This window comes from Arvicanthis niloticus, chromosome 2 (assembly GCF_011762505.2).
Source record: "Arvicanthis niloticus isolate mArvNil1 chromosome 2, mArvNil1.pat.X, whole genome shotgun sequence".
NCBI classification, from domain to species: Eukaryota; Metazoa; Chordata; class Mammalia; order Rodentia; family Muridae; genus Arvicanthis; species Arvicanthis niloticus.
In genome coordinates this window covers 63490451-63562539 of record NC_047659.1, presented here as the reverse complement: position 1 = coordinate 63562539, position 72089 = coordinate 63490451, and the positions used below count along the sequence as shown (strand labels likewise).

Below are 72089 nucleotides of genomic sequence, written 5' to 3'. Positions count from 1 at the left end.
CTGCATATAATATCATTCATTTATTGGCTACTTGTTTGACTATGTTTGGTGAATTGCATACTATATTTTTTTCATTTTTAATAAATAATTTTCTTTATTTTCTACTATGACCTTCAAACTATGTCTCTCCCTTCCCCCTCTCAATCAACTGCAAGTTCTCTGTCTCTATCTCTTTGGTCTGTCTGTTGCTCTCTCTTCTTTCCCTCTTTACTCTCTTAAAACCACCCCCTCAAAAAAGAACCCACCAAAACAAACAAAAAAGTAAAGAAAATGAAATGAAAGGCTTTCCTTCTCTAACAAACCAAACACATGGAGTTTATTTTCTGTTGGTCAACTACTCTTAGGAATGAAGCCATCCCTGGATTTTGGATGATATATCCAGTGATGTTCCATTGGAAAATGCTATTCTTCACTCTTCCAACTGGCACCATCTATAGATAGCTTCTTGGAAGGCATGCAACTTTGTGTTTAGTTTCTCTTTTCAATTTTTGTCTGGACTGTATCTGTATAGGTTTGTGCATGCTGTTGTAGTCTCTGTGAATTGATAAATGCACCGGTGTCTGAAAAACACTATGTCTTGGAAGTCATGTATCACCTCTGGCTTTTACATTCTATCCACTTCCTCTTCTACATATAGACCCTGAGCCTTGAAAGGAGGCATTAGATGAAGATAGTCCATTTAAGACAAATGTGGTGCATTTTATCTTAAGTTTTTCTTAATATAATTTATTTTGTGTACTTCTTTAGGTTGCCTATCAACTAATTCTGTATTTTTATATGTTTTACAAACTCTCTTCCTGTGATAGTATTTTCTACACTATTTTTAAAATTTACTTTGATCAATAGCTATTCTGATTTCATTAAACTTCAGCTTGAAATAATTCTCTTTAAATGTTTTTATTATTCTGTTAAGATACTCATAATCTGTGGTATTGTTATGTTGTTTTGAAATGTGTAAGTATTATACAGTGGTAAAGACATAATTTTTATCTTGTTTTCTCTTATATTATTTATTTCTGTGTATTGAGAAAACCCATGATTTATTTGCTATGCTTTGCAAACTAGGGTATTTTTTCATTATATTAATAATTGTTCTTTTTGGCTGCCCTAAAAAGTATTTCCCTATTTGATGACATAGCATGTTCTTTATAGTTTATGTTCATTTTCTTATGGGAGCTCTTTCTAAACCATTTAATTTGGTGATTAACCTATTTCCTAATTAGTACTTTATTATTAGATGCCAATGAAGCAGGCTTTGAAAAAAAAGCAAAATATTTCTCATTAAATAATTCTTTTATTCAAACAACATTTACAAAATAGGAAGCATTTTGACAAATGACTTGTTGAATGTGTAGGCAGTGCTAATGTCTTGATCTCATTAAATCTTTCTTTGGGAAAGAGGACAGTTATCTTTCTGCAGTGATAGAGTCCGTCCTTACCTTTGGTCTCAGTTTGTTTTCATTATTTTCAAGTTTCATGTTTTTCCTTTGAGATTTTTAAAATTTGTGGCATGTTAATTAAATGTGTGCATTCTATCTTGAATTTGCTAATGATTGTGACAAATAGTAATGAAGTTAAACTGTGAATTCTGATACTTTATAAACAATCTTTATATAACATGATGAAATAGTTTTTAATTCCTTGGATTTTCTAGATAAAAATAAGATACCAACTGAAATAATTAATTTTGTTTCTACCAATATTTATCTTATAATTATAATGTATATCCTCATTCTGCTGATGTATTAGTTAAAATTGAACAGCAATTATCATCATTTGGAAGATACTACCTAAATTAGCCTTAGTTTGTTTCATGGAGGCAATCAAAACCTGTTTGTAAAGCTTCCATTGCTAACAAGTTTTGAGTTTATTTTAAATCGCCTTAACCCTCTCATGGGCCATTAGACTACACTCTGAGAACAGAACCTCAGTAATGGCAGGTGTTCATGAAAACTTCACTGATGAAAAACCACATTAGGTTGCACACAACGGAATCAGTCTCAATATGTAGGGATTTAGCTATTGGTTACATGATCTTTGGAGAGAAAAGTCTTTCTAAATGTAATGCTAAGTTTCTCTTCCTTCAGCACACTTGTGGTAATTATAATTGATATATGAACCAATGTTTGTGTTATCAGTAGTAGGGTATTTTTGATAATAATATAAGCTTTATGTTATGTTTAAAATACTTGAATAATAATGATCTGAAAATTACTTGGAAAGAATTACTGAGTGAAGTTTTTATACTCACACAGATTAAAGTTATATTCTTTTTTATACTGAAAACTCAAACAACCCCTCATTGCATAAAAAAAATAATTCTATACTTAAATTATACTAAGGACCCACAAAAAATCTTAGTTTTTTTTTTATTATTTTTTCCATTTTTATTAGATATTTTATTACACTTTCCCCATTCCCCCCTTAGAAAACCCCTATCCCGTGCCCCCTTTTCCTTTTTGCATTTATACATTTTTTAAAAATGTTAATCAAAGGCTTTATAAGTTTGGTATTGCTCAAACCGAGGTGTAACCCACTACCCAACCTAGATATATCAACTATCTTTGACTGGTGAAGATATATGAACATCTGTCTCCCTGTCTCCCACCTCTTTCTCTCTTTCATCACCTAGCTTCTCCTCTCCTTCTTCTTCTCCTCTTCTTACTCCTTCTCTTCCTCTCAGTACTCCTCCCACTTTAGCTCCTCCTACATATCACCCTTCCTGTTAAAATGACACTTTTCTCTCAAAATACAATTAGAGCATAATTATGCCAATTTGTACCAGTGAGGTACAAGATAGTCCTAATACCCAGTCCATCATTTTGTTGACTAACCAGAACCTCTGGCATCTATCCTAAGTAAAACATTTAGTTCAGAACCTGGCTTTAGGATGAATGTCAGCTGACAACCATCCACTCAAATCTTTTCTCTCAAGGTAAATAGCCAGGATTGGCTATGAGGCTATAAGTTTTCAACCCCGTCAGAAATCCAGAATGACTGAGTTAACTATAGTTGTGGGAAGCACAAAGCATAGCTTCTAAAACAGCCAATTTATAGAGACCTCTGAACACCTGGACACTCCCTCTACTACAAAACGTTGGAGCATCTGTTCTTCCACCTTCTGACTCAGGATCATCTGACAGACCTTAGTGCTGCAGAATTATTAAGGGCTGATTACTCTGTCTAGGCAGATATAATCAGTCGACTATTCTGCAAGTGTGTCTTTTTCTGGACAGTAATTTGTCTGTAGAAGGAAAGAGGCAATTTACCTCTCTGTCTCACCACAACTGGAGTAACTCCAAAGATGCTCAATTTCTTCTTAGAATTCAATATAGGAAGCTGTCAGAGCAGACCGGTCTCTAATCAAAATGAACATTAATACAGAAATGTTTGTCATGTCAATTCTGTGGATTTCTGATGTTTTGAAAAGCAACTATCCATGTTAGGTAATCTGGACTGTTGCCTGTTAACTCCACTCAGCTATATCTAAATAAAACATAGAAATCACCCTAACAATAAATTCCAAGCCATGAATTTGCTATAGTCCCTTAACTCACAGGCTGACCATCTCAAATCAGTTAAAAAAGTTAACTAAGGACTGGGTCTAAGCCTTGTATTCCTAAATGTGTTATACTGGTACAATGCCTATGCGAGTAACAGTATTCATCTCACTCATACAATAAGAAGTTCACACCAATGAAAACCTTAAAATTTGTAATCAAAGTAAATTTGTGCCATTTAAGAATTTATATCTTCATCTTGATAATAATTATACAGATTTCTACTAATAGGTTATGGCTATGCAATAAACCCTAGCTAATCCTCTCTATTCCCACAAAACCACTACTTTTCCCTAGAAAGACAGCCCAACATTTACCACCTTAGTCCCCAAGCCCAGGGAATAGGGGCGCTGACTCTTCATTAGCTTCTTCAAGCTGATTATGGGCGTTGAGATATTAGAAGAGGAGTGGGGGGGGGGGAAGAGCAAATTGATAAGCCTCTGATGCTGTGTCTTCACTGCCTCCAGTTAAAATTCCGGGACCTCAGAGGTTTGAGCAGGTCTGCCCAGCTTGCTTGTTGAGTAGATACACCAAGGCTGATCATTCTGCAATATACAATTCTCAAAACAAATTTTAGTATCAAGATAGTTTTTTTTTTTAAAGAGGACTGACATTTTATTAAGGATGTTGGTACTAACCTCTTTTCTTTAGTTTCCCTCTTTTATTGGATATAATATTTACATTTCAAATTTTATCCCCTTACCGCATTCCCCCCACCACCCAGTAACCCCTTATCCCATCTCCCCTCCTCCTGCTTCTATGAGGGTGTTTACCCACCTATCCCCCAAACCCCCTCCACACCCTCAGATTCCCCTGCCCCCACTCAGTGCTCAGCCTTCAAGATACCAATGACCTTGTCTCCCACCTATGCCCAACAAGGCCATCCTCCCGTACATATACAGCTAGAGTCATATGTCCCACCATATGTGCTCCTAGGCTGGTGGTTTAGACCCTGGGGAGCTCTGGCTGGTTGGTATTGTTGCTCTCCTCATGGGGCCACCAACCCTTTTGGCTCCTTCAGTTTACTCTCTAACTTCTCCATTGGGAACCTTTGATCAGATTAATGGTTAGCTGCGAGTATCTGCCTCTGGGTATGTCAGACTCTGGGGGACCTCTAAGGAGACAGCCTTATCAGGCTGCTGTCAGCTTTCCCTTCCTGACATCCATATCAGGGTCTATATTTGGTGACTGCACATGGAATGAATACCCAGGTGAATGGTCTCCATACAACCTCTCCTTCAGATTCTGTCCCACACTTTGTCTCCATATTTGCTCCCTTGTGTATTTAGTTACTCCTTCTAAGAAAGACCTAGGCATCCTCACTTGTTCTTTCTTTTTCATGAGCTTCATGTCATCTGGTAGTTGAATCTTTGTTGTTTCAAGCTTTTGGGCTAATCTCTGATTATCGGTGAGTAAATACCATGTGTGTTCGTTTGTGATTGGGTTACCTCACTCAGGATGATATTTTCTAGTTCCATTCATTTACCTAAGAATTTCTCGAATTCATTATTTTTAATAGCTGAGTAATTCCATTGTGTAAATGTACCACATTTTTTGTATCCATTCCTCTGTTGAAGGGCATCTGGGTTCTTTCCAGCTTTTGGCTATTATAAATAAGGCTGCTATGAACATAGTGGAGCATATGTCTTTGTTATATGTTTGGGCATTTTCTGGGTATATGCCCAGGAGTGGTATAGCTGGGTCCTTGGGTAGTGCTATGTCCAATTTTCTGAGGAACCACAGACTGACTTCCAGAGTAGTTGTACAAGCTTGCAACCCCACCAAAAATGAAGGAGTGTTCTTCTTTCTTCACATCCTCGCCAGCATCTACTATCACCTGAATTTTTGATCTTAGCCATTCTGACTGGTTTCAGGTGGTATCTCAGTGTTGTTTTGATTTGCATTCCCTGATGACTAATGTTGAGCTTTTCTTAAGGTGCTTCTCGGCCATTCAAGTTTCCTCAGTTGAGAATTCTTTGTTTAGCTCTGTACCCCATTTTTAAATGGGGTTATTTTGTTGTTTGGCATCTAATTTCTTGAGTTCTTTGTATATATTCGATATTAGCCCTCTATCGAATGTAGGATTGGTAATGATCTTTTACCAATCTGTTGGTTGCCATTTTGTCTTGTTGACAGTGTCCTTTGCCTTACAGAAACTTTGCAATTTGACGAGGTCCCATTTGTTGATTCTTGATCTTAGAGAATAAGCCATTGGTGTTCTGTTCAGGAACCTTTCCCGTGTTCCTAGGTATTCGAGGGTCTTCCCCAACTTCTCTCTATTAGTTTCAGTGTATCTGGCTTTATGTGAAGGTCCTTTATCCACTTGGAGTTGAGCTTTGTACAAGGGGATAAGAATGGATTTGTTTGCATTCTTCTACATGTTAACCTCCAGTTGAGCCAGCACCACTTGTTGAAAATGCTGTCCTTTTTCCACTGGATGGTTTTAGCTCCCTTGTCAAAGATCAAGTGGCCATAGGCGTGTGGGTTCATTTCTGGGTCTTCAATTCTATTCCACTGATCTTCCTGTCTGTCTCTGTACCAATACCATGCAGTTTTTTATCACTACTGCTGTGTAGTACAGTTTGAGATCAGGGATGCTGATGCCCCCAGAAGTTCTTTTATTGTTGAGAATAGTTCTCGCTATCCTAGGTTTTTGTTACTCCAAATGAATTTGTAAATTGCTCTTTCTATCTCTATGAAGAGTTGATTTGGAATTTTGATGGGGATTGCATTGAATCTGTAGATTGCTTTTGGCAGGATGACCATTTTTACTAAGTTAATCCTGCCAATCCAGGAGCATGGGAGATCTCTCCATCTTCTGAGATCTTCTTCAATTTCTTTCTTCAGAGATTTGAAGTTCTTGTCATACAGATCTTTCACTTGCTTGGTTAGATTCACTCCAAGATATTTTATTTTATTTGTGGCTATTGTGAAGGGTGTCATTTCCCTAATTTCTTTCTCAGCCTGTTTATCCTTTGAATAGAGGAAGGCTACTGATTTGTTTGAGTTGATTTTATATCCAGCCACATTGCTAAAGTTGTTTATCAGGTTTAGGAGTTCTCTGGTGGAAGATTTAGGGTCACTTAAGAATACTATCATATCATCCGCAAATAGTGAAATTTTTACTTCTTCCTTTCCTATCTGTATCCCTTTGACTTCCTTTCGTTGTCTAATTGCTCTAGCTAGGACTTCCAGTACTATATTGAATAGGAAAGGTGAGAGTGGGCAGCCTTGCCTAGTCCCTGATCTTAGTGGGATTGCTTCAAGTTTCTCTCCATTTAGTTTGATGATGGCTACTGGCTTGCTGTATATTGCTTTTACTATGTTTAGGTATGGGCCTTGTATTCCTGATCTTTCCAAGACTTTTAACATGAAGGGATGTTGAATTTTGTCAAATGCCTTCTCAGCACCTAGTGAGATGACCATCTGGTTTTTTTTCTTTGAGTTTATTTATGTAGTGGATTACAGTGATGGATTTCTGAATATTGAACCACCCTGCATTCCTGGGATAAAGTCTACTTGATCTTGATGGATAATTGTTTTGATGTGTTGTTGGATTCAGTTTGTGAGAATTTTATTGAGTATTTTTGCATCAATATTCATAAGAGAGATTGGTCGGTAGTTCTTTTTCTTTGTTGGGTCTTTCTGTGGTTTAGGTATGAGCGTAATGGTAGCTTCATAGAATGAATTGGGTAGTGTGCCTTCTGTTTCTATTCGATGGAATAGCTTGAAGAAGATTGGTATTAGGTCTTCCTTGAGGGTCTGAAAGAATTCTGCACTGAAACCATCTGGTCCCGGACATCTTTTGGTGGGAAGATTTTTTAATGACTATCTATTTCTTTAAGAGTTATGGAACTGTTTAGATGGTTTATCTGCTCCTAGTTTAACTTTGGTACCTGGTATCTGTCTAGAAAATTGTCCATTTCGTCCAGATTTTCCAGTTTTGTTGAGTATAGGCCTTTGTAGTAGGATCTGATGATTTTTTTAATTTCCTCTGTTTCTGTTGTTATGTCTCCCTTTTCAGTTCTGATTTTATTAATTTGAATACTGTCTGTGCCCTTTGGTTAGTCTGGCTAAGGGTTTGTCTATCTTGTTGATTTTCTCAAAGAACCAGCTCCTGGTTTTGTTGATATTTTGTATAGTTCTTTTTGTTTCAACTTGGTTGATTTCAGCTGTGAGTTTGATTATTTCCTGCCATCTACTCCTCTTGGGTATATTAGCTTCTTTTTGTTCTAACACTTTCAGGTTTGCTGTCAAGTTGTTAATGTACGCTCTTTCCAATTTCTTTTTGTGAGCACTTAGAGCTATGATTTTTCCTCTTACTACTGTTTTCAGTGAGTCCCACAAGTTTTGGTATGATGTGTCCTCATTTTCATTTAATTCTAAAAAGTCTTTAATTTCTTTCTTTATTTCTTCCTTGACCAAGTTATCATTGTGTAGAGCATTGTTCAGTTTCCAAGTGTATGTGGGCTTTCTGTTGTTTTTGTCCATGTCAAAAAGGAGTCTTAGTCTATGGTGGTCTGATAAGGTACTAGGGATTATTTCAATCTTTTTGTATCCGTTGAGGCCTTTTTTGTGACCAATTATATGGTCTATTTTGGAGAAGGTACCATTAGGTGATGAGAAGAAGGTATATTCTTTTGTTTTAGGATGAAATGTTCTATAGATGTCAGTTAAGTCCAATTGGTTCATAACTTCTGTTAGTTTCATTGTGTCTCAGTTTAGTTTCTGTTTCCATGATCTGTCCATAGCTGAGAGTGGGGTGTTGAAATCTCCCATTATTATTGTGTAGGGTGCAATGTATGCTTTAAGCTTTAGTAAAGTTTCTTTTATGCATGTGGGTACCCTTGCATTTGGGGCATAGATGTTAAGAATTGGGAGTTCCTCTTGGTAGATTTTTCCTTTGATGAATATCAAGTGCCCTTCTTTATCTTTTTCGATTACTTCTGGTTGAAAACTGATTTTATTTGATATTAGAATCGCTACTCCCACTTGTTTCTTGGGACCATTTGCTTGGAAGATTGTTTTCCAACCTTTTACTCTGAGGTAGTCTCTGTCTTTTTCAGAAAGGTATGTTTCCTGAATGCAGCAAAATGTTGGGTCCTGTTTACGTATCCAGTCTGATAGTCTATGTCTTTTTATTGGAGAATTGAGTCCATTGATATTAAGAGATATTAAGGAAAAATGATTGTTGTTTCCTGTTATTTTTGTTATTGGCAGTGGAGATATGTTTGTGTAGCTACCTTCTTTTACAGTTTTTGGAAGATTACTTTCTTGCTTTTTGTAGGTTATAGTTTCCCTCCTTGTGTTGGAGTTTTCCTTCAATTATCCTTTGAAGTGCTGGATTTGTGTTGAGATACTGTGGAAATTTGGATTTGTCATGGAATATTTTGGTTTCTCCATCAATAATGATTGACAGTTTTCCTGGGTATAGTAGTCTGGGCTGGCATTTGTGTTCTCTTAGGGTCTGTTTGATATCGGTCCAGGATCTTCTGGCTTTTATGGTCTCTTGTGAGAAGTCTGTTGTAATTCTTATAGGTCTCCCTTTATATGTTACTTTGCCTTTTTCCCTTACTGCTTTTAGTATTTTTTCTTTGTTTTGTACATTTGATGTTTTGATTATTATGTGGTGGGAAGTATTTCTTTTCTGGTCTAAACTATTTGGAGTTCTGTAGGCTTCTTGTATATTTATGGACATCTCTTTCTGTAGGTTAGGGAAGTTTTCCTCTATAATTTTGTTGAGGATATTTACTGGTCCTTTAAGTTGGGAGTCTTCCCCCTCATCTATACCTATTATCCTTAGGTTTGGCCTTCTCATTGTGTCTTGGATTTCTTGTATATTTTGGGTTAGTAGCTTTTTGTATTTTGCATTTTCTTTGACAACTGTGTCAATGTTTTCCATGGTATCTTCTGCACATGAGATTCTCTCTTCCATCTCTTGTATTCTGTTGGTGTTAATTGTGTCTATGACTCCTGATCTTTTTTTTTATTTAGGTTTTCTATCTCCAGGGTAGTTTCCCTTTGTGATTTCTTTATTTTTTTCTACTTCCATTTTTAGATCCTGCATCATTTTGTTTAATTCCTTCTCCCGTTTGGTTGCATTTTATTTCAGTTCCTTAAGGGATTTTTGTGCTTCCTCTTTAAGGGTTTACCATTGTTCTCCTTAAGTTCTTTGAGAATGTTATTTATGTCTTTCTTAAAGTCCTCTATCATCGTCATGAGAAGTGATTTTAATTCTGAATCCTGCTTTTCTGGTATGATGGGGTGTTCAGGGCTTGCTATGATGGGGGAACTGGGTTCTGATGATGCCATGTAACTTTGGTTTCTGTTGCTTACGTTCTTGCACTTGCCTTTCACCATCTGGTTAACTCTAGTGCTGCCTGTACTTGCTGTCTCTGACTGAAGCCTGCCTTTCCAGTTATCTCACTTGTGTCTGATCTCCTAGGGGTCCAGATTTCTCTGTGATCTTTTCCAGCTGCACTGATTACAGTGGTACCTCTAAGGATGCCTCAGGATATGGTGCCTCCAAGGTAGCAGTCCAGCTAGGTGTCTGCTGTTCTGGGTGCAGTGTGTCCTCTAGGATATCTCAGGATATGTTGTCTGATGCTCTGAGTTCAGTTGTTCCTCTGTGGTTCTGGGTTGAGTGGACCTTCCAGTATGTCTCAGGCAGAATCCGGGGTCCACACAACCGCAGACAGGGCAGAGGTCTGGTCCAGGCCTCAGATCCGGGAGAGGGGTGGAAGGGGAGTGCTAATCCGCAGGGGCGGGGATGGGGGGTATCTGCTGGATTCTGAGAGCTCACAGCACCCAGCTATGGGCTTAGGGCAGTATGTGTGTCTTCCTGCCTAATGCTGGCTGTGGGATCCGTGGAGCCTCCAGAATGTCTCAGGCGGAATCCGGGGTCCACACAACAGCAGACTGGGCAGAGGTCTGGTCCAGGCCTCAGATCCAGGAGAGGGGTGGAAGGCAGTTATTTTTCAATAAAAACAGAGATTTACAAAAGTCCAAGAAGCATATAAAGGCATACCTATCAGAATTAGACCAGACATCTCAACAGAGATTCGAAAAGCCAGAAAAGCCTAGACAGAAGTCTTGGAGACCCTAAGAGAACACAAATGCCAGCCAAGTCTACTATAACCAGAAAAACTCTCAATCAACATAGATGAAGAAATCAAAATAATCCATGAAGAAACCAAATTTAAACAATATATCTACTAATTCAGCCCTACATAGGATTTTAGAAGAAAAATAGCAACACAAGGAGACTATCTACACCAAACATATAACAGAAAATTAATCATCTTAAAACTAACCCAAAAGGAGAGAATCATACACATAATTCTACCTTCAACAACAAACATAAAAGGAACTAACAATCATCTCTCTTTAATATCTCTCAACATCAATGGACTCAATTTCCCAGTATAAAGACATAAGCTAACAGACTGGATAAGCAAGTAGGATCCATTATTTTGCTGCATTCACGAAATACACCTCAATGACAAAGACAGACACTACCTCAGGGTAAAAGGCTGGAAAAACTTCCAAGCAAATGGCTCCAAGAAATAAGCAGGGGTTGACACTCTAATATCCAATAAAATATACTTTCAACCAAAAGTTATCAAAGAGTTGCAGAAGGACACTTCATATTCATCAAAGGAAACATCCACCAAGATGAAGTCTCAATTTTGAACATCTATGCTTCAAATGCAAGGGCACCCATATTCATAAAACAAACTTTACTAAAGCTCAAAACACACATTTAACCTCACAAAATAATCGTGTGAGACTTCAACACCCCACTCCCATCAATGAACAGGTCATTGAAACAGAAACTTAACAGAGACACAGTGAAACTAATAGAAGTTATGAACAAAATGGATTTAACTGATATATACAGGATATTTCACCCTAAAACAAAAGAATATACATTCTTTTTGGCACTTGATGCTAACTTTCCAAAATTGACCATAACAAAACAAGTCTCAACTGATACAAGAAGATTAAAATAATCACATGTATCCTATCAAATCACCATGGACTAAGGCTAGACTTCAATAACAACAAAAACAGCAGAAAGTCCACATACCCATGGAATTTGGGCAACTCTCTACTCAGAGATAACTTGGTCAAGAAAGAAATATAAGACTATCTAGAATTCAATGACAATGAAGACACAGCATACCCAAATTATGAGACACAATGAAAGCCGTGCTAGGAGGAAAATTCATAGCACTTAGTGTCCTCATAAAGAAACTAGAGAGATCCTACACTAGCAACTCAACAGCACACCTGAAAGGCTTTGAACAAAATGGAGCAAATACACTCAAGAGAAGTAGATGACAGGAAATAATCAAACTCAGAGCTGAAATCAGCCATTTAGAATCAAAGAGAATATATATATATATATATATATATATATATATATATATATATTCTCCCAACAAATCCAAAAGCTAGTTCATTGAGAAAATAAACAAGATAGATAAACCCTTAGCCTAATGAACTAAAGGGCATAGAGACAACATCCAAATTAACAAAATCAGAAATGGAAAGTGAAACATAGCAACAGAAACTGAGGAAATCCAAAAAATTGTCAGCTCCTACTACAAAAGTGTTTGTTTACCCAACAAAAATGGAAAATGTAGATGAAATGGATGATATTCTAGACAGATACCACATACCAAAGTTAAATCAAGAGCAGGTAAACTATCTAAACAGGCTCATATTGCCTAAGGAAATAGAAGAAGTAATTAAGAATCTCCCAATCAAAAAAATAAATAAAATAAAGTAAAATAAAATAAAATAAAATAAAATAAAATAAAATAAAATAAAAAAGCCCAGGGCCAGATGATTTTATTGCAGAATTCTACCAGACTTTTAAAGAAGAGCTAATACCAGCACCCCTCAATCGATTCCATAAAATAGAAACAGAAGGATACAGTACTTATTTCATTCTATGAAGCCATAGTTATTCTGATACCTAAACCACAAACTTTCAATAAAGAAAGAACTTCAGTCGAATTTTGCTAATGAATATCAGTGCAAAAATACTCAATAAAATTCTGGCAAACCTAATCCAAGAAGGTATCAAAACCATCATTTATAACGATCAAGTAGACTTTATCCCAGGGATGCTGGGATGGTTCAGTATACAAAAATCCATTAATGAAATCCACCATATAAACAAACTCAAAGAAAAAAATCACATGGTTATCTCATTAGATGCTGAAAAAGCATTTGGCAAAATACAATACCACTTCATGTTAAAAGTATTGGGGAGATCAGGAACCCAAGGCCCCTCCCTAAACATAATAAAAGTAATATTCAGCATACCATTAGCCAATATCAAATTAAATGAAGAGATACTTGAAGCAATCTCGCTAAAAGCAGGGACAAGAGAAGGCTGTCCACACTCTATCTATTCAATATAGTACTCAATTTTCTAGCTCGAGCAATAAGACAACAAAAGAAGATCAAGGCAATACAAATTGGGAAAAAAAAGAAGTCAAGGTATCATAATTTGCAGATGATATGATAGTATACATAACAGACCCTAAAGAATCTACCAGAGAACTTCAGCATAGTGGCTACATATAAAATTAACTCAAACAAATCAGTAGCCTTCTTCAGTAGCTGAGAAAGAAATTAGAGAAACAACACTATTCACAATAGCCACAAATAGTATATAAAGTATTTTGATGTAACTCTTACCAAGCAAGTGAAAGATCTGTATAACAAGAACTTTAAATCCCTGAAAAAAGAAATTGAAAACGACCTCAGAAGATGGAAAGATCTCCTGTGCTCATGGATTGGTAGGAGTAATATAGTAAAAATTGGCCATCCTGGCATAATCAATCTACAGGTTCAATGCAATCCCCATCAAGATTCCAACACAGTTCTTCACAGACATGGAAAAAACAATTCTGAATTTTATATCGAAAAATGTAAAACCCAGGAGGGTGAACATAATTCTAGAAAATGAAAAAACTTCTGGGGGAATCACCACCCATGTCCTCAAACTGTACTATAGAATAATAGTGATAAAAACTGCATGGTATTGGTACAGAGACAGACAGTTCTAACAATGGACTGGAATTGAAGAGCCAGAAATAAGACCATGTACCTCTGAGTACTTGATCTTTGACAAAGAAGCCAAAAACATACAATGGTAAAAGAAAGCTACATCAATAAATGGTGCTGGTTCAACTGGCAGTCTGTATGTAGAAAAATGAAAATAGATGCATATTTATTACCTTGAATAAAGCTCAAGTCCAAGACCAAGGGCCTCTTCATAAAACCAGACCCACTTAATCAAATAGAAGACAAAGTGGCAAAGAACCATGAACAGGAAAAAGTTCTTACACAGAATTCAGAATAACTCAGGCTTTAAGATCAGCAATTGATAAATTGGACCTCATGAAACTGAAAAGCTTCTGTAACTCAAAAGACACAGTCAATAGGACAAATCAGTAAATAGAACAGATTGGGAAAAAAATCTTCACCAACCTCTCATCTGTTAGAGGGCTAATTTCAAAAATATATAAAGAACTCAAGAAACTAAACTCCAAAAACCAAAATAACCCAATTAAAAATGGGGTACAAAGCTAAATAGTGAATTCACAATAGAGGAATCTGGAATGGATGAGAAACACCTAAAGAAATGTTCAAAGTCCTTAGTCATCAGGAAATGCAAACCAAAATGACCCTAAGATTCCACCTTACACCAAGCAAAATGGCTAAGATAAAAAACTCAAGTGACAACACCTGATGGTGAGGATGTGGAGAAAGAGAAACATTCCTCCATTGCTGGTGGGATTGCAAACTGCTACAACCACTCCAGAAATCAATCTCTTAGCTCCTCAGGAAATTGAAAATAATTCTATCTGGAGACCCAGATCTGACACTAATGAACATATACCCAAAAGAAGCTCCAACATATAACAAGGTCATGTGATCTACTATTTTTATAGCAGCCTTAGTTATAATAGCCAGAAGCTGAAAACAGCACAGATATCCTTCAGCAGAAGAATGGATACAGAAAATGTGGTACATTTACACAGCAAAATACTACTCAGTTACTATAAATGACTTCACAAAATTTGCAGGCAAATGAATGGAACTAGAAAATGTCATCCTGAGTGAGGTAACTCAGACCCAAAAAGACATACATAATATATACTCACTGATAAATAGATATTAGCCAAAATACTCAAAATACCCTTAACAAGAAGGAAGGCTAAAATGTGGATTCTACAACTACACTTAGAAAGGGAAACAAAATAATCACTAGAGGCAGAGGAAGGGAGTATCATGGGTGGGAGAGGGGAGTGAAATGCAAAACATTGGGGGCATGTTTAGGTATGGAAAGAGGTAGAAAAGAAGTCCAGAGGGCCAAGAGAATGAATAGAAATATGTAGCAGTGGGTGGTGGGGAATGGGGAGAACCACTAAAAGTCCAGATGCCAGGGATGTGAGAAGCTCCCAGGACCCAATAGGGATGACATTAGCAGAAATACTGAATATAGGGTCATGGATACAACCTGAATAGACAACCCCCAGTAGATAAGCATGGCCCCCAACTGAGGGAAGGGGCCACTCATCCATCTCAAAAATTTTAACTCAGAAGTGTTCCTGTCTAAAGAAAAGCAGAGACTAAATAAAATAAAATAAAATAAAATGAAATAAAATAAAATAAAGCAGATACTGCTAAAATGGCCACCCAGAGACGTTCCACCTTTGAATCCATCCAATTTGGCAAAAACAAACCACAACACTATTGCCAGGGTGTGTTTGCAGACAGGAGCTGTGCCAGCACCTGAATAATTCAGATGCAGACACTGATAGCCTGTTGACCCCCACAGAAGAGATAGGGAAGGACTGCTTGAGCTGAAGGGGATTGCAACGTTATAGGAAGGACAACAGTATTAACTAACTGGACACTCAGAGCTTCCAGACACTAAACCACCAACCAAAGAGTATATACATGGGTAGATCCACAGCTCCTGGTACATATATAGTAGAAAACTGCCTTATCTGGTATCAATGGGAGGGAATGTGCTTGGTCCTTTGGAGGCTTGTTGCTCTAGCAAATGGGGTTGCTAGAGGGGTGAAGCAGGATGGAGTGGGTGGGGGAATACCCTCTTAGAGGCAAAGGGGAAGGGATACTGGCAAGGGGAATTTTTGAAATGTAAATATATAAAATAATTAATAAAAAGAGATTTATACAACCATTATTCAAAACAAATGGAATGGAGAATGAGAGATAGAGTGGTGGATAGAGTAATGAGATGGATAACAACTTCCACATATATTTAGGTGGCTAATAAATTGCAAGGTGGTGAGTTAACAAGTCTATATCATTACTTTCAAGGCCCAGGGGCCATCATTGAAGGCATAAGAGAGCTGGAGAGATTACAAAGACAGAGGTAACAGGACTGAAAGGAAACTGTCTTCTGGTCATGAAAGAAAGCAATCCAGGGAACTGCAAAGTGCCTGAGATTTAGAACTAATAGCTATCACATATGCAGAAGACCTACTAAATAGTAGCTTCAAAACTCACTAATTAATTTAACTCTTCTTTTCATACCTTCCATTTACAGTTTTGCTATTTTAATTACATTACAGCAGTGTTACATCATACACTTGTAGAAATCATGTAACTATTAGGACAAGTAGCAAATATACTCCTGTGAAGTTCTCTCAAATAGGTGAGAAGGTGCTATAATTACTTTGTGTGGATTTCACTGATTCCTGCCATAAGTAAGAGAAAAAAAAATTAGGATTTTGATTCCTTCGAGGCAGAAAGAGTCTAAAAATCCAAGATTCGAGATGGTTGTAAAACACTATCTCAACATGACCTGGTCACTGCATTCATGGGTTCAGGGCAGCTGTGTTTGCCTGCACAAGAGGAAGTCAGCATGCCACCACTTGTTGGGAAGGACCTCACTGGACTCTATCCCTAGCTGTGAATCTAATGAGAGCTGTTAGTTTCTGGGTGAGAGAAAGTTTTCTTTAGTGTTTGGTCCCTGGTAGATTAGTAATGCTTGTGAGTGGCCCTACATCAATGCTTATGTAGAAACTGGAATTGAACACAATGGATTGTAAAAATGAATGAGTACATGTGTCTCACCTGGAGACACTCAGGACTCAGAGGGATGGCCCTTAGATGAAATGCCCAAAACTAGGGAGAGGGAACTTGTTGGGTCCACTTCCAGTAGAAAGACAGGGCATCAAGTGGAGGGATGGGATCCGCATCCTACAGTCAAAAACTCTGGCCCAGAATTGTCCCTGTGTAAAAGAACTGCAGGGACAAAAATGGAGAAGAGACTGAAGGAAAGGAGGTCCAGTGACAGGCTCAAATTGGTATCTAGCTCAAGGGGAGGCTCCAAGGCCTGACACTATTACTGATGCTATAATGTGCTTACTGACAGAAGCCTAGCATGGCTGCCCTCTGAGAGGCCCAACAAGCAAGTGAAAGAGTCAGATGTAGATACTTAACTCAACCAATGAACAGAAGCCAGGAGCCCCTGTGGTTGAATTAGGGAAAAGCTGAAAGAAGCTGAGGAGAAAAATCTGCATTCTCAACTAACCTGGACCCCCAAGATCTCTCAGACAGTAAGCCACCAACCAAGCAACACACATGACCTGATATGAGGGCCCCTGGCACATATACAGCAGAGGACTGCCTGGTCTAGCCTCAGTGAGAGAAGACATACTTGACTCTCAAGGGTTTTGAGGTCTCTGGGAGTAGGGAGGTTTTTTGGGTGGAAGTAGGGGTGGGGGTGGGGATATCCTCTTGGAGACTGGGAGGAGGAATGGAATGAGGAACAGTCAGAGGGCAGACTAGGAAAGGGACAACAACTGTATTGTATAAAAATTATATAATAATAATAATAATAATAATAATAATAATAATAATAATAATAAAAGCAAAAGAAGTAAAGAAAGAATCAATAATTAAATAAGTAAATAAATGAAACATGAACTTTAGAGAGACATGTGGTGTGGTAATAGAGTTTTAGGACTAGTTGGAGCAAAGGAATAGTGTGAGCATGATCAAAACATATTTTGTTCACATATGAAACTGTACATAAAGTACTAACAATTATTTGTAAAAAGTACAAAGACTAGAGATTCTCTTTATCTTACAAATAATATAATTGATATTATGCAAATAATCTATTTGTTGCATAAAATTTATAATACTAATAAGCCCATCAACTAACAGTTGTGACCCATATCTAGAACTTTGTGACACAGAAGAACCAACATGTAGCTAAATGTCTGGAGGATATGTGCTCACTGGACTGATGTCAAGCTTGAATAAGAAAATACTGGAAGAAGCCCTTTAACACTGTGCATTTTAGGACAACAGAAGTTTCTTTGTAATAGAAATCATTATTTAATATTAGACAGAAATTAAAGCATTGGATGAAGAGAATGAAGATCACTTGGTTTCATGTCAACAGAGACAAACCTTAATCAAAACTTTTGTTTCTCAAAAATGTATAACACTGATCATCAGCTGCAACAGATCCTGATGCCCCAGCTCTCAGCCCCTGCATCTCAAGGCTTTTTGGAGTGATTGACACTGCACTTTGCTGTGGTGTTCTTAGATACAGGAATCAAAGCTGCTGCCTGCTTCAGGATGGTTCAAACCTTACCTGCCTCATGTAAATGCATTAATGATGTGCAACTCACAGTTCCTACACATTACACTTTGCAAATGTTCTTTTCCCATTATAGGTTTAATCTTGGGATTCAGCTACACATTGTTGGCAAGGTCTGAGTCTTATCTCTAGGGACTACAAAGGTGAAGAAGCCATTCAAGAGACATTGCTTCATTTGAATTTGTTCCAAATATTCTAATTAGCTTATCTACTAAAATAGATGTGCCCATGCAGCTGATTTAAATGGAAGAGGAATTTTTGTAATTCAATGGCGTACAGGTCTTTAACACTCAGACTGCCAAGTGTGCTTTCATTTGAAAATTAGTCCTTGATATATCATTGATTTATCATTGATTATGAAAGTTCATAGAAGGTTTTTATTTTCCTGGACTTTGTGTATACATGGAGATGTATACAGAAAGCAGTAGGCCTTGTTGAGACTCTACTTCAATATCTTTAAAGTCAGAAACTTCTTTTACTCATGAGAATTCTTTATCTTCAAGATGTCTATACATTCAAGATTATATTGTTAGGTACTATTATATTTGTGAGGCATGACAAGGCTATCATATTTCCTTAAAGCAAGGCCTCCTATGAGTGCTTAACTTCAACTTACTGAAATGGAAAAATTTACATAATAATTTAGATGACCACAGTTTTTAACCAAAAGTAATGTAGTTGAACAAGTTATTTACTTGCATAAACACAGATTCTTTGTTTCTGTCTGAAGATACTTCCCAGAAGATGAGACTATTCAACTGTCTTATATAGTAAGTGTTGATGTTATATTCAAATGTTTCTTGATTTTTAGTTATTCACTTGGATATACTTAAACCTCCCCAAAAGAGCAAGACAAACGGAATCCTTATGAAAATGTGCTCAGGACAGTCACTTGATAGTCTTTCAGTCTTTACTGAACAGCTGTAAGTTATTATGTGTAATCAAAGGCACACAAGCACATGAAGAATTTGTAATCAATATAGTAATAGAACCTTAATTTTTTGAGCAAATATTAGACCTAATATATATGTTTTTGACTCCAGCAACAAAGCACATTAATTAAACATTCCTCTGTAAATGTTTTAAGAGTCATGCATTCCCATAGGAAATGTATAAATTGATGATATTAAACAAAATCACACAAAGTCACACACACACAAGATCAGAAAAGACAATATTTTGTTAATGATAGACTTATTTGATTTATTTCCTATTTTACCAAATTAAAAAGTGAAATATATCATCAATTGTTTTATTTTACTTTATTTGGCATATGATATGGGATGTATTAACAAGGCTATATGATTATTTTTAGATACATTTTCATTAGTAAATTTAGAATTATATATTATTTCAATTGCTTGGAATGTAGGAAAACAAACATCCATTAAGTTTTGTCAATTTATGTGTTCTTTTATGGATAGCTTTAAAACTATGAGAGTATGCATGCAAGTAGAAATTGGTAAAGAATACCTCATCTATAGTCACATATATCTACTATGTTGGTATTGTAAAGTATTTTAATTAAATATTTAAAATTTGGTATTTTATATTTTACTGTGCTACCTTTTATAAGGTATTTTTCTAGTAAGTGTCTAATGCCTTTGAGCTTATTTCCTCCAATCATGTAACTGCATCTCTTTCATACTTCTGCTTCTCACTTGTTTCCTTCATTCAGAAATTTTAGCTTTACATTCATGTCATCTATTCGCATATGATTTGATATTTCTATGAAAATTTGAGTGTCAACAAATAAAAGCCTATGCAACATTATTGTTTTAGATAAGGACTTAATTTGTTTAATATAATCATTTCCAATTGCACTTATATTTCTGTGAGGGACATAGTGTCTTGTACCGTTATTCACCATTAAGACCATGTGGATGATTTGTCCCTTGCTTGTTTCAAGTTGAAATACACTCTCTAAGATAACTCTAGTGGGCACTTACATGTAATGCAACAAAAAATTCCTAACATACTTTTTACCTAAATCCTAAAATGGATCACCAGGCACTCTGAGACTATTTTTTCTACGCAGGAGTATGTTTGTAATTCTTGTTAACAGATTCTCATGATTTCTTGTAACTGTTACATTGACACAAAGAACAGCATTGCTAATAGCTAGCATTCATTCAGATGTATTGAGAAGACCTTGAAGAAGTCTCATGACTAAACAATCTACAATAATGCAGATATTGTAGATCCCTGTAGTAAGATCATAAATGTAATAAGTGATTGATCCTGATACTGTAACACAAGAACACATCTGAGAGACCAAATATTCACTACTGTGCTTTTCTCTTTAAAAGTTTGCCTAAGGTTATTTCATGGCACATTATGGATAATAAAACCAGAGTCATTTAGAGCAGTTATACTGTCCCATTTAGTTCTAAATTATTAATATTATTAGCATTATTAATGCTATGAATATAAGCATAGTGATTGGTTATTCAAATGTAAAAAAATGAAAACTATGACAGCATCATAAAAAGTATTAAACAATATTGCTGTAGACTACAAAGCTGGAAAAACTCTTGTCTAATATCTTTATCTTAAAATGTGCTAACATGTCCACATGTTTAGCAAACAATCCATACGATGCCTTCCCACACTAGTTATGAAGTTTTCTTTGAGTGTTCTGTGTTTGGAGATCTGGACTCTGAATTTCTATTTGAACCCCTCAGGACCTAGGAAGCATCATTATTACTTTCTCAGTTTCCACTTCTACCATCCCATCACTTATTTATCACATGAGCTCTGAAAAACAAAGCTTCATTACTGCTGCAGAGGTTGAGGACAGCTGTGGGTCATTTCAGTTAAGGGAAAAGGACTTGGGCAATTATGGTTCATTTGCATGTGTTTGATATAATAATAATATTTAAAATAATAATAATTGATAATAGTGATAAATGTGAGAGACAGTGATGAAATGGCCAGAATTGCAGGTCCTGAGAACCCTAGCCATCAGAATTAGATAATGTAACTGTTACAGATGGTACTGTGCAAAATAATGCTATATATAGTTTAATGTGTTCAAACCAGTCTTTTGAGACTGTGTAAAAGATATTTAAAGAATAGAAGTCTTTTAAATGGTACAGTGTCTATGTATAAGAGTTACAAAATAACAGCATTGTGAGGATGCTCCCAGGCCAGTGATATTTTGGGTAATAAACAGATCATATTGTGACATTTTCTTCTAAGATATTAACTATGAACATGGTGTATATACTAGATGATGATCTTAGAGTTTATTGACATCACCTCTTTGCAGGATTATTAAAACAAATAAGACTTCTGTATTTTGTAATGCAATGTGTATTTATTTATTTATTACAATCACTGTCCCTGATCCCTACCCCATTCAGGACCTAGGAAGCATCACTATTATTCTCTCAGTTTCCATGTCTTCTGCCCCATCCCTCCTCCCCACATCCCTTCTCCTGTGAGAGGGTAGAGGACCCCCTGAGTAGCCACCCAGCCTGGCACATCAAGTCTCTGCAGTGTTAGGCACATCCTTTCTCACTGAGTTCAGACAAAGCAAGCATTGTTGGCAAACACATTCCACAGTCTGGCAAGAGCTTTAGGAACTGATGCTGCTCTAGTTGTTGGGGGACAACACATGGAGACTTGACCTGGAGAGATGGATGAGAGTTTAAGAGCATTTACTGCTCTCCTAAAGGTCCAGAGTTCTTTCCTTAGCAACCACATAGTGGCTCACAACTATCTATAATGTTATGTGATGTCCTCTTCTGGCAAGCAGGTAGAACATTAGTATACAATGTGCTTTTAATAATAAGTTTTAAATGTATGAATGAGAACAATATTTTTGCACTTCTGTATATAAGTAAGCTGGAGTTCTGAAAGAAATTCTAATATCTACGAAATTATTAGACAGAACTATGGAAATCCTTCAAGATAAAATAAACAGATGGTTTCTGAAAAATGCTGGGGTTGAATCAAAGATGTTGATGAAGATATATTTTCTGGCAGAATGGAAGTCTAGGTTTTGGTCACAAGGACAAGTCGTGTTTTCTTGAGCTGTTATCACTGAAAAAAAAAAACCTTATTGGAGAGTAAATGGGACAGAAAAACAATGTTACAGAGTTTATCCTCCTTGGTCTCACTCAAGATCCTGCTGGGCAAAAAGCATTGTTTGTCATGTTTTTACTCATCTACATTGTGACTATTGTGGGCAACCTGCTCATTGTGGGGACAGTGATTGCCAGCCCCTCCTTGGGCTCCCCAATGTACTTCTTCCTTGCCTTCCTCTCACTTATGGATGCTGTTTATTCCACTGCTATCTTGCCCAAGTTGCTTACAGATTTACTTTGTGATAAGAAGACAATCTCTTTCACAGCTTGTCTGGTTCAGCTTTTTGTGGAGCACTTATTTGGTGGTTCCGAGGTCTTCATTTTGGTGGTGATGGCCTATGATCGATATGTGGCTATCTGTAAGCCACTGCACTATTTGACCATAATGAATCGGCAGGTTTGCATTCTCTTCTTGTTGGTGTCCTGGGCTGGAGGATTTGCGCATGCCCTACTTCAAGTTATCTCTGTGTATTTACTTCCTTTTTGTGGACCTAATGTCATTGACCACTTTGGCTGTGACATGTACCCATTGTTAGGACTTGCATGCACTGACACCTACTTCCTTGGACCCACTGTAGTTGGCAATAATGGAGCAATGTCTGTAGTGGTCTTTATTCTTCTCCTTGTTTCCTATGGAATCATTCTAACCTCTCTTAAGACTCACAGTCAGGAATGGAGGCGCAAGGCCCTGTCCACCTGCAGCTCCCACATCATGGTGGTTGTCCTGTTTTTTGTTCCTTGCATTTTCATGTATGTTAGACCTGTGTCTAACTTTCCAATTGATAAATATATTACTGTCTTTTATACCATTTTTACTCCCATGTTGAACCCTTTAATATATACCTTGAGAAACATGGAGATTAAAAATTGTATGGCAAAGCTGTGGAGTAAAATGTTCACTAAAGACATAAACAGAGTTTCTCCTCACTGAATGTGCTAGTATTGATAACATGACATCCAATATTAAATTTTGGCAGTTTGACTTCAGTGTTTTACATGTGCACAAACAGTTGACTTTGTGAGAGGTTTGTTATTTTGTATGCAGTGGATACACGCCTTATATTTACTACATTTCTGGTTTTGTCTCTGCTACTGAAGTTGATCCTATCTTCATCACTTTTGATCATGCCACTTTTTCATCCTATGAGATATTTTTGCTTTTTGTCCAATTTCTGATAAATTGTATTTGTAGTATAATTTAATTGATGGGTTAGTTTTTATATTTTTGTGAACTAATTATTTTTTATATATCACAAGATATCTTGTTTGTGAGTTTTGTTTTACTATGGACATTTATGTTGATGAACACAACCTATAATTTTTATGAATATTATTTTATAAAAGTTCAAATAATGTTTAGTATTTATCAAGAAAATTATTGACATTTACAATTTACATATTTTGTTTAGAAGTATATATGCATCTGGGTGCCCAGCTTAGTATGAAAAATACCATGCCTGGGAGGTAGTATTTAAAAATCAAAATTATTAAGTAATAGAGAGAAAGCCACTAAGTAAAGTTCCTGAACTATTTTTACTTATGTCACTGCCTCCAGACTCTTGCTTCAGGTTTGAACTCTGACTTCCCTTCATGACAGACTACAACTGTAAGATGAAATAAATATGTAACTCATCAAGTTGCTTTAGTTTTGGTATTTTACCACAGCAATAGAAATTTAATTAAGGCAAAATAATTTAAGAAATGTAATATTAGTGTAATAGACTCAGAAATATATCTGGGGAATATTGGGTGTTGGCATTTGAATTTGTGTTTGGAAAAGCTCTGGAGTGCTCAGAGTACAGTAGGATAATCTATGAGATCTTGAAAAATAAGAATGTTGAGAGCAATGCTGATGATGGAGGCTTGGCTTTTGAAGTTTCAGAAGGAAGCAAAGACTCTATGCAACATTATGTTATAGTTGAATTAAGAATCTGTGCTTCTTGCCAGTTAGAGTTGAAGAATTGGCTCTGATTAGGAAGGCACCAGAACTCACATGAAACTTTTACCTTGTTGGAACAATTTATGCTGGTCAGATATGGTAAAAGAATAAGATGTGATTAAAAAGAGACCAACGTACTAGGCAAAATCTTCTCAGAAATATTTCCTCATGATCAGCACATAGAAGCTCTGACCTAAAAGGAACCTTGGCCATTCTTCATGTTGGCAGCTCCACTTGAGGATATGTAACGTTTCCCAGGAGGTATAGGTTTTGAAGTTATGAAATGGTCATTGAGATGCTGGGAGTTGGTGCTATGAGGGAAGATAAAAAGCCCTTCGTGAAAAGATAGCCCAAGTTCTAGTAGAAATCCTAAGAGAGAGTGTATCATATAGTGGTAAAGATGTCTTTATATATGTGTAATCTTGTATAGTATTTTTTGATGAACTTGCATAATCCAGTTTTAAATTCATTTTAAATCAGAATGTTTATTTTCTTATTCTTGTATTAATAAAACTATTTTAAACACCATTGAGTTGTATCTGATATTTTGATGTTGGTTCTGAGAACTTTAACCTTCCTTCTTCAGATTGCTTTTAGTGTAATATACGGCTTTTTTGTGTATTGTACTTTCATTCAATTCTTAGACTCATTGAATTTTCCTCTTGATTGCTATAGTGACCTATTTATTACTCTGTGATGTGTTATATACTTTCCTCGAGTTTACAAATTTAATTTTATAGTGATTATATAAAAATACAATAAAATATTTCAATTTTTAAAATATTTGCTTTGTGAACTGACATATGCAATATTTTAGAGAATGTTTCATGAGTTGCTAACAAATGTGTTTCTACAGCTCTTTGTTCAAATGGAAAGTGATTTTTGTAGCCGCCCGCGGCCACAAGTCAACTGGATTCACCTGAAAGGGGGGCTGGGAATGAAGGGGGAAGGAGGGCGAGAAGAGATGAGGCCAAGACAAAGTTCTCTGATCAAGGCCCAAAGCTTTAATGTTCAGCTCTCAATTTAAAGGGGAAGACCCAACCCACAACCCCTCCTGGTTTCAGATGGGTGGGATAATCCATAGTCAGTTCCAGGTCACGGCCGGAGATGTCTCAAGGCAAGCCCAGGGGCAGTTCTGCTGTGTTCCGGGCAGCCAAGGTGGGTAACTCCACTTGACCTTGCTTGTGGCAACCAAGGTCTCTCAGTCCTGCTCATGGAGGGGAGAGTACAGATTTTCATTTGTATATTAATATATTAGCTATCATGAATATGAAAGGATAAAACAGAAGAAAAACAAAGCAAGGATAGTTATTAATATTATGATGATAAAGAGAAAGAAGACAGTGGGAAACAGAATAGGTAACTGTGAAGCTGTAAAATGTTCAAAGGAAGAGAATTTTGCCTAAACAGTCTGAAGTGGGAGAGGTACAGATAAGCTATTAGGTAACATGGAATACCCATATTTCAGAAGAGTCCAAACCAGGCCCAAGTATATTTTTGGAGAAATGGGAAAATAAAATGAATAAAAATGAAATATTATGAAGAGATTGGGGAAAAGAAAATGAACAGTACAAACCAAATCAAACTGTATGTAGAAAGATAACAAGGGAGAGTCCATTTGACTTCTAATCTCAGTTTTCTAATATTACATTTTGGAAACTTTCTTTTCACATTTTAAGATTTTCAAATTAATCTGGCAGTCAGCTATTCATTCTTGACCAGATCCAATATTTTGTCTCTAGGGGTTATTTAAGGGAAGAAATCTATATAAAATTACTTTTTTTTTTAACTTATTCCAAATATTCTAACAGAGGTATCTATAAAAATTAACAATGATGCGAAACAAGATAATAGGCTGTGTTGCAAATAGAACCAGAAGAAATACATTCCTAATTCTTTGGCTGAAGATGTTTGTGAAAGCTCAGGTCTTCCAAAGTTGCAGTTTGCTTCATTTTGTATTTAGTTTTTGCAGTATCATGCTTTTGTTGAGTTCATTGTTTCAGGAAGTGTGTGGAGAGTCTCCAATGTCCTGTCATCTTCCACACAGAGACTTATGTTTTAAAAGAGGAAGAAACTAGCCTCAGGGAGAATCTGCTCAAAGGACCCAAAGACTGAAGACTTGGGCTTTCACTCACAGGAAACATTTATAACAGTGTTTTTGAGAACTAAAATCATGGTTTTGAAGAGTTGGGAACCTGGTTTCTTTGTGAGGCACATGAGTGCTAATTTACCAACTTGATGAAGGCCTTTTGAGGGCGTCAATGTAATTGGCTAAAAAGATAAACAATCCCATAATTTCAGTGTTGCTCATTTTGTATTTCTTTATGTCATTAAGATGAAGTGCTGTGCAAGCTATTTTCTGTTTATTAGATTGAATTTTTGCATATTTGTACAAGAATAGTATTTTGATTTTGTATGAACATTTTTTTACAGATTGTGAAAATTTCCAACCACTTTTTAAGTAATTTGTGACACTATAGTTCAATATTCCTTATATCTTAGGTATTTGTATACTTAGACACTTTGAAAGACTCAGGATAGTATTAATGTTGAGATGTGTTTGTTATAGTAGCTTGGTACTCTTCCTGCTTCTAAACAACAGACATATTTTATCACGTCTTCTGGGAACACACATGGATATATGATATACTTTTAAACAACCTAATAAACAGGCCTTTAGATTGTTGCAAGAAACAAGACCCATGATGTCAATTTGTGACAGACAACAATAAGAATTGTAGCTAAAATTTCTTTGAAGACATCACATTCTTTATACTAAGACTCTGAGGATCTAATCTGTATGTGACTTGCGGTCTTCCTTACTGAAGACTAGTGTTCATAATATTGGAAGGTGCTACAAGCTGCAAATGGAGAGAAACAGCTTATATTCTTTCCTAGATATGATGCTTCTGAACTACAACAATGACCACAATGGCAATATATCCTTAAATGTACAGTAGTTGTGCTACTAACTTGGCAGTAACCAAAAGCTATCAATAGGAGGGAATAATTTCTAGTTCTGGAAACCTTATCTGGAGATAGTGAAGTCAAGGACTTTAACAAAGAACTGTTTCCCACCTCTTTACTAACCCAGAATAATTCCTAATTGTATTATAAATAATTTTATTTATATTCAAAGATAAGTATAGCTTTCACCCTTTATCTACTTCTTTTTGTAACAGACAGTGCTCATTACAGAATACTACAGATGATCATTACAGAGCCATAACTGGTCAAAATAGAATAACTGGCTACAAGGCACCTGGCCCCAATGGAAAATCTACAATACATCACTGCTGTACATAAGGCTCAGGGATCATATCTGAAGAAGGGGTGGTATATTATAAAAACCAGAGGATAAAAATGTATGCTGTGACATTTTGTCTTTTAGAATTGGCACAAGGCTTCACTCACATTACCTCAACAATATGGCTACTTAAACGTGACCTGATTTAATGCTCATAGACATTATAACATGAATCCTCCCTTAAACAAAAACTATATACAACTAAGACATGCTGAGAGTAGGAAAATTAGTCTTTCCTAGGGATGAATGCCTACTTTATTATCCAATCCACATTTTTTACCCCTTAAAAATATACGTAAATGCAACACCATATATATAATGTAACACTATCAATTTAGGGGAAAAGGCTGAATATTTGTGAGGAAATAGTATAAAGGGTTTAAGGAAGGGTTGGAGGGATAGAAGAAAGGCAAAATGAAACTAAAAATTAAAAAAACCAAAAGATTGTCTAATATGATAAAGTTGAATTAATTCTGCAACAGGGAAGGGACTGTATTTGCAAATCAGTATGCAATTCATCACATAAAATTTTCTGCCTCAAGGCAGAAAGCACATGACTATTTAAGGAGATTCAGAAATAAAATTGATAAAATCTAACATTGATTTTCACTAAAAATTCTTGAGATGCTAGACATGTAGAGACTGCATTTCAACATTGCAAAGGCTGTGTATTTTAAATGTACAATTAATCATGTGCAATGCAGAAAAACAAAACATCCATAGTAAGATCGGGAATGAAGCAGTTGTGTAGATTCCTTTTTAATAAAGTATTTTAAACTCTTGCTCAAATAATAAGAGAAAGAAATAAAAAACATTATAAACTATATATATATATATATATATATATATATATATATATATATATGTAATGGAATAGTATTCAGTCTCATAAAATGACTAGCCAGTTAAAACCTGTTTGAATATAGAGATCTTTAGTAAGTGTACACACACACACACACACACACACACACATTTTATATTTTTGAGATTCTCATATAAAGGACTTTTATCCTATTTACCATCCTTCCCAAGCTCCTCTCATATCCACCCTTGACTTCTTACCCACCTACCTTCAAGTTTTCTGCTTTTCTCCCTAAAAGCATGTAGTCCAGTTTGTGTTTCCCAGCTAGTCTTGGGAATGAGACTAGTTCTCCAGTTTGTCCATTTACTAGGGTTCACATCATTAGTGAAAACTGATTCTTTTTCTCCTAGGAGTTATTAAATACCAGTAATTTCTCAGCTAATGGTGATATTTTGTTCCTACCCCTTCTCCACATTGAGATTTTATATGGCTTGAACTTGCAGATCTTGTGCATGTTCTCAAAATACCTGCATATTCATATGTATGACCACAAATTTGGCTCTAGAAAATACTGGTTTCTTAAAGTTATCCACGACCTCTGGCTCTTACAATATTTCTGCCCCATTATCCATGACGTCCCTGAACCTTGTATGGAGGGATGTGATATATACATACTATTTGAGCATGACCACTCCCAAGCCTAATTCCTTGCAAGTTGACAGTTTCAGTTATCTGTGTTAACTGTCCTTTCCTGCAAGAAGAATCTTCTCTGTAGAATGTTGAAAGATGCACTTATCTATGTTTAACAAAAATTTATTGGGAATTATTGAAATATTAGGCTTATTATCAGAATAATACTACTTAGGTTTTACACTAGGGCCTGTCTTGCCTTTGGTCATGTTAACATTGCCAAATATGGATCCCATCTTATTGAATATAACTTTGATCCAATCCAAAAGTTGTTGGTTGTAGGCTTAGATTTTTCTAAACCTACTTTACTTAGGGTTCTTGAATGTTTCAACCTTTCTTTTAGCCCACCAACCAGAGGCAGATGAAAAAGAATGTTAATTGAAAAAGGTGATTGTTGTCAGGATACCAGCATTTCAGTTTAATAGTGAATATCAAATATGAATCAGTAGTGGTGGAAGTGGACAGAATTAGCTAAAATACCACGAGAAGTTCTGTGATGCATTTCTCTCTACAAAATGAAGACCAATGAAGACCAGCAAAAAATAGTGAACTGTTGCATAGCTAGAAAGACCAGTGAAGCATTGCATGGTGTTACAGGTTTTCTAATACAAGGGTGAACCTTCACTGTCTATAGGGTTATATTTCTGTTTTTTAAATATCATGTACCCTCTCAAGTGTCTGTTTTCAGTAAAACATCACATACCCTCTTACTATCAGCTTCCAGAAAAATATCAAGTGACAGAACTGAGTTTTTAAAGAAATCAGAAACTTCTACTTCAGTTGGTTACTTTCCTAATATTATTGCCACCATTGTATCAGTGGGCATATTGTTTCAGGCTAGTCATCATTTTAGCTTGTACATTTCACAGTTGAGTGATATTAATGTTTACTTTACTTCTTAAGTAGCATGAATGGGACCCTCTATCACTGTAAGTGCTAACTAGGTCAATAACAGCTTAGTTTCTACATGTTGAATGACCCAAGTTGATGTTATTTTCAGCAATAAGGTCTTATGGATGAGTTATGAGGTTTTGGTAACAAAATGTCAACTACCTTATAGTCTAATTTTGGAGTGTGTGGGACACCATTAGGCAACCACTCTAAAGGAACAAATCTTTTCCTAGTAATGTGGGTAGTACACACTAGCATGTGGTGTCCAGTTGAAGTATCACCCCTCATTATAAGATAATTCTATTAAAAGTCTTTTATATATGTATATTTTTGGAAGGTTAGTTCATAATACAGTAGTTGTTTTACATATGAACTTTTCAAAGAGCCTTAAGAAATAGTTGTTACTATATATTATATTTTTAAAGATAGTAACTAAATGTATATGTTGGAAACAATGCAATTTTTTGATATCTTTGGAAAAAAATGTATGTAATTAGAGAATATTATGATAAAAGTAACAATTTCTTGAATATTTTTATTGCATTAGTTTTTTGGTGCATATTGTATAAAATATTGATGGCTCAGAAGATTATTTATAAATGTTAGGTAATGATATGCAACTTCTGCTTAAGCAAGTTTTAATATTGTATATAAGTTTTTCAGTAGATATTTTGGTATTCATTTTGTTACTCTTAGACTTCTCTGAAAGAGATAAAGGGGATTCATATGGAAATATGTTTGCTTCATACAGTCAGTACTCTTTTATTATTTGCTGAACATTTGTAAGTTATCCTGTCTTTTTGACATCATATGTATGTACAAAGAATTTGCAATCAACCCAGTAAAAGAATCTTAGATTTTCTATAACAAGACTAATATCCAAGTTGTGAGTTTGTGAGGCCTATGGAAAAATACTAGCTAAATATTCCTATGATGTACTGCAATGCAATATATATATATATATATTACTGATTTGGTTTATCAATTTGAAATTATAAAATATCAAATCAATCATTACAAATGCTCATGTTATAAAGAAATAAATACCTATTATGTTTTCTGATGTCAACATATGGGCTCCATAGATGTTAAAATTACAGTAGACGTGCTAGTGTGTATGCACAGAGAAATTTTTAGAGAAGTATTTGATCAATTATCCCCAGATTACTTAGTTTGTTATTGTTTATTTACAAATATATGGAGGATAATATCTGATTTTTATATGTATTTTCTGATATATGATATCAGATATTTTGAGTGAATGCCCCAGTTCTCAGTTATGTTTCACTGTTTCACACCTCTTCTTCATTATGTCTTATTTTTTTCCATGGACAATTTACCTCTACTTTTATGTTTTCTGCACAGATGATTTCATGTATCTAATAAAAGTTCACAGGCAAAAGCTAAACAAAAAAAACCCATATCATTTGATGTTCTGAGACTTATTTAATTCATTTTATATTGTATTTACAGTTGTATCATTTTTTCTGTAAATGGTTCATTTCATCTTTTATTATAGCTGGAAACCATTCCATTGATGTACAGTATACTGTAAGACTTACATCTTTTTATCCAAGATGTTAGTATTATATTATCAATTTCTAGAGAACTGTTGGCAGTAATTTAATTTGAAACAATCATATTTTTCTTCAATTCTTATAGGATCAAATCTTTGATAAATTACAGTCTGGTTTATACAAATTATGTATTTTGTAGCTCAATTGATGTGTTTTTATCATATTAGGTCAACAGTTATAGTGGCTTCTAGAAGATTTTTTCTAATAAAATCCAACATTTATAAATAATGGTAGGTAATAGGATGTATAAGAAATAAGAAACAGAGCTGGATGAAAATTGTTATACAGTAGGAATGTTTGAAGTTTCAAGACTGGCAATTATTGTTTGGGAGTAAAGATATATACTGGGGATGTAACTATATTCCAACCATAGTAACCTTTTTCCTGGATTAAAATTTCTATAAAAGTGATGATGCAGAGGCCATGGTGGAGTACTACTTACTGGCTTGTTTAGTCTACATTTAAAAAAATTAAATTTATTTTTTTCTTAGTCACTTTACATCCCACTAAATGCTCCCTCAAGGTCACTTCTTCCCACAATCCTTTCTCCGTCCCCCCACTGACCCATTTGTTTTACCTCTGAAGGGGCTTGGGGCCCCTCTGGGTATCCCCACTATGCTGGTACTTCAAGCCCCTGAGAGGCCAGGAACTTCCTTTCCTACTGAGGCCAGACACAGTAGCCCAGCTAGTAGAACATATCTCAGGTACAGGCAACAGTTGTTGGGATAGCCTCCTTTCCAGATGTTCAGATCCACAGGAAGACCAAGCTGCACTTCTGCTACATCTGAGTGGGGAGGCCTTGGTACAGTCTGTGTATGTTCTTTGGTTGGTGGTTCAGATTCTCAGAGCCCCAAGGGACCAGGTTAGTTAGCTCTGTTGGTCTTCCTATGGAGTCCTATCACTTTCAGGAGCCTCAATCCTTTCTTCTATTCTTCCAGAAGAGTCCTCAAGCTCCATCCACTGTTTTTGGCTGGGGATGTCTATATCAGTCTGAGTCAGCTGCTGGGTGGAGTCTCCCATAGGGCAATATGCTCTTGTCTGCAAGCATAACAGAGCATCATTAATGATGTTAGGGATTGATGCTTGCCCATAGGATGAGTTTCAAGTTGGGTCAGTTAGTGGTTGGTCGTTCCCTCAGTCTCTGCTTGCATTTCTTGTAGACAGGATAAATTCGGAGTTCAAGATTTTGTGGGTAAGTTGGTGTCATTATTGCTCCAGTGGGGATACTGCCTGGCTACATGAGATGGCCTCTTCATGTTCCATATCTCAAATGTAGTGAGTTACAGCGAAGGTCACTCCCATTGATTTTTGGTGCCTTCCTTATCTCAGATTTCTGTCTTGTACTGGAGATATCCCCCACCTCCTCATCCCTGTCAACTGCAGATTTTCAGTCATTTTTATGGCCATCTAGCTATCTTTCCTGTGATTTGCCATACCGGATCCTGAACCCTCCATTACCCTCCCCAATCTTTCCAAGTTCCCTTTCTCCATGTGCCTTTTATAACTATTTCACTCCCCTTCTAACTGAGAATCAAGCTTCCTCACTTGAGCCTTCCCTCTTGTTTAGATTCTTTGGGTCTGTGGAATGTATCATGGTACCTGTACCTTATGACTACTATCTACTTATAAATGAATAAATACCATGTATGTCCTTTGGGGACTGGATTACCTTACTCAGGATGATATCATCAAGTCTATCCATTTGTCTGCAAAATTCATAATGTCTTTTTTTATAGCTGAATAGTATTTTATTATATAGATGTGCCACATTATTTTATATCTATTCTTCAGTTGAGGGACACCTAGGTTGTTTCCAGTTTCTGGCTATTATGAATAAAACTGCTATGAACATAGTTGAGCAAGTATCTTTATGGGATGTTGGAGCATCTTTTGGGTATATGCCTAAAAGTGATATAGCTGGGTCTTGAGTTAGAACTATTCCCAGTTCTCAGAGAAAATACCAAATTGATATCCAAAGTGGTTGTATAAGCTTGTACTCCCTTCAGCAAGGAAGATGTGTTCTCCTGGCTCTATATCCTGGTCAGCATATGCTATCTCTTGAGTTTTTTTTTTAATCTTAGCTATAAAGCTAAAAATAATCTTGATACAAAACATCTAGGAAATCTGGGACAAACTAAAAAGACCTAACCTAAGAATAATATGGCTTCTCCAGCTGTGCTAGACTCCTAGCTACAGATGCAGGTATCCAAAAGCAGTTTATCAGATTTCATTGTGTTAATTGAGACTGCCTTTCGTTAATGAGTTAAGACTAAATTGGGGGGGGGGTGGCTGGAGAGATGGCTCAGTGGTTAAGAGCATCGTCTGGTCTTCCAGAGGTCCTGAGTTTTATTCTCGGCAACCACATGGTGGCTCATAACCATCTGTAATAGGATCTGATGCCCTCTTTTGGCATGCATGTATACATGCAGATAGAGCACTCATGTTATATATATATATATATATATATAAACAAGGGATGAACAACCAACAGGTAAAATTTTAATCATTTTTTTCTTTTGAACATGAAACACAGAGCAACAATCAAGCAATGAAACAAAACCACAGACATAAACTGACAGACATGGACAGATTGGTGCACTAAGAACAGACTATAGACAGGGAAGAGAATTAGATGTGCCATAGGGACACAGATATTCTACCTAAGGGACACAACCAGAACTAAGCATCCCCCAGGGAGCCAGAGAGGGAGCAGGATGTCTCTTGACCTTCTTCTCTTCCTAGAAGAGCTCTGGAACAGCTTATGTTCATTTTCCTTCTCTTTCACCAAGCATCCCAGACAGGGAGAGGACTGATTTTCTGAAATCATTCTCTCTCTCATGTCCAGGGTCTAAACTATCTCTAGTCAAGGTCCAAAGACTAAAAGCATCTATGAGAATTATCTTTGCACCTCTTGATCTTAGCATAACTCTAAACACATACACAAAAAAGCATTCTACCATTATCTTGTCCCCTTTTACAGGGTTTATTCACAACTGGCCCATATTTTCCTTTGCTCATGCATCCTTTCCCATGGTGTCCTTAACTGTACCCTTTGCACTTGAGCTCCAACATTGAGGCATCATCTGACCAAGCCAGTTCAATCAGTCAATAGAGTCTCAAGAGGGAACAAGAATTGGAAAGAAAAAGATATTAGACAACACTGTAACATGACTCTAGCCAATACTGAGGCTGAAGTGGGTTTTTTCCAGTTTGTGTTTATACCATTCTAAGTATACATGCAAAGAATAAGGTCAGTTCTATGTCAAGGAACAAACAATGCAATAACAAATAGTTAAAGAACAAACAAGGCAATAAACAAAGTCCTATGGTATTTAGGGACTTATGATCAAGATCTTGAGCCTACTTCTTGTCCTAGCCCAATGTCAAATTCCTGTCAAATTCCTACAAGGCTGTCCCCAAAGCTCTTCATATATGATGTGAGCATTTTCTTTTCTGGTCTTGGCTCTTTGGTCTTCTCTCTGCGTCTTGGCACTCTGTATCTTTCCTTATGTTGGGGAATATTTTTCTATGATCTTGTTTAAGAACTTGTCTCTGTTATTGACTTGGGATTCTTCTTCCTCATATCAGTGACCAGAGTAGGCTGGAGTATTGGCTGTGAAACCCAGTTACCTGGTTTGAGTTACCTGGTTGCATAGAAATGAAGATCAGGTTGTAGGTTTTACTTAGGAAGCTAGACTCTGGATAGTTAACTGGAAAGTCTCGGTATAGAGTGTGGTAGTCAAAGATGAGACAAGCAACTTTTGGGTAGACAACTGAAAGGCAAGTCATGTAGGAAATCTATATGTTGGTGGCAAAGCAGAAGGAGATGGTCAGACTAGGCCCTGCTCTGGCTGTGGGAACTTTGCTGGATCTTATAGGTTGAAGAAAATTGGGAATTGGATTGTAGGGTGTGTTTTCCAGGCTAGATCCTAGAGTAGAATGACTTATTTTTCATTTGAAGAAGCATTAAGTTATTAAATATAAGAGATCAAAGGACATGTGTGCTTATAGAATTATGTGTATATATGTATATATCTACAAAGATATTATTTCATAGTCACAATATCCAAAATTTACTCATTCCTAATCATTGAGAAATATTTTATCAATTACCCATTGTTAACTTGTTTTCCATTTGTACATAATGTATGTGTGTGCATCTGAGTATGTGAATATGTGTGTGTGTTTGTATATGTCTGTATGATTATATAAACCTGAATAGTATTCAACTTCTGAAAAGAGAGACTAACTAATTAGAAAAAAATAATTAGAACTTGTGGATTTTTAATTGACAAAGTTGTATGTATTTATGGTATTCAATATAGTATTTAGACATTATTTGGGTGAATGTGGATGATCCTGGTGGACATTTTCTTTAGAACTTAATCCTTTGAATTTGTGTGCATAAAAGTTTTGCTTACTCATAGGGTATCAAATATTTTTGTCATTGTTCAAAATGCTTAATGGTTTTATGGCAATTTACTTTTGGTATGAATTGTTCAGAAATATATCATTTAATTTTAAAATATGTATGAATGTTAGTAAATCCTTTAGTTGTTAATGTTTATTCTTTTCTCATATTCAGATAATAACTTCAGATTTTGTTCTATTGGATTCATCGTAGGATATGAAAACCACTTCAAATTTTATTCAAAAAATTGGAAAGCTTTAAGAGGTCTTTGAATTCCAATAAGGAGGACACAAAGAATGATGCCTTAGTGTATTTTGACTCTCCATGTTTGAGTGCTAATTATACCCTCAAATATTTGTGCCCATTGCCTATTTATTCCATTTACTAACAAGAAAAACATCTAGATTAGATGTATTCTATACTTAAAAATAATGCATTTGAGATTGCTGGATTTAACTAATTTGTTACACAAACTGTAAATTTCCAATTTTAGTGGAACCTATAAACTGCTATTGTTGTGACCTTGTATCTAGCCTCTGAGGCACAGAAGATCCAATTTGTCATTAAGAACAGAAGATCATTATTTACTTGATTGATGACTAAGTAACAAGCTCAAAAACAGAGAATGTTCTTAATAACTCATGTTTTCTTTTAAATAACTATTTTGGTAGAGTTATTCAATTAATATATAGTAATTAAGAGTTCAGATGAATACAGTGAAGATCCTTATAGTTCAATATCACAAAAATTAAGGCCTCCATCAAATGCTTCCATATATACAGAATAGCAGAACCATTGTCTCTCCTACTGTTATATATCCTAACTTCACAGACTGTAGTTCCAAATCTGCAGCTCAAAGCATCTGAGCAGATCCTCTCTGACTAACTGTACAGGATTATGCTTTTCTGGTGTGATACTGAAAACTGGAATTCAAGTTACTTCCTCCTATTGGGTGCTTTAAATATTGCCTGCATTACTTAAGTATTTCATAGTATAACATAATCTCATAGTTTCTTGATCAATGTATTTTATTATAGATTTTTCAAATCAACTTGGCTGTCAGCTACTCATTCTTGGCAAGACTTAAGGCTTTTTACCTCCAGGGATTATTGAAAACAAGTCTGTTCAAAAGAGATGATCTCATTTGAATTTGTTCCAAATAGTTTAACAAGCTTATCTATTTAAATAGTGATGGTATAAGAAGTTCATAGAAAGACTTGTGAATGTAAATGAAAGACATATTTTCCTGATCAAATGGCACAAGAAGTCTCTGGTACTTAACACTTTATGTATCCAGTCCTAATATTTTAACATTATTTATGACAGTCTGTGGAAAGTTTTAGATCCTTGGGTATTCTACATGCAGAGAATTGTTTTTAACAAAAAAGAAAAGATTTTGTGGAGAGTCTATCTGAGTGACAGAGCCTAAAGACTTGGTTCTAGTCATGAGAAACCTTCACCACTAATGGTTCTGTAGTTTAAACCAGTGATTTGTATTGTTGAGTACCTGGTTATTTATGAACCACATGAATGTTGCTATAATTCATTAAAGTCAAGATCATTTTGATGTCTTAAATACAAGTGTCTCAGAAGACAAAGTTCATATAATTAATTTTAGTGTTGTGAATTTTTACTTAAATTTGACCATGTAAAGAGGGTTGTCAATTTGTAATTACTAGGTAGATTTTATAATTTATCTTTGTAATTTTATGAAGAATATTTTTAGAAGGTTACATTATCCACCTACTTTATACAGTAAGTTTTGAAACTAAATTTAAATATTTTGTATTTAAGCTTTTACTTGGATATTATTACATCACAGTGAAAAAAGGAGGCAATGTGAAATTTCATGGAAATATGTTTCTACAATCTTTAGGTGCTATTTTCTTAACTACTATATGGTCATATATTGTTTTCTGTGCTGTGCAGGCAAATAGATACAGGAAATAATTTAAATTATACATCAAAAGAACCTTGAATTTTTCTCAAATAAAAATAAGAAGCATGTTGTGAGTTTATGGAACCACAAACAACAATATTAGGTAAAGATTCTTGTGATAGGATGAAAAACAGCTGATATTTTAAGTCATATACTCTCACAGGAACTATCTGATTTGGGAAAGTTAAGAGTGCTGCACAAATAAATTCATTGCAAACTACAAGTATATTTGATATTAGTATCACATCCTTATTTCTTTGGGGGAAGGATATGTTCCACTTGTCTAGAAAGCAAGTTAAATTTTTTATGTATTATAAATTGCTATAATTTATGATTTTCATCTTTTGAGACATTTTGTTTTTTGTGCTTTGTTTATAGAAATGCATAAACACTTTAGATATATTAAAACTGAAAAATAAAAATTTTGTATCATCATAATGCTTTAGGTGTACAAGGACAAAGGGCTATTATATTTCAATTGCTTGATGTATTGTGTGTGTATATTTTGAAGTTGTTCAAAGAATAGGTTATTATATCTAAATAGAGAAAACAATAAGGGAATGCATCACCTGCCACAGAGATTTGCTAGCTTGTTATCATGTAGAATTGTACATGGTATTTAAAAAAAACCTTTATTTTATGTGGATTATATAAGATATTTTCATGAAAGTATATATTGTAATTGGAGCAAACATCTTCCTGTATATTCATAACCCCCTTTTCTTTACCCCTTTAGTTACTTGAAGCCCCTTTGTTACCATCAATAGTTTTTTTCCCACTCACATGTCTTCTGTGAATTCATGTTTTTATGTGTCTACTGAAAGTATAAAACTCACAAATAGGAGACAATGTACTCTTTTTCTTTCTGATAGTGAGTTAAGTTAACCATCTGTTTTTTTTTTAACAGTTGTATCTGTGTTTTGGCAAGTGATACAGTGTCACTCCTCTTTATGGTTGATAAAAGTTCATTGCTATGCAAAGTACTTTTTTAAAATATAAGACTACATTTTAAAAATGACATGATCTTATTAACTGGATAAACTATTATTTTTCTAGAAATGTGATAACTGTATTTCAAAATGAAAGTAGACATATTATTCTTCTGTATTTGTAGAATCAATTCTTTGATAATTTACATTATATATAAGTCTAGTATAGTATACCTTTTGTACTCTAGTTTTTTTCGTATTATATAAATAATTACACAAGGCACTACAAGATTTGAGCTGGTGAAAACCAATGTTGATACATTCTGAGACCAACTAAACTATATAGAAAGTAAAATGTTGAAGATAGAGTTGGACATGTTATGTGATGTCTCTATGTTCTGTAATAGGCATGCTTATAATACTTGGGAACTTAAAAAATGGCAGTAATGATGTTCTGACTCAGTTGGAAGCAGAGGTGTGACTGAGACATCTATAAGATATATTCTAACGGCTTCCAAAGCAGCTCTGACTCCACATATATCTTTCTCTGATATCAAATCCATGCAAATGGAATATTCTTGCCTGATGTTGTCCAAATATATTTCTTCAAAGTGAGTATTGATAGTACTTTGTATGTAATGAATAAATTATTACATATAATAAAACAAATACTTGAGATTTAATGATTAAGATTTTAAATCTTAAGACTTAATGTGATTTTAATTGAAAGCCAGGAAGCAGTTCATGAGGCTCACATTTACTTCCTTAAAATCCAGATGACTTCTACATTCCTACTAAGTAAAGAGAAATTCTCATGGCTTTTTCTCAGTGAATGCTCACAGTGAAATATCTGACAACACTCATCATAGCCAGCACTGAGATGTGTGAAATGCTGAGCTGTGCTCTAAGGCATTCCTCGGGAAAATAAGAACACCCACAGACCACTCTAGGAGAGGGATGACATCAAAGTCACTGTGGTACACATGGTGAGTCAGAGGCAGAGGGAGGCTCACTAAGATCAGGATGATATTAATTGTATGCACCTGATGCTGTAACCAAGTGTGTGGGTTCATGGTCCACAGCTTCCATCATGGCCATTGTTCTGTCCAAGTATGTCCCAGACTCTTTCTTGACACACTGTATACAATAAAATTAGGGTTATTATTTATTATAGTAGTTATTAAAACCATTTTACATTATTAATATCATCCAGGGAGCAGTTATAAACTTGGAAATATTATTCAAAAATATGAAAAAAAAAGAAATGGAAGAGATCAGAAGTAATAATGCTGTAGATTGCTAGAAATTGTTAGACTGAGACAGAGTCTGAAATATTGTCTAATCCCCTTGTGGTTTAGAATGCATACTTAGTTCTAATTATGTTTAGAAAATGAACCCAGCACATGCCTTCACATACTGATTTGCATTTTCTTTGAGTGTTTGCTTTTGTTGTTCTGGACAATGAATTCATATGTGATAACTCTGAGCATTCCTATCCTAAATGGTTAAATTCATTAAGACTAAATTAAATCTTATTTTAATCTTAAGATTAAAAAGCATGTGGTCTTACCATTAATTCTCTCCTTTCTGTTTATTTTTCCTCTGTCTCCATGCCTAGCTATTTCAGAAAATTCTGGAAAAAATATGCTGTCTGATGATGCAGTACTTGTTAAGAGCCATGAGTTAGTTCAGGTATAGTAAAATTACTTTTGAAAATCCTGCTGCGGATATAATTATGTTACTTATCAGTATAATAAAGCAAGAAATGAAACTGTAACTACTAAAATATGAAATAATTGCTGTAAGCAATGATGTCTGAATAATATTGGAACTATTTGATGCAATTTAGAATTTCCTTAATCTTTTTAGATCAAGTGAGACATACATATGATGACTAAAGTCACCTCATGAGGTAGAGTATCTATGTCAAATAGTCCAATATAATAGCACTGACATGGATCCTCAAGATCAGTGCTCTTGTAGGCACCAACCAAGCTAAAATTTTAAAATGTTTTTCACAGATATTACCATCTAGAAAGGTTGCTCTTTCTTAGTTGATAAACTCAGAGTTTAATGGCACAACTATTTTTCAAGTCTCTTTAGGAGAAACATTTCTATTTTTGTTTGGTATATTTAGGCCAAAGTTTAAATAACTTTATATGGGTGACAGAGATATCTCTATATGCATTTCTGTCTAGATATCTACTGTTATTTTTGATAACCTTAGCACTCAGAGATGTATTAACAGAAAACAAAGGGAGCTTGTAACAAGTTGAAGAATATATATATATATATGAATATATATATATATGAATATATATATATATATATATATATATATATATTCATCCTACTATTGGTTAACTACTGTAATATATGCTCCATGGCAGAATGGACTCATGGTATTAACAGATAATGGGAGGTCTTATTCTCCTGAGCTCTTTGTAACAAACCTGATAGATGACTAAATGGGCCAGAGCAACAATGTCACAGAATTTGTCCTGCTGGGCTTCACTCAGGATCCTGCTGGGCAAAAAGCTTTATTTGTTATGTTTTCACTGATGTACATTGCAACAATGGTGGGCAACCTGCTCATTGTGGGGACAGTGATTGCCAGCCCCTCCTTGGGCTCCCCAATGTACTTCTTCCTTGCTTGTCTGTCACTCATGGATGCTGTTTATTCCACTGCCATCTCACCCAAGTTGATTGTTGACTTGCTCCGTGAGAAAAAGACCATCTCTTTCAGAGCTTGCATAAGCCAGCTCTTTATGGAGCATTTATTTGGTGGGGTTGACATTGTCATTCTGGTGGCAATGGCCTATGATCGCTATGTGGCCATCTGTAAGCCACTGCATTACTTGATCATCATGAATCGACGGGTATGTATTCTTTTCTTGGTGATGGCCTGGGCAGGAGGTTTTGCACACGCTTTGTTTCAAGTTCTTGCTGTATATAATCTTCCTTTCTGTGGTCCCAATATCATCGACCACTTTGCCTGTGACATATACCCACTATTGTTACTTGCATGTACTGACACCTACTTTATTGGCCTTTCTGTTATTGGCAATAATGGGGCCATGTGTATAGTCATCTTCATTCTCCTATTACTCTCCTATGGAATAATCCTTAGATCTCTCAAGAATCACAGTCAGGAAGGGAGGCGCAAAGCTCTGTCCACCTGCAGCTCTCATATCACTGTGGTTTTTCTCTTTTTTGTTCCCTGTATTTTCATGTATGTTAGACATGTTTCTAGTTTTCCTATTGATAAATCAATCACTGTAATTTATACTGTTGTTACTCCTATGTTGAATCCTTTAATATATACTTTGAGGAATTCAGAGATGAAAATTTCTATGGAAAAGCTCCTTCAGAAATTATTAAATCCAAATAGAATAAGGCTTTCTTCTTGCTGCTTATATTACTAAGCACTAAGCAACAGGACCAAATAAATCCTTGTGGTGTGAATTTCTGCTTGAACATTCACACTACCACCTGATGCTGTGAAACTACTGGTATTGTGAATGTAATTATTAAATATTGTTATTTGTTTTGAAATTTATAATAATTAGTATAGCTGTGTATAATATCATTCATTCATTAGCTACTTGTTTTAACCATTTTTATTGAATTGCATAACATATTTTTTATTTTCAATAAATAATTTCTTTAAATTTTTCATATATATTGTTCAATAACTATTCATAATTAAACTTTAGCTTAAAATAATTCTCCTTAAATATCTTATGGTTTTATTAAGATACTCATAATCTGTGTTGTACTTATGTTCTTTTGAAATCTGCAAGCATTATAGAGTGGTAATGATATAATTTTTATTTTGTTATCTCTTACATTATTTATTTCTCTGTGCTGAGAAACCCATAATGTATTTGCTATACCTAGTAAACTAGAGTATATATTTTTTCATTATTTTAACAACTATTCATTTTGGTTGCCCTAAAAATATTTTCCTGTTTAATGTCATAGCATGTTCTTTATATTTTATGCTCATGTTATGTATCTCTCTCTAAGCCATTTAATCTGATGAATTAACCTTTTACCTTATTAATCCTTTATTATTAGTTGCCAATAAAGCAAGCTTTGAAAAGCAACAAAATATTAAATAATTTTATTTATCCAGTATTTACAAAATAGGAGTAGTTTTGGCTGATAGATTGCTGAATGTGTAGGCAGGTCAGAAAAGAGATGGTATCTTGGTACCATTAAACCTTTCTTTTGGGAAGAGGAAAACTATCTTTCTTCATGTGGTAGAATTCTTCATTACATTTGTTCTCAGTTTATTTTCATAATTTTGAAGGTTCATATTCTTTTCTTTTAGATTTTTTAAATTTGTGTCATTTTATTTAAATGCATGCTTTCTATCTTATATTTTCTAATAATTGTGACAAATAGTAATAAAGTTAAACCATGAATTCTGATACTTTATCAGCAATCTTTATATAATACGATGGAATTTTGGTTAATTCCTTGGATTCCTATATTAAAAAATGATATTATTTAAAATAAACATCTTTGTTTCCACCAATATTTATCTTACAGTGTATATACTTATTCTTCTGATATATTACTTAAAATGGAAAAGTAAGTATTATCATTTGGAAGACACTAAGTGCCTTCATAAAGAAATTAGAGAAATTCTATACCAGCAACTTAAGAGCATTCCTTAATGCTCTGGGACAAAAAGAAGCTCACACACCAAAGAGGAGGAGATTGCAGAAAATAACCAAATTCAGGGCTGAAATCAACTAATTGGGAACAAATAGAACAATACAAAGAATAAAAAAATTCAAGAGCTGGTTCATTGATAAAATCAACAAGATAGATAAATCCTTAGCCAATCTAACTAAAATACAAAGAGATGGTATTGAAATTAACACAATCAGAAATTAAAAGGAAAACATACCAACAGAAATTGAGGAAATAAAAAAATCACATCAGACTACAAAAGGCTATACTCAACAAAACTAGAAAATCTAGATGAAATGGATAATTTTCTAGACAGATACAAGGTACAAAAGTTAAATCATAACCAGAAAAACTATCTAAACAGTCCCATAAGCACTAAGGAAATAGAAGTAGTCATTAAACCTATCCCAACCAAAAAAGTCGAGGGCCAGATGGTTTTAGTGAAGAATTCTAGCAGACTCTCAAAGAAGGCCTAATAACAATACTTCTCAAACTATTCTAAAAAATAGAAACAAAAGGAATATTACATAATTAGTTCTATGGAGCAACAGTTACTGATACCTAAACATTACATAGACCCAACAAAGACAAAGAACATCAGACTAAATTGGCTTATGAATATTTATGCAGATATACTCAATAAAATTCTCACAAAATGAATCCAAAAACACATCAAAACTGTCATTCACTATGATCAATTAGTCTTTATTCCAGGAATGCAGGCTTGGTTCAATATATGGAAATCCTTCAATTTAATCTACTATATAAACAAGCTCAAAGAAAAAAAAATCACATGATAATTTCATTAGATAGTGAAAAATCTTTGACAAAATACAGCACCCCATCATGTTAATAGTCTTGGAAATATCAGGAATTCAAGGTCTATACCTAAACATAATAAAAAGAAATATACAACAAAGCAACAGCTATCATCACATTAAATGGAGAGAAACTTAAAGCAATCCCATTAAAATCAGGGACAAGACAAGGCTGCCCACTCTCTCCCTATCTATTCAATATAGTAGTTGAAGTTCTAACTAGAGCAATTAAAAAATAAAAGGAGGTCAAAGGGATACAAATTGGAAAGGAAGAAGTCAAAGCATCACTATTTGCAGATGATATGATAGTATACATAAGTGACCTCAAAAATTCTACCAGAGAACTCCTAAACCTGATAATGTCAACAAAGTGACTGGATATAAAATCAACTCAAACAACTCAGTAGCCTTCTTCTACACAAAGGATAAACAGGCTAAGAAAGAAATTATGGAAATAACACCCTTCACAATAGTCATAAATCATATAAAATATCTTGATGTAACTCTAACCAAGCAAATGAATGATCTGTATGACAAGAACTTCAAGTCTCTGGAGAAAGAAACTGAAGACCTCAGAAAATGTAAAGATTTTCCATGCTCATGGATTGATAGAATTAATATAGTAAAGATGGCTATCCTACCAAAAGCATTCTACAGATTCAATGCAATCCGCTCCAAAATTCCAACTCAATTCTTCACAGAGATAGAAAGAGTAATTCTCAAATTTATCTGTAACAAGAAGAAGAAGAAGAAGAAGAAGAAGAAGAAGAAGAAGAAGAAGAAGAACAACAACAACAACAACAACAACAACAACAGGAATAACAACAACAGCAAACCAGGATAACAAAAACAATTGTCAACAATAAAAGGACTTCTGGAGGAATCTCCATACCTGACCTCAAGCTATACTACAGAGTGATAAAAACTGCATGGGATTGGGACAGAGACAGGTAAATCACTGGAATAGAATTGAAGACCCTGAAAAGCCCACACATATATGGTCATTTGATCTTTGTCAAGGAAGCCAAAACCATACAGTGGGGAAAAGTAGCATTTTCAACAAAATGGTGTTGGTCTAACTGGTGGTCTGCATGTATAAAAATGCAAATTGATCCATTCTTATTTTCTTGTACAAAGGTAAAGTCCAAGTGGATCAAGGATCTCCACATAAAACCGGATATGCTGAATCTAATAAAAGAGAGAGTGGAAAATAGTCTCCAACACATGGATATAGGGGAAAATTTCTTGAACAGGATAACAATGGCTCAGGCTCTAAGATCAAGAATTGATAAATGAAACCTCATGAATCTGAAAATCTTATGCAAGGCAAAGAAAACTATCAATGGAAAAAACTACAACCTACAGATTAGGAAAAGATTTTCACCAACCCTACATCTGATAGAGGGATAATATCCAAAATATACAAAGAATTCTAGAAGGTAGACTCCAGAAAACCAAATAACCCAATTAAAAAATGGAGTACAGAGGTAAACAAAGAATTCTCTACTGGGGAATCTCGAATGGCCAAATAAACACCTAAAGATAAGTTCAATAACATTAGTCATCAGGGAAATACAAATCAAACAACTCTGAGATTCTACCTTACAACAATCAGAATGGCTAAGATCAAACATGCAGGTGACAACAGATGCTGACAAAAATGTGGGGAGAGAATAATACTTGTCCATTGCTGGTGTGATTGAAACATGGTATAATCACTTTGGAAATCAATTTTGAGGTTCCTCAGAAAATTGGAAATAGTTTTACCTAAAGACTCAGCTAAACCACTACTGGGCATATACTCAAAAGATGCTCCAACATATAACAAGGACATGGGCTCCATCATGTTTATAACAGCCTTACTTATTAATAGCTAGAAGCTGGTAACAACCCAGATGTCCCTTGACAGAAGAATGGATACAGAAAATGTACATTTGCACAATGAAATACTACTCAGTTATTAAAAACAATGACTTTGTGAATTTTGTAGACTAGTAGATGGAACTAGAAAATATGATCCTGAGTGAGGTAACTCAGACCCAAAAGGACATGGTATGTACACACTGCTAAGTGTATATTAGCCTAAAACCTCAGAATACCCAAGATACAACTCAGAAACCATATGAAGGAACAAGAAGGAAAGCCAAAACGTGGATGCTACAATCTCACTTATAAGAGGAAACAATATAATCACTGGAGGCAGAAGGGTGGAGGGTCCTGAATGGGAGAATGGAGGGAGAGGGAAAAGGGGGGCAGATTCAGGGGTACAAGATTTGAAATGCAAATGTATAAAGTAATCAATAAAAAAATTTATGAAACCATTATTTAAAGGAAATGGAATGGGGAATGGGAGATAGAGTGGTGGATAGAGTAATGAGATGGATAACATCTTCCATATATATTTAGTTGACTAATAAATTGCAAGGTGGTGAGTTAACAAGTCTATATCATTACTTTCAAGACCCAGGGACCATCACTGAAGGCGTAAGAGAACTGGAGAGATTACAAAGACAGTGGTAACAGGACTGAAAGGAAACAGTCTTCTGGTCATGAAAGAAAGCTATCCAGGGAACTGCAAAGTGCCTGAGATTTAGAACTAATAGCTACATATGGAGAAGACCTACTAAATAGTAGCTTCAAAACTCACTAATTAATTTAACTCTTCTTTTCATACCTTCCATTTACAGTTTTTCTATTTTAATTACATTACAGCAGTGTTACATCATACACTTGTAGAAATCAGGTAACTATTAGGACAAGTAGCAAATATACTCCTGTGAAGTTCTCTCAAATAGGTGAGAAGGTGCTATAATTACTTTGTGTGGGTTTCACTGATTCCTGCCATACATACAAGAAAAAAAATTAGGATTTCGTTTCTTTTGAGACAGAGTTTAAAACTCAGAGATTTGAGAAGATGGTTGTAAGACACTATCTTCTCAACATGACCAAGTCACTGCATTCATGGGTGCAGAGCAGTTGTGTTTGCCTGCACAAGATGAAGTCAGTTAGCATTCCACCATGTGTGGGAGGAGGACCTCATTGGACTCTATCCCCACCTGTGGATATGACAGTTTATAGTTTCTGGGTGAGAGAAAGTTTTCTTTAGTGTTTGGTCCCTGGTAGGTTAGTAATGCTTGTGAATGGCTTTTATAGATTGTCTAGTTGAACTCAGTATATTGTAGAAATGAATGAATAAGTAAATAAATAAAAATTAAATGAAACCTTAACTTCAGAAGGACATGTAGTAGTAGGGTCTTAAGATTAGTTATAGCCATGGAATACTGTGACCATGATGAAAATATATCTTGTACATGTTTGAATTTGTAAAGAAATATTAACATAATTTTTTAAAAAAGCATGGACTAGAAATTCTCTTTATCCTGTAAATAACATATTTGGTCACAAGATTAGTCCATTTGTTGCATAAAATTTAAAATGACAATGTTTAATAAGCCCATCAACTAACAGTTGTGACCCATATCTAGGACTTTGTGACACAAAAGAACCGACATGTAGCTAAATGTCTGGAGGATATGTGCTCACTGGACTGATGTCAAGCTTGAATAAGAAAATACTGGAAGAAGCCCTTTAACACTGTGAGTTTTATGACAACAGACGTTTCTTTGTAATAGAAATCATTATTTAATATTAGATGAAGTATTTGGATGAAGAGAATGAAGTATTGGAGAAGAGAATGAAGATCATTTGGTTTCATGTCAACAGAGACAAACCTTAATCAAAACTTTTGTTTCTCAAAAATGTATAACACTGATCATTAGCTGCAACAGATCCTGATGCCCCAGCTCTCAGCCTCTGCATCTCAAGGCTTTTTGGAGTGATTGACACTGCACTTTGCTGTGGTGTTCTTAGATACAGGAATCAAAGCTGTTGCCTGCTTCAGGATGGTTCAAACCTTACCTGCCTCATGTAAATGCATTAATGATGTGCAACTCACAGTTCACTTACACACATTACACTTTGCAAATGTTCTTTTCCCATTATAGGTTTCCAAATTATCTTGGGATTCTACTCATTGTTGGCAAGGTCTGAGCTCTTACCTTTAGGGACTACAAAAGTAAAGAAGCCTGTTCAAGGGACATTGCTTCATTTGAATTTGTTCCAAACATTTTAACTAGTTTATTTACTAAAATAGATGTGCCCACCCAGCTAATATAAATGGAGAAAGTATTTTCTTAACTAAATGACCTAGAGGCCTTTGAAAATCAGACTAAAAAGCTGGAGTATGTTTTCCTTTAATAATTAGTCCTCGATGCATTTTTTATTGCTGAATATATCATTGATTATGAAAGTTTGTAGAAAGATCATTTTCCCTAGATCTTCTACATACAAGAAGGTAATTCTATACAGAAAGGAGCAGGACTTGCTGAGACCATACCTCAGTATCTTTAAAGACAGAAACTTCTTTTACTCATGAAAATTCTTCATCCTCAGTGCTTCAAGATTGTACTGTTATGTACTATTATATTTGTGAGGGATGACAAGGCTATAATATCTCTTTTTAAGCAAGGCCTCCTTTGAGCACTTCACTTCAATTTACTGAAAACAAAAAAATCATAATTATTTAAACTTCAAAATTTTTGGGTCAGAAAATAATGTAGCTGAGCTAATTAATTTCCATTTATTCTATTAACTTGTTACATACTTGTATAAATACAGATTCTTTGTTTTTTTCTAAAGATATTTTTCCAGAAGATGAGACTATTCAACTGTCTTTAGAGTAAGTGTGGATACAATATTTAAATATTTCTTGATTGTAAATATTCATTTGATTACACTTATACCTCTCAAAAAATAGTGTCATACAGCTGTTTTATGAAAATATGCTGGGTACAGTCATTTGATATTCTTCCTGTATATATCAAAGTGTTGTATGTAATCATGTATTCTCAAAGATACATAAGTAAATGGAGAATTTGCAATCAATACAGTAAAAGACCTTTAATTTTCCAGAATAACTCTTAGAATATATACATATATACATTCTATTCACATATGTATTCTATTCTGTTCTGTTCTATTCTATTTATATTATGAAATTATCTATATATGATGCAAGCAATAAAGCCATTAACTAAATCTTTGCTAATGTGTTAAAGATCTTGCATTCCCATAGAAAATATGTAAATTAGGAATATAAAAACACACAGAACCACACAACATCAGAATATACATGTTATTTTTATTATAGATTTATTTGATTTATTTTATATGTTGTCTAGTAAAAAGTGAAATACATTTTTGTGTATTAAAAAACCAAATTGTTTTATTATATTATTTTATTGGGCATTTTATATAGAATGTGTTAAGGAAAATATATAATTTTTGATACATTTAAATTAAGAAATCTAGAATTGCATATTATCCAAGTGCTTAGCACATAGGAAAATAAATATCCATCAATTTCTATCAATTAAATGTGATCTTTTAATGTGTAATTTAAAACTATTCAATATGATGATATGTATGCAAGGAGAAATCCATAGGAAAGTACCTCATCTGTAGTCTGTCACTTAAAGTTGTTACTTTGTTATTGTAAATTATTTTAATTAATATTTTATATTACTGGCTTTCCTAAGATAATTTTAATAAGTTTATGATGTCCCTTGAACCTATCTCCTCCATAACCATTTACTTGTATTTCTTTCACTCCTCTTTCTCACTTGCTTCTTTTATTCATAGAGTTTCAAGTTTACATTCATAGCATCTATACACATGTGATTTGATATTTCTCTGGAAATTCTTTAACAACAAGTTTAAAAAACATGCAACATTAGTGTTTCAGATAGGAACTTAATTTACCTAATGTAATCATTTCTACTTTCTTCATATTCCTCTATGTAAGCAGCTTCATTTATCTTTATGGTTGAATAATATTCCAAATGTATAAACTATCTTTTTGTAAAAGATGGTCTTATAATGTCATTAATTATATTTTTATAATGGCTTAATTATTAATTTTTCTAAATATAATTAATGGCAATTTAAATAGAAAGCATTCATAGTCTTCAATTTTTATGAAATATGATTTTTATATCTATAGTATAGTTTAGATGAATTTAAATATGATATAGCTGAAGAACTCAGTTCTCTCTTTGCTGTGTTTTAATTATATTGGCTTCTAGAAAACTTATTCTGTTGCAACCGAATGCTGACCAAAGAATGAAAGGTGATAAAAAACAGAAAATAAGGTGTGAAAGTGACAGCACTGGATGCTCTCCTACGCTTGTGCTCTCTTACATGTGTGCTCTCATCAGGCTAAAGACTCAAGATAGGCAAGATCTTCTGTATCAGGTAAAGCAGAAATGTGCTTGTACCATGTACAATCATCACAGCTGCAGTCTGAAGGAAGTACAGACTCTGCATGTGCCTTTATCCACTATTAAGTCCATGAATTGTTTCTTTCTTGTTTCAAGTTGAAATATATTCCTTCACAGGAAGCATTTGTAGGCACTTAAATGTAATGGGATAAAAGCTTCCTGATATATGTTTCACCTGCGTCTTAATGTATATTGCAAAACACCCAGAAAGTATTCTTTCTATCCAGGAGAATGTTTCTAAATCTTGTGAACAGATTTTTCATGATGTCTTGTAACTGAAAGTCCAGTATTACTAAGAGCTAATGTTCATTTAAATGTTTCAAGTATCGAGCAGAGCTTGAAAAACACAACAAAACACTTCAAAACTAAACCTACCACAATGAATAAAGAAATTGTAGATTCCTGTAATACCATCCCTGTAGGAAGTGAATGAATGATCCTGACACTGTAACACAGAACTTACCATGGTCCCTTTATCCCTCCATCCCTCTGTCCCTCCCCCCTCCCCCCCCGTGTGTGTGTGCGTGTGTGTGTGTGTGTGTGTGTGTGTGTGTGTGTGTGTGTGTGGTTATTTCATGGTACATTATGAATAATAAAAGCCAGAGTCATTATTCAGAGCAGTTGTAGTATCGCATTTATTTATGATTAAATCTGTGAATGTAAGCTTAGAGACTGGTTATTTAAATGTGAAAAAAAACCTGTGACAACATCATGAAAAAAAGGTAATTTTAAACTAAAAGTGCTGTAGACTATGAGGCTGGAAAAACTCTTAAATCATGTCCTCTAATTTCTTTAACTTACAGTGTACTAGCTGAAGCACATTCAGAACAGGTTGAGTAATTAATCCATATAAGCATGCTTTCCCACACTAATTAATGAAGTTTTCTTTGAGTATTCTGTGCTTGGAGATCTGGACTCTAAATTTCTATTTGAACCCCTCAGGACCTAGGAAGTATCACTAGTACTCTCTCAGCTTCCATTTCTCCTGCCCCATCACTTATTTATCACACAAGTTCTGAGAAACAAAGCTTCATTACTGGTGCAGAGGTCATGGATAGCTGTGGGTCATTACAGTTTAGGTAAAGGGACTTGGGCAAGTATGGTTCATTTACACGTGTTTAATAAATGTTGGAGCCAATGATGAAATAGACAGAATTGCAGCTCCTGAGAACCCTGACAATCAGATTCAGATAAAGTAATTGCTACAAGCAGCACTGTGCTGAATATGCTATAGCAATGTGATAGAGTTCAAAACGAGTTTTTTATGACCAAATGAAAGATATTTAAAGAATATAAGTCTTTTAAAATGTACACCATCTATGTATAAGAATTATAATATAATAACATTACAAGGATGCTCCAGGACAAGTGTTGTTTTGGGTAATACTCAGATCATATTGTGACATTTTTCCTTAAGATATTAACACTAAACAATGTGTGTGTGTACTAGCTTATGGTCTTATGGTTTACTGACAACATTACTTTGTAGGATTATAGAATAATACTTCTGCATTTTGTTGACATGTATACTAAGATAAAATTTGTTTAAGCAGTTTTAAATGTATGAATAAAAGAATACCCTTGTCTGATCTAAAAGTGCTGGGCAAGTTAATTTCTATTTTTAGATTAACTTTTTGCATATTTGTACAAGCATAGCATAGCATTGACTTTGTACAAAAATGGTTTTCTAGAGTTTGAAGATTTCCAAACACCTTTTCAGTAAGTTGTGACATTATGGTTTAGTGTTTCTTATATTTCCGGTATTTATTTATATACTTAGACACTTCTCTGAAAGACTGGGTATAGTAGTGATATTAAAATGTGTTTGTTAAAGTAGTTTGATACTCCTCCTACATCTAAGCAACACTCGTAAGTTATCATGTCTTCTGAGAAAACACATGTGTTTTGTAGGCAATCCAGAAAAAAAAAGCCTTTGGTTTATGGCAATAATATGACCCATAACATCAATTTGTGACAGATGAAATTTATAGTTAAAAATTAGTCTGAGGTATTGGAAACATAACTAATCATTTAAAGGTTGTGAAATTCTCATTAAAAGCTTCTAAATAGAAAATATTGAGGTAACAATGCATAAAATTAATCAAAATTAAGAGTATATATTTGTTATAACCTGGTTGGTTTTATTTTCCATTTTGCCAAATGACAATGAAAACTTTTTTCATGTAGTAAAGACCCAGTACTTTTGTTTTTTTTTTTTATTGTATTTATGATACATTAACTTTTATATATAGGGAATGAAGATGTATGATTATGTTTAGATATATTTGAATTTCAAAATTCAAAATTGCTCAGCATCTGAAGTATGAGCGTACATGAGGACAAAGTTCAACTACATTCCAGGAGCTACACATAAGCTTTGGTCTGTTCCTTAAAGTGTTTCCTGAAAAAAATGTTAGTATGTACACATATAAAAACTAGTGGATTAACTTATTTATATAGATTCTAAATTTGTTATTGTATATCTCTTTATATAACATTTTATAATGCATTTTAATTTTCATTATAGTAGATTATATAAGAAAACATTCATACACGTTACTTATGCATTTTGATCATTGATACCTACTCCATTGTTTTCTATTTTCCCTGTTTTCTGTCCCTTCTCCTTTTAGAGTCATTTAGTTTCACTAGAAAGTTTCACTTCTAGTTTTATATCTTATATACATACATAATTTTTGTATCTATCTAGAACATAAAATAAAAATGTGGTTTGTCTTTATTAGGCTGATTTAAATCAATATGATTATTTCTGGTTATATCAATATTACTAAATTATTTCTGGTCATATCAATAATTTAATATCATTTGTCTTTATAGCATTAAATAGCTTCATGGTTACACAGGATCTTTTTGAAATTATACAACTATTTTTAAATCTATGTTTTTTTTCCATCAGTAAATTTATTTATTCACCTTATATCTTAATCACTGCCCCCTTCCCATTCTTAAAAACTATATTAAATCATTATTTTGTAGAATAGTATTAAGGACAGCTTAACCTGAAAGCAGCCATATTATTTCTCAGATTTTTTGGAAGTAAACTTTTGGTAATTTACAATACAGTTTACACAAGTGAAAAATAATATAAAATTTATAAGAACTCTACTTTCACTCTATTATACAAATAATTACAATGGTATTTAGTTTTGTCATAGTGAAACTCAAAATCATTGAAAACATGATATCAATATTATTAATAAATATTGAAATGGAAACAGGAAGTGAATGGGGGCAAAACTGACATAAGTCATGTTATATCCATGTGTTTACAACAGGCCAGTCCTTTTCAGGCTGTGGGCTGAAGAACTTGTATAAATCTAACACAGAAGAAGCATTAATGTGACTGAGGTATACAGAAGAAGATGCATCACATCTACTTTTAAGAGTTTTCACTCTGCACATGTCCTCCACTACCAAGTCCACATGCATGGAGTTTACTTGTTAAATCAAGCCAAAAACAGACCTTTTCACAGGTAAATGTTGGTAGTACTTATACACAATGAAAAGACAATCTCTAGTGATATAATTTTAGCCAAGTTCAAGAACTCACAGGTTAGTCAGATCAAGTGTAAAACAAACAAACAAACATAACAACAATAACAATCAAAACAAAAACAAACAACCCCAAAGTAGTGTGAAAATCCCAATAGTATCTATAATTGTGAAAACAACTGATGTTGGCAATGATGAAATGACAGAACTATAATTCTAGGAAAACATGATAGAATGAGAGAATTGCTATAAACAATATGTTAAATAACATTGGGCTTATCTGATATAGTTTAAAGCTTTCTTGAGATAAATGGGTTATATTTGAAGAATAAAAGTGTTTTTGTGATTAGTGGGGGCCATTTCTAATAGTGTACTGTCACAGACTACTAGATACAGAGGAATGTTAGGAACTACACAGAATACACTGTAAAACTTCTCATAGAGTCAGCTCAAAATTGGATATGTAAGTTGTCACAATTAGCTGAATATATCTTCTGTGAAGCATACTATGACCTCTTGGCAGATTAAAAATAAAACAAAACATTTTATTAATTCTTTGAGATTTTCAGATAATATGGTTTGATAATATTCACCCCCACCTCTTCTCACCTCTCCACCCACTCAACTTTGTTTCATTTTCTTACAGTAATGTTTTGTTTACCCATTCCAATTTGTGTTACTCAGCTACTTTTGGAGTGGGGCCTGTGTTATTGTGTAGTAGACCTACTAGGGGGTCACACCCTAAAAGAGCACTGAATCTTCCCTTCCTGGCAGGTATCAAATGCCCATAGCCCCTCAACAAGTGATATATTTCTTGGCTATCTGTTCTTCTGCATGCTGAATTTTGTCTGGTTTGATCTTGAGTAGGTCTTGTGAATATTGTCACAATGGGTGGAATTTCCTACATGTAATTCATGTTTAGTCTGGAAAATACTATTTCCTTAAAGTTACCCATTATTACTGATTCTTACAATCTTTCTATCCATTCTTCTGAGAATATCCAATAACCTTGGTAGAAAGGGCATAATATGCATATCTTTTGAGGACTGAGGACTTCATAGTTTCTCATTCTCTTGGGGAGTTTATGGGATTCAATTCACCAGCAACTCCAAAAGTGGTAACCCACTCCTGATATTGAGATTTTTAATTGTTAGAATATGGTATCTAGTTAAAAGAAGAACTATTGCAGATTGTTTATTGATGTTTGTTTGAATATAAAGTGTGTTTTAAATATTAATTATTGAAATACCTTTGTTTGCTTTTCTGTATAGATATGCACGGAAGTGCTGAGATAGAGACGTGTACTTAGAGACATATTAACAGAAAATGATGGAGCTCTTTGCAAGAAGAACTGAATAGATATTTGTTACATGCCTTTCAAGGGCTCACCATTGTTTAAGGTAATAATAAAAATGTGCTTCTGCATGGAATGAATTCATAGCCTTCTTTAGAATTTGTAGCAGGTCCTGCTCTGAAACATTGTTGAAACAAGACAGATAAGTAAATGGGAGAGACTAACAATGTCACAGAATTTGTCCTCCTGGGCCTCACTCAGGATCCTACTGGGCAAAAAGCATTGTTTATCATGTTTTTGTTCATGTACATTGTGACAATGGTGGGCAACCTGCTCATTGTGGGGACAGTGATTGCCAGCCCCTCCTTGGGCTCCCCAATGTACTTCTTCCTTGCTTTTCTGTCGCTCATGGATGCTGTTTATTCCACTGCCATCTTGCCCAAGTTGCTTAAAGACTTAGTTTGTGATAAAAAGACCATCTCTTTCACAGCTTGTCTGGTTCAGCTCTTTGTAGAGCACTTATTTGGTGGTGCTGAGGTCTTCCTTCTGGTGGTGATGGCCTATGATCGCTATGTAGCCATCTGTAAGCCATTGCATTATTTAACCATCATGAATCAACAGGTTTGTATCTCACTTTTGGTGGGAGCCTGGGTTGGAGGATTTGCACATGCTCTGGTTCAGGTTCTGTCTGTATATAAACTTCCTTTCTGTGGACCTAATATCATTGACCACTTTGGCTGTGACATGTACCCATTATTGGCACTTGTGTGCACAGACACCTACTTTATTGGCCTCACTGTAGTTGCCAATAATGGAGCCATGTGTATGGTAGTCTTTGTCCTTCTTCTATTCTCCTATGGAATTATCTTAAGCTCCCTTAAGACTCACAGTCAGGAAGGGAGACGCAAGGCCCTGTCCACCTGCAGCTCCCACATCATGGTAGTTGTCCTTTTCTTTGTTCCCTGCATATTCATGTATGTTAGACCTGTTTCCAACTTCCCTATTGATAAATCTATTTCTGTTTTTTATACAGCTATTACACCTATGTTGAATCCTTTAATATATACATTGAGAAATTCAGAGATTAAAAATTCTATGGGAAAGCTCTGGTATAAAATGATAAGTATAGATAGAGTAAGAATTTTTGCATGCTGAATGTGTTACTAATTGTAAAGGAAAAATTGTAGGTTTAGTGGTGTGTGCTTCAAGTTCTAAATTGGTAACGTGGTGGAAATTTTTTGTTTTTTTGTACTTTTGTAAAAATAATGTGTAAAATATTGATGTTAACTTTTTTATTTTCTTTATGGCTACTGAAGTTGAGCACATTGTCACATGTTTTTTGGGCATTCAACTTTATAAGTTTCTATGAAATGCATATTTATTTTTTTCAAATTCTCAATAAATTATTTTCCTATATAACCGGATTACTGGAGTTTTTATAAGTCCAGTGACTAGGCATTCATGCTTATGTGCACCACAGAGTTTGTTCTAGTTTTGTTTTATTATGCTATTATCATTAATCTTAACTAATATTAAACTTCTAACTTATTTATTGTAAAATAATTTTTATTAAATATTTTTACAAGTTTATCAAGAAAATAATATGTTTTTAAAATAATAATATGTTATTTTGAAGTTTAAAAGTATTACAGAGTAGTAAAAATTGACTTAGTTTGTCTATGTTCCATCATATATCATTTTGTTCTGGTTGGAACACATACTATATACTTTTTAAATTATTTATTATTATGATATATATTTTTCATTATCATGATAGCTTTGCCTTTTTTAGTTGCTTTATAAACTTAAAGATTTTAAAAATTTATTTTTCTAATCTGATGATATTATATATTCATTATATGTTTATTATATTATTTATTATTATAAGTTCAACAACTTATAAATTGCTATCTATCCAATTTCAATTAGGTTAATTAATCATTTTTAATTAAATACTTTATTATTATATGTCATCAAATTAGTCTTTGAACTGTAATAACAAAAGTTTTTAATCTAGAGTTTTATTTAAACAATATTTTCAAACTTTGAATAAGCATTGGGAGGGCCCAAGCAAGGATGTTTAAATCTCATTCATAAGGGGAAATAAAATAGACATTGGAGGGAGGAAACTGGGGTGAGATGGTGGTAAGGAGGGGAACAGGGATGGATATCAAAAAGGGGGCAAAAGAGGGCAAGAAGACAAAATGGAAATTGTTTGGGGCATCTCTGGGACTAGCTGGAGACCTGGGATGGAGAGCTCCAGCAAATCTATGGGAGTGAAATTTCTAGCAGATGGGGATATGGAGACTGAAGTAGCTACCTCCTATAGCCAGGCAGGTCTTCAAGTGGAAGGAAGGAAATATCAACCCACTCAAAAAACTTTCAACTCAAAATTTGTCTTGCCTACAAGAAAGAAGTGCAGGGATAAAGATGGAGCAGCAATTAAGGGAATGGCTAAGTTGAGTTCCATCTCATGGAAGAGTGCCAACCCCTGACACTACTAGTGATATTCTACTTTGCTTGCAGACAGGAGCCTAGCATAACTGTCTGCTGAGAGTCTTTATCCAGCAACAGACGGAAAAAGATACAAAGACCCACAGTCAAACATCAGGCAGAGCTCAGGGAATCTGGTGGAAGAGTCAGGGAATAGGACTGAGTGAGCTAGTCAGGGGATTCAAAGACACCATTAGAAGCCCTACTGGGTCAACAAACCTGGACCCATGATGGCTCACAAAAACTGAACCTCAACCAAAGAGCATGCAGGGGCAAGACCTAGGCCCCCTAAATATTTATAGATGTGTTGCTTGATCTTCATATTGGTCCCAAACAACTGGAATGGGAGCTGTCTCTGACTCTGTTGCCTGCTGTTGGGTCCCCTTCCCCTAGCTGGTTGGCTTCAGTGGGAGAGGATGCACTTAGTCCTGCTGCTACTTGATGTCCCAGAGAGAAGTGGTATTCAAGGGGGTGGGAATCTCCTTCTATTGAGGAGAAGAAGTGAGAGTAATGAGGGGAAGGCTTGTGAGCATGGGACTGGGAGGAGAGGGACCTGGGTCAGGGATGTAAAGTAAATAAAAAAGTAAAAGAAAAACTTCCATAAAATCCAATTGTAATTTGCCATCCTAAAACAGTATAATTATAACCAAAGCATGACCTGATATCAACCACACGTTCCTGTTGGTAAATGTAAGTTTTAAGTTATATTATTCAACAGTTTACCTAGGACCGTTTAGTAAGTTGATAATGTAGAGTGGAAAATAGCATGTTGAATAAAATATACTATGAAATTTTTATGCTTTTTGTGTTCTTAAGTTAAGAAGTCAAATTGTCCTTATTACCAGATGGAATTATTCTGTATTTGAATAATTCTCAGTATTCCACCATAATGAAATGGTTAGATTTGAAAAAAGGTTTTTTATTAAAGTAGAAGGTTACAAAATGAAGATAAAATTACAAAATCACTGATCAATAAATGCAACATATCAGTCAATTGAGGAAAAACTAGGAAAATTCTAGGCTTTCAATAGACACAACAAAAGTATTTAACAAAATTCAAAATCCTTTCATGATAGTAAAAATCTCAGAAAATTGGGTGAAAATGCAAATCACTTCAGCATCACTAAAAGAACATGACAGGCCACAGCTTACTGGCTTAATGGGAAAAATCTGAAAGAACTAAACAAAACAAGCTTGCCCATCCTCATCAGTCTTACTCACTATAGCTTTGTGAGATCCAACACAAAACAATCAGGCAAGAGGAGAAAATAATGAACATGCAAGTTATAAAGAAAGGAGTGGAACCATTCTTGTCAGCACATGGCATGATAATATATGTAGTAAATACCAAGATTATAAAGAGAAATCCTTCCGAAATTATAAGTGAATTCGGTAAAGATGCAGAGTATTATAATATATGCAAAATAAATATAATTGCTATGTAACAATGCCAAATTAACTGACAAGTAAACTATTTCAAAAGAACTACAAACAACAACAGCAACAACAATAAAGTACTAAATGATGAACATTATAAAAGTGGGGAATTATTTCTACAACAGTAAACAGTAAGATGCTAATAAAAGTTTTTGAAGAGAGATCCCTTCCCCGTCTGCTCCTGTGTGGTCACCAGATTCCTCCAGAGACATCCTGGAGGCTCCACTGAACCCAGAGTGGTAGGTAGGAAGACCCACACACTGCCCTACGTCCATAGCTGGGTGCCAGGAGAGCTCATATTCAAGCAGATACCCAAACCCCTGCCCCTGCAGAATAGCACTTCCCTTCCACCGCTTTCCCGGATCTGAGGCCTGGCACAGACCCCTACCCAGTCTGCTCCTGTGTGGACACCAGATTCCGCCTGAGACATTCTGGAAGGCCCACTCAACCCAGAGTGGTAGAGGTACCACTGAACTCAGAGCGACAGACAACATATCCCAAGACATCCTAGAGGAGCCACTGCACTCAGAACAGTGGACACCTTATCCTGAGACATCCTAGAGGAGACACTGCACTTGGAGGAGTGGGTACCTTATCGTGAGACATCCTAGAGGAGACACTGCACCAAGAACAGCAGATACCTAGCTGGTCTGCTACCTTGGAGACACCATATCCTGAGTCATCCTAGAGGTACCACTGTACTCAGAGCAGCTGGAGAAGATCACAGAGACATCTGGACCCCAAGAAGATCAGACACAAGCAAGATAACTGAAAAGGCAGGCTTCAGTCAAAGACAGCAAGTACAGGTAGCACTAGAGTTAACCAGATGGCAAAAGGCAAGTGCAAGAATGTAAGCAACAGAATCCAAAGTTATATGGCAACATCAGCACCCAGTTCCCCCATCATAGCAAGCCCTAAACACCCCATCATACTGGAAAAGCAGGATTCAGAATTAAAATCACTTCTCATGATGATAATAGAGGACTTTAAGAAAGACATAAATAACACTCTCAAAGAATTTAAGGAGAGCACAGGTATACAGGTAGAAGCCCTTAAAGAGAAAACACAAAAATCCTTTAATGAATTGCAAGAAAACACAACCAAACAGGTGAAGGAATTAAATAAAACCATCCAAGATCTATAAATGGAAGTAGAAGCAATAAAGAAATCACAAAAGGAGACTACCCTGGACATAGAAAACCTAGGAAAAAGATCAGGAGCCATAGATACAAGTATTACCAACAGAATACAAGAGATAGAAGAGAGAATCTCATGTGAAGAAGATACCATGGAAAACATTGAAACAACTGTCAAAGAAAATGCAAAATACAAAAAACTACTAACCCAAAACATACAGGAAATTCAAGACACAATGAGAAGGCCAAACCTAAGAATAATAGGTATAGATGAGGGGGAAGACTCCCAACTTAAAGGACCAGTAAATATCTTCAACAAAATTATAGAGAAAAACTTTCTTAACCTACAGAAAGAGATGTCCATAAATATATAAGAAGCCTACAGAACTGTTTCAATGACCTGTTCATTGATGAGAGTGGGGTGTTGAAGTCTCCCACGATTATTTTGTGAGGTTAAATGTGTGTTTTGAGCTTTAGTAGTTTGTTTTATGAATATGGGTGCCCTTGCATTTGAAGCATAGATGTTCAAAATTGAGACTTCATCTTGGTGGATGTTTCCTTTGATGAATATGAAGTGTCCTTCTACAACTCTTTGATAACTTTTGGTTGAAAGTACATTTTATTGGATATTAGAGTGTCAACCCCTGCTTATTTCTTGGAGCCATTTGCTTGGAAGTTTTTCCAGCCTTTTACCCTGAGGTAGTGTCCGTCTTTGTCATTGAGGTGTATTTCGTGAATGCAGCAAAATAATGGATCCTACTTGCTTATCCAGTCTGTTAGCTTATGTCTTTATACTGGGAAATTGAGTCCATTGATGTTGAGAGATATTAAAGAGAGATGATTGTTAGTTCCTTTTATGTTTGTTGTTGAAGGTAGAATTATGTGTATGATTCTCTCTTTTTGGGTTAGTTTTAAGATGATTAATTTTCTGTTATATGTTTGGTGTAGATAGTCTCCTTGTGTTGCTATTTTTCTTCTAAAATCCTATGTAGGGCTGAATTAGTAGATATATTGTTTAAATTTGGTTTCTTCATGGATTATTTTGATTTCTTCATCTATGTTGATTGAGAGTTTTTCTGGTTATAGTAGACTTGGCTGGCATTTGTGTTCTCTTAGGGTCTCCAAGACTTCTGTCTAGGCTTTTCTGGATTTTCGAATCTCTGTTGAGATGTCTGGTCTAATTCTGATAGGTATGCCTTTATATGCTTCTTGGACTTTTGTAAATCTCTGTTTTTATTGAAAATAACTGCCTTCCACCCCTCTCCTGGATCTGAGGCCTGGAACAGACCTCTGCCCAGTCTGCTGTTGTGTGGACCCCGGATTCCGCCTGAGACATTCTGGAGGCTCCACGAATCCCACAGCCAGCGTTAGGCAGGAAGACACACATACTGCCCTAAGCCCATAGCTGGGTGCTGTGAGCTCTCAGAATCCAGCAGATACCCCCCATCCCCACCCCTGCGGATTAGCACTCCCCTTCCGCCCCTCTCCCAGACCTGAGGCCTGGACCAGACCTCTGCCCTGTCTGCGGTTGTGTGGACCCCGGATTCTGCCTGAGACATACTGGAAGGTCCACTCAACCCAGAACCACAGAGGAACAACTGAACTCAGAGCATCAAACAACATATCCTGAGATATCCTAGAGGACACACTGCACCCAGAACAGCAGACACCTAGCTGGACTGCTACCTTGGAGGCACCATATCCTGAGGCATCCTTAGAGGTACCACTGTAATCAGTGCAGCTGGAAAAGATCACAGAGAAATCTGGACCCCTAGGAGATCAGACACAAGTGAGATAACTGGAAAGGCAGGCTTCAGTCAGAGACAGCAAGTACAGGCAGCACTAGAGTTAACCAGATGGCAAAAGGCAAGTGCAAGAACGTAAGCAACAGAAACCAAAGTTACATGGCATCATCAGAACCCAGTTCCCCCATCATAGCAAGCCCTGAACACCCCATCATACCAGAAAAGCAGGATTCAGAATTAAAATCACTTCTCATGACGATGATAGAGGACTTTAAGAAAGACATAAATAACATTCTCAAAGAACTTAAGGAGAACAATGGTAAACCCTTAAAGAGGAAGCACAAAAATCTCTTAAGGAACTGAAATAAAATGCAACCAAACGGGAGAAGGAATTAAACAAAACGATGAAGGATCTAAAAATGGAAGTAGAAAAAAATAAAGAAATCACAAAGGGAAACTACCCTGGAGATAGAAAACCTAAAAAAAAAAAAAAAAAAAAAAAAAAAAGATCAGGAGTCATAGACACAATTATCACCAACAGAATACAAGAGATGGAAGAGAGAATCTCATGTGCAGAAGATACCATGGAAAACATTGACACAATTGTCAAAGAAAATGCAAAATACAAAAAGCTACTAACCCAAAATATACAAGAAATCCAAGACACAATGAGAAGGCCAAACCTAAGGATAATAGGTATAGATGAGGGGGAAGACTCCCAACTTAAAGGACCAGTAAATATCCTCAACAAAATTATAGAGGAAAACTTCCCTAACCTACAGAAAGAGATGTCCATAAATATACAAGAAGCCTACAGAACTCCAAATAGTTTAGACCAGAAAAGAAATACTTCCCACCACATAATAATCAAAACATCAAATGTACAAAACAAAGAAAAAATACCAAAAGCCATAAAGGAAAAAGGTAAAGTAACATATAAAGGCAGACCTATAAGAATTACACCAGACTTCTCACTAGAGACTATAAAAGCCAGAAGATCCTGGACTGATATCATACAGACCGTAAGAGAACACAAATGCCAGCCCAGACTACTATGCCCAGCAAAACTCTCAATCAATATTGATGGAGAAACCAAAATATTCCATGACAAAACCAAATTTGCACAATATCTTACCACAAATCAAGCACTTCAAAGGATAATGGATGGAAAACTCCAACACAAGAAGGGAAACTACAACCTAGAAAAAGCAAGAAAGTAATCTTCCAACAACCCTAAAAGAAGATAGCTACGCAAACATAACTCCACCACCAATAACAAAAATAACAGGAAACAACATTCATTTTTCCTTAATATCTCTTAATATCAATGAATTCAATTTTCCAATAAAAAGACACAGACTATTGGACTGGATACATAAACACGACCCAGCATTTTGCTGCATTCAGGAAACGCACCTTTGTGAAAAAGACAGACACTACCTTAGAGTAAAAGTATGGAAAACAATCTTCTAAGCAAATGGTCCCAAGAAACAAGCTGGAGTAAGGATTCGAATATCAAATAAAATCAATTTTCAATCAAAAGTAATCAAAGATAAGAAGGACACTTCATATTCATCAAAGGAAAAATGCACCAAGAGGAACTCACAATTCTGAACATCTATGCCCCAAATGCAAGGGCACCCATATACATAAAAGAAACTTTACTGAAGCTTAAAGCATGCATTGCACCTCACACAATAATAGTGGGAGATTTCAACACCCCCCTCTCAGCAATGGACAGATCATGGAAACAGAAACTAAACCGAGACACAATGAAACTAACAGAAGTTATGAACCAATTGGACTTAACTGACATCTATAGAACATTTCATCCTAAAACAAAAGAATATACCTTTTTTCTCATCACCTCATGGTACCTTCTCCAAAATAGACCATATAATTGGTCACAAAACAGGCCTCAACAGATACAAAAAGATTGAAATAATCCCTTGTACCCTCAGATCATCATGGACTAAGACTCCTCTTTAATATGGACAAAAAGAACGTAAAGCCTACATACACATGGAAACTGAACAATGCTCACTCAATGATGACATGGTCAAAGAAGAAATAAAGAAAGAAATTAAAGACTTTTTAGAATTTAATGAAAATGTGGACACATCATACCAAAACTTGTGGGACTCCATGAAAGCAGTACTAAGAGGAAAACTCATAGCTCTAAGTGCCCACAAAAAGAAACTGGAAAGAGCATACACTAACAACTTGACAGAACACCTGAAAGATCTAGAACAAAAAGAAGCTAAGTTACCCAAGAGGAGTAGACGGCAGGAAATATTCAAACTCGGGGATGAAATCAACCAAGTAAAAACAGAAAGAACTATACAAAATATCAACAAAACCAGGAGCTGGTTCTTTGAGAAAATCAACAAGATAGATAAACCCTTGGCCAGACTAAACAAACGGCACAGAGACAGAATTCAAATTAATAAAATCAGAACTGAAAAGGGAGATATAACAACAGAAATTGAGGAAATTTAAAAAATCATCAGATCCTACTACAAAGGCTTATACTCAACAAAATTGGAAAATCTGGATGAAATGGACAATTTTCTAGACAGGTACCAGATAACAAAATTAAATCAGGAGCAGATAAACCATCTAAACAGTCCTATAAACCCTAAAGAAATAGAAGAAATCATTAAAAGTCTCCCTACCAAAAAAAGTTTGGGACCAGATGATTTTAGTGCAGAATTCTATCAGACCTTCAGGAAGACCTAATACCAATTCTCTTCAAGCTATTCCATCGAATAGAAACAGAAGGAACAATACCCAATTTGTTCTATGAAGCTACCATTATGCTCATACCTAAACCTCACAAAGACCCAACAAAGAAAGAGAACTGCAGACCGATCTTTCTTATGAATATTGATGCAAAAATACTCAATAAAATTGTAGCAAACTGAATCCAACAACACATCAAAAAAATTATCCATCATGATCAATTAGGCTTTATCCCAGGAATGCAGGGATGATTCAATATTTGGAAATCCATCAATGTAATCCACTACATAAATAAACAAAAAGAAAAAACCACGTGGTCATCTCACTAGATACTGAGAAAGCATTTGACAAAATTCAACATCCCTTCATGTTAAAAAGTCTTGGAAAGATCAGGAATTCAAGGCCCATACCTAAACATAGTAAAAGCAACATACAGCAAGCCAGTAGCCAACATCAAACTAAATGGAGAGAAACTTGAAGCAATCCCACTAAGATCAGGGACTAGACAAGGCTGCCCACTCTCACCTTACCTATTTAATATAGTACTGGAAGTCCTAGCTAAAGCAATTAGACAACAAAAGGAAGTAAAAGGGATACAAATAGGAAAGAAAGAAGTCAAAATTTCACTATTTGCAGATGATATGATAGTATACTTAAGTGATCCTAAAACTTCCACCGGAGAACTCCTAAACCTGATAAACAACTTTAGTAAAGTGGCTGAAAATAAAATCAACTCAAACAAATCAGTAGCCTTCCTCTACTCAAAGAATAAAATGGGCGAGAAAGGAATTAGGGAAATGACACCCTTCACAATAGCCTCAAATAATATAAAGTATCTTGGAGTGAATCTAGCCAAGCAAGTGAAAGATCTGTATGACAAGAACTTCAAGTCTCTGAAGAAAGAAATTGAAGAAGATCTCAGAAGATGGAAAGATATCCCATGCTTGTGGATTGTCAGGATTAACTTAGTAAAAATGGCCATCTTGCCAAAAGCAATCTACAGGTTCCATGCAATCCCCATCAAAATTCCAAATCAATTCTTCAGAGAGATAGAAAGAGCAATTTGCAAATTCATTTAGAATAACAAAAAACCCAGCCAGGATAGCGAAAACTATTCTCAACAATAAAAGAACTTCTGGGGGAATCACCATCACTGACCTCAAACTGTACTACAGAGCAGTAGTGATAAAAACTTCATGGTATTGGTACAAAGACAGGCAGGAAGATCAATGGAATAGAATTGAAGATCCAGAAATGAACCCACACACCTATGGTCACTTGATCTTTGACAAAGTAGCTAAAACCGTCTAGTAGAAAAAGGTCAGCATTTTCAACAAATGGTGCTGGCTCAACTGGAGGTCAGCATGTAGAAGAATGCAAATTAATCCATTCTTAGTCCCTTGTACAAAGCTCAAGTCCAAGTGGATAAAGGACCTTCACATAAAACCAGATACACTGAAACTAATAGAAGAGAAGTTGAGGAAGACCCTCGAATACCTAGGTACAGGGGAAAAGTTTCTGAACAGAACACCAATGGCTTATGCTCTAAGATCAAGAATTGACAAATGGGACCTCATAAAATTGCAAAGCTTCTGTAAGGCAAAGGACACTGTCAATAAAACAAAACAGCAACCAACAGATTGGGAAAAGATCATTACCAATCTTACATCCGATAGAGGGCTAACATCCACGATATACAAAGAACTCAAGAAATTAGGTGCCAGACAACAAAAGTACCCCATTAAAAAATGGGGTCCAGAGCTAAACAAAGAATTCTCAACTGAGGAAACTTGAATGGCCGAGAAGCACCTTAAGAAATGCTCAACATCCTTAGTCATCAGGGAAATGCAAATTAAAACAACCCTGAGATACCACCTCACACCAATCAGAATGGCTAAGATAAAAAAACTCAGGTGATAGTAGATGCTGGCGAGGATGTGGAGAAAGAGGAACACTCCTCCACTGTTGGTGGGGTTGCAAACTGGTACAACCACTCTGGAAATCAGTCTGGTGGTTCCTCAGAAAATTGGACATAGCACTACTTGAGGGCCCAACTATACCACTCCTGGGCATATACCCAGAAAATGCTCCAATATATAACAAGGACATATGCTCCACTATGTTCATAACAGCCTTATTTATAATAGTCAGAAGCTGAAAAGAACCCAGATGCCCTTTATCAGAGGAATGGATACAAAAATTGTGGTACATTTATACAATGGAATATTACTCATCTATTAAAAATAATGAATTCAAGAAATTCTTATGTAAATGGATGGGACTAGAAAATATCATCCTAAGTGAGGTAACCCAATCATAAAAGAACACACATGGTATTTACTCACTGATAAGCAGATATTTGCCCAAAAGTTTGAAACAACAAAGATTCAACTAACAGACCACATGAAGCTCATGAAGAAGAAAGAACAAGTATGGATGTCTAGGTCTTACTCAGAAGGAATAACCAAGTACCCAAGGGAGCAAATATGGAGATAAAGTGTGGGACAGAAACTGAAGGGGAGGATGTCTAGAGACCATTCCACCTGGGTATTCATCCCATGTGCAGTCACCAAAAATAGACGCTGATATGGATGACAGGAAGTGCATGCTGACAGGAGCCTGATAGGGCTGTTTCTTTAGAGGTCCTCCAGAGTCTGACATACCCAGAGACAGATGCTCACAGCTAACTGCTGATCTGATCAAGGGTTCTCAATGGAGAAATTAGAGAGAAGACTGAAGGAGCTGGAAGGGTTGGTGGCCCCATGAGGAGAGCAATAATACCACCCAGCCAGAGCTCCCCAGGGTCTAAACCACCAGCCTAGGAGCACATATGGAGGGACACATTACTCCAGCTGTATATGTAGGGGAGGATGGCCTTGTTGGGCATAGGTGGGAGAGGAGATCTTTGGTCCCATGAAGGCTGAACACTGAGTGGGGGGGGAATCTGAGGGTGGGGAGGTGGGAGTAGGGGTTAGATGGGGCACACCTTCATAGAAGCAGGAGGAGGAGGGATGGGATAAGGAGCTCCTGGGTAGTAGGAGGAATGGGGTAAGGGGATAAAATTTGAAATTTAAAAAAGAAAGAAATTTTTTTTGAAGAGAATGGCCAAGTAAAAAGTTTCCCTTGCTTACTATTAGGAAGATTTATTATTAGTGATATTAAAGTGATCATGAATCCTAAGCAGCAGAGACTGAGTATAGTCCCTAATGAAATATCAACTACATTTTGCACAAAATAAAAACTAACCTGAAGAGTCATAGAAATCAGAAAAAAAAAACCAAAAAAAAAAAAAAAATAGTTAAAGCAATTTTGAGAAAATAGAACAGAGTAAAAGACATCTTAACTCCTAAGTTTAAAAGATAGAAAACCTATAGAAATCAAAGTAGAATGGTACTAGAATTAAAACATATATACAGGCTCCTGAAACAGAACAGGAAATCCAGAAATCGGGTCTTATTAAAACAACTCATTAATAACAAAGGAACACATGTATGCATTAGTAAAGACAATACTGTCAATAAACATTTCAAGGGGAAATTGATATCTATATATAAAATAATGAAACTAGATTCCCTTTATCAAACTTAGACTCTGGAAATCAGTTTGAAGTTTTCTCCAAAAATCAAGAAATTGATCGTCCATCTGGCTCAGTTTTTCTATTCTTGAACATGGATGCAAATGCCTTTATTACTACAGAGATACTGCAGTCCACATTCATTGTTGCTTTGTTCACAGTAGCTTGCAAACATAATTAGTCCAGATGTATATCAGATGGATAAGTAATGAAAATGTAGCACACACAGACACACTATGTATATTATTCAACTATAAAGAAAAGTAAAATCACAAAATTTTCAGGTAAGTGCATGGAACTGGAAAAGATATATTTAGGTGGCCTGGATCACTGAATGTAAACTCCTTACTTTCTCTCTCATTAGAGATTTCTGACTTCAGTCTTTCGTTCATGTATTTATTTGTAGAAACTATAAAACTTGAAATGGGCCATTTGCAGAAGGGATGCATTTAGAGTCACCTGGGCCATTAGAACTGTGCTGTGCTATGCCCTATTTTTCGATTTATAATTGTTTAAGAATCATCCCTTAGAAACAGTGATCATGAGAGTATTCATGGAGCTTTGTTTACTGCCTTGCTTGTTCTTTAACTATTTGTGTTTATTATCTTGCTTGTTCCTTGAGTATTTGCATCTATTGCATTTACTAATACCTCAACCTAGAACTGACCTTAATACTTGCATATAATTAAAATAGTATAAAAGCAAAAAGGAGGAGGGGGATGGGGTAGGGGATTTCTAGGGAGGGGAAATGGAAAAAGGAGATGACATTTGAGATGAATAAAATATCCAATATAAAAGAATCATTACATCAAGGAACATCTAGTTTCAAAGAATTCACAAGAGCAGAAGGAGAAAGAATTAGGACAGTCAAATATAATAGAATAATTATGCACACCAAGGCCAACTGAAAAGCAGTCATGAACAAATGAAATCTATACAGCCATTGTCCAGGGCTAAGGTTAGGAGAAATGGGAAAAACTGTTTGATATCATAGCAATAAACTAGATGCTCCTGAAGTTCAAAATCATATTTTAAAGATATCTGTGGTAGTTTGCATAGGAATGGCCCCCATAGACTCACATGTTTGAAAGCTTAGCCTATAGGAAGTGACACTATTTGGATGTGTGGCCTTGCTGGAGGAGGTGTGTTATGGAGCTTGTGGAGGAGGTGTGTGCCAGGGATGTGTAGGAATAGGAGAAGCAGGCTTAGAGCAAGTGTTGGGTTGACACATGTCCAAATCCTGAAAATACTTTTCTGAGACTGGCAGGAGTAGGATTGCTTTTCCCACCTCCACCTTGGGCCTGCATGTCCTGCCGCACATAGCCCTGTGGCCCCCACACCCCCCTACTTTTGCCTTATTAGAGGTCACAGAGCTGGTAGCCATGTAAAGCTTCCTTTCCTCATAAGGTCATGTCTAGCAACACCTGGAATTCTTCCTCATGTAAATGAGGCATCCCCAGCACCCTGGTCTTGGGAAATGATGTACATTCACTCACCAAAGGTTGAAATAGCCTTTGCTTCCCCTCCACTAACTGTATCAGTTCTCTGAGGGTGTATATTTTTTGCCTAAGCACTCACCACCAAGATCTTGCCTGTACCTACCCACCTGACTAAGTTTACCTCCCTCCAGTCCAGCCTAGTTTACAATTGGCCTGATGACTCCAAGAAAAAAGTGAATACAGGGCAGGGATGTATCACTGTGGGCGTAAGTATTGAGGTTTCAGAAGCTCAAATCAATCTCCTTCTGCTGCCTATGGGTTGAGATGTAGAACTCTTAGGCCCTTCTCCAGCACCATGTCTACCTACACACTGCTATGACTAAAATGGACTAAACCTCTGAAGCTGTAAGGCAGCTTCAACTAAAGGATTTTGTTTCTAAGATTGGCTGTAGTTACAGTGTCTCTTCAGAGCTATAGAAACCATAACTAAGACAGAGGTTGGTATGAGAGATTGAGGTATGGCTATGGTAGGCCTCACCATGCTTTTATTTGGAGCAAAGTGGATTTTGAAACTTTGGGTTAGGAAAGCAGTGGAATGCTTTAAGCACTGATTAATGAATGGGGCATACTAGTAGATGCACAGAAGACAGTGATGCTGGAGTGATTTGAATGGTGGAGACCTAGCTCAAGAGGTTTCAGAGAAGAAGAATTTTAGCAATTTGCCTAGAGAACATTCTTGTCATATTATGGTGAAGAATTTGGCTGTTCTTTGTCTTTGTATGAAGAATCTGTCTGAGGCTAAAGTGAAGAAATTCAGGTTAATTGTATTGGCAAAGAAAATCTCAAAACAGTCTAGTATTGACTTTGTCCTGTGGTTATTGGTGTTCATTCTTATAAAGATATATAATCAAAAGGAACAAGATAAACAAGGAAAACATTAAATGTACAGTTGAAGGAGTAAAGGCAATAGGAAGCAGAATGGAGCCTAATCCTGCATTCAGGGAGATAAACAGATTTTTAAAAAGCCTGATGATAAATGATATAAAAAGAGTGGCGACCTCAGGGCCCCATCAGCCAAGCTTCAATTTGTGAAAAGGAATTAAAGAAAACTTTAGAACTAGGTGTGATGGAACACCTTTAATCCCAGCACTCCAAAGGCAGCAACAGCCAGATCTCCAAGTTCAAGGCTAGCCTGGTCTACAGAGCTTTTAGAACAGCAAAACTTAGACAATGAAAGAAACCATCAAAATCAGAAAGCTGGTGAAGATGCAATTGAGCAAGGAGCTATGTTCCAGCCCCAGCCAGCATCAGAACTTGGCAGCTTTGGCCTCATGGATCTAGCTTAAGTGTCAAGGATAGAAGAAAATTGTTATTGACTATCTGTCCATAACTGAAGAAATCCACTGAGGTCAGACATGTTTTCAAGAATATCCTTAAGTGGAGGGCTAGGGGGGGGCATTATATGAAATTGTGTGGGTGAAGCCTGGATTGCCTTGGAGACTCCAAGATGCTGGTGATGCCAGAGCTGTGTGATACTTGTATATATACATGTGATATATTTTGATCAGTTCCATACTTCATTCCTTCCCCATCTAAATCCTCTATATGTCTCCCACCACTTTTCTCTCCCAATATCATGTGAACTTTAAAAGACCAATTGAGTCAATCTAGGCCTATCAGTACATGTAGGAGTGTCGAGTATGCTCCCAGAGGCAGAATCTGGGAAAGCCAAATCTCTTCCCACCAGTTGTCAATTGCCAAAAGATTTCCAGCTAGATACAAGACTTCATAACTAACTCCTCTCATCCATTTTGGAATTTTGTTGGGTTTGATGTGTTTAGGTCTTATGCAAGTCATGACAGTGTCTCTGAATTCATGTACAAAAATGTTTGTAGTGTCTGATAAATACTGTTTACCTCCATTTGGTTGTTATAATCTTTCCACCCCATCTTCCCTGATGATTACTGAGCCTTGTAAGGGGAGGGTGTGATGTATATGTTCCATTACTGACTATTGCCATTGTTCTTGGTTAGCTTATAGAACTTTATC

General features: G+C 35.5%; 4 protein-coding genes across 17 annotated transcripts in view; all 4 read left to right on the top strand.

Moving 5' to 3' along the window:
* Positions 1-2214, top strand: part of LOC117703739 (olfactory receptor 4A5-like) — a 7018-nt gene extending 4804 nt beyond the window's left edge. For all 3 annotated transcript variants that reach the window (XM_076929147.1, XM_076929148.1, XM_076929146.1), the window contains exon 3: positions 1-2214. This exon is cut by the window's left edge. The gene's annotated coding sequence lies outside the window, so the exon portion shown is untranslated.
* Positions 2215-21902: 19688 nt separating this feature from the next.
* Positions 21903-23546, top strand: LOC117703749 (olfactory receptor 4A5-like). The gene has a single exon (XM_034495573.2). The coding sequence runs from the start codon at positions 22309-22311 to the stop codon at positions 23251-23253; it is 945 nt and encodes a 314-aa protein (XP_034351464.2). The 5' UTR covers positions 21903-22308; the 3' UTR covers positions 23254-23546.
* Positions 23547-37085: 13539 nt separating this feature from the next.
* LOC117703807 (olfactory receptor 4A5-like) lies at positions 37086-43289 on the top strand. 8 transcript variants are annotated; one of them, XM_076929141.1, is made up of 5 exons: positions 37086-37212; positions 37869-37981; positions 39215-39418; positions 39584-39793; positions 40426-43289. In XM_076929141.1, exon 5 carries the CDS (start codon positions 41276-41278, stop codon positions 42230-42232), a length of 957 nt encoding a protein of 318 aa, XP_076785256.1. In that variant the 5' UTR covers positions 37086-37212; positions 37869-37981; positions 39215-39418; positions 39584-39793; positions 40426-41275; the 3' UTR covers positions 42233-43289. The 8 variants fall into 8 exon arrangements, 7 of the variants coding, with proteins under 7 accessions (XP_076785256.1, XP_076785255.1, XP_076785254.1 ...); XM_076929140.1 differs by lacking the exon at positions 37869-37981 and having other exon boundaries at positions 37142-37212; positions 39637-39793; XM_076929139.1 differs by lacking the exon at positions 37869-37981 and having other exon boundaries at positions 37142-37212.
* Positions 43290-48488: 5199 nt separating this feature from the next.
* LOC117703678 (olfactory receptor 4A5-like) lies at positions 48489-58762 on the top strand. Of its 5 annotated transcripts, none has more exons than XM_076929135.1 (5): positions 48489-49067; positions 50473-50641; positions 52920-53079; positions 53964-54161; positions 55452-58762. In XM_076929135.1, exon 5 carries the CDS (start codon positions 55685-55687, stop codon positions 56627-56629), a length of 945 nt encoding a protein of 314 aa, XP_076785250.1. In that variant the 5' UTR covers positions 48489-49067; positions 50473-50641; positions 52920-53079; positions 53964-54161; positions 55452-55684; the 3' UTR covers positions 56630-58762. The 5 variants fall into 5 exon arrangements, with proteins under 5 accessions (XP_076785250.1, XP_076785249.1, XP_076785252.1 ...); XM_076929134.1 differs by lacking the exon at positions 52920-53079 and having other exon boundaries at positions 48490-48683; positions 49028-49067; XM_076929136.1 differs by lacking the exon at positions 52920-53079 and having other exon boundaries at positions 48501-48570; positions 49028-49067.
* The last annotated feature ends 13327 nt before the right edge of the window (positions 58763-72089 follow it).

Excerpts from the sequence above, each read along its gene's own strand:
- LOC117703807 (XM_076929141.1), top strand. The coding sequence starts at position 41,276 with ATGGGCCAGAGCAACAATGTCACAGAATTTGTCCTGCTGGGCTTCACT.
- LOC117703749 (XM_034495573.2), top strand. The coding sequence starts at position 22,309 with ATGGGACAGAAAAACAATGTTACAGAGTTTATCCTCCTTGGTCTCACT.
- LOC117703678 (XM_076929135.1), top strand. The coding sequence starts at position 55,685 with ATGGGAGAGACTAACAATGTCACAGAATTTGTCCTCCTGGGCCTCACT.